Raw genomic sequence first — 72089 nt, forward strand, 5'->3', positions numbered from 1 at the left:
CTAGCTATCATGGTCACAAAATGGCAGCCCCGGTCGAACTTGCGGATAAACTCCGCCACAGATGAGTCCCTTGGAAGAGACTCATAAACTCTCTCATCAGGCGGCTCCTAACGTTAGCTGGAAAGTATTTCCCGTAGAACATCTCCTTGAATCTTTCCCTAAGTGAGGGTAGCCAAGTCCACTGCATGAGCGGCTCCCTCCCAACGTAGGGATGCATTCTCCCTCAACATATAAATGGCGTACCTGACCTAGTCGCCATCTCTCATCTGCAGAAACTCGTAGTGCAACTCCAGAGATCGAATCCATCCCTCTGCCAAGAATGGAAAAGTAGTGCCCCCGAACGCCTTCGGGTTGAGACGCCTAAATTGCTCATAAACATCCTCCTGAGGTCTGGGAGCCTGTTGTACCTGCTCCAATAACCTATCCATACCCTCAAGTACTCGGGTAGTTGCATCTCCTGGCGGTGGTGGTGGCGGAGGGCCATTGCCACCTCCAGGAATCTCATCCTGATGATCTGCACTAGGATCAAGTCAGGGAGGCATGATATCTGAATACAGTCCAATTTATAAACGTAACCCATTATGAAATTTAATCTAGTTTTTCAAAATAATAAGTCCTTAAATCATAAAAGCAGTCACACATGCACTGAAAATCCTCGTAAATCGTATATCATGAACGCATGCAGGTGATAGCAGTAAATCATTTAAAGCATAAAAGCTTATAGACTTGAGGCTTGAAGACTGAGCAGTAGAAGCTGGCGGTGGCACAACCCTATACAGAACCCTTGTTATGATACCAACTGAAACATCTACTAATTTGAAATGTGGAAATATTTTTTTAAAAAAAACTCAAATTTTCGTAAATATCATTTAAATATTTGCATTCATGCAACCCTACTGAAAATTACATCAATTAAAATAAGCGTAAACATTTAACAGTTTAAAATAGTGAAGTTAAAATGGCCGAACCCGACCAACAGAAAAATGCATAAACGCAACGAGTAAAAATCCCTGAAACCAACATCGTATCAAGCCAATGTATAAAAATGCTCATGTCCTCTAAATCTAAAAAAAACAACATGTGCGGAAGAAATGAGGTCCTCGGGTCGTGCACGCACATCCAATCCTGCCTACTCAGAGTTCGGCACCTCCAGTCCCCTCATAAACATGCTTCACCTGCTTCAAACACGCCTAGTGAATCAAAAGACTCAACACACTTGTACCAGAAATGACAAGTACATATACATAGCAGTGAAAGTATATTGTAATCAACATACCTTTCATGAACTTTAAAATCAGTAAAGTAACCGTGTCATATGAAATCGTAACATGTCAAAACAGTTCATCATTATGATCATATCCATATACATCATTTCCTTTAGTGAATTTAGTTCATTAGTTGTGACTTTCATACATCATTCATCATTATATGATGGATCTATCTACATAGAACCGCGGTACCCGACGGTTCTCGGATATCAGTAACAGTATTACCCATCCACTGTGCCTAGGCCTCATCATCAGCATTTACATATACATCGATAGCCACAACTAATTCTCATCCTTCAAAACATCTTCATTTTCATCACTTATCAATATCATGCACATGAGTAAATTTTTCTTAAAATCAAGCATGCAACATATCTTTCATAATTTCATAAAAATCATGATCATGATTCATAAACATTTATAAACATGATAAATTTTGTGCTTGAGGCGCTTCTAGGACTAAAATCACACCTCGTGTGCAAAATGACCATTTTGCTCTTAGAAACCTAAAATGACCGTTTTACCCCTGGACCTTTAAATTTCGACCCGAAGCTTACCGGATTCCTTAAAAGCATCCCAAAACATATTTAAAGGCACCCTTAGACGTAAACTCGATCCCGTTTCAAAACTTATTCGATTTGTTTTAAAACTTGGACCGGGGTCCCGGTTTTAACTCGAATCGACCCGAAACATAACCAAATATTTCCCAACCTTTATGTTACACCTTATACAAATCCTAACGCCCTTAAACCATCAAGACCAATACACTTAAGCTTCTCGAACAGACCCCGAAAGTTGCTGGAATTTTGACACCTTGAAATTCATACAAACCTTAATGCACCAAGCCGCGTTTATATCGATTCAATCCAAAAAACGGACGTTTCCAGCGTCTAACCAGCTATTCTTGAACCAAGACCAAACTCAAGAGACCCTCCCTGAACCATCTCAGCTAACCCTACTACCCAAACAACCGGCCCTGCACGCTACGCCCGAAGCACACCCAAACAAGCTCAAAAACCTTCACCCTCTCTCGATCGGATTCATGGTCACGTCCAGCGGTGTCCGAGCCTTATCTGTCCATGACTCAGCCTCACCAGGGACTGGTCCAAGGTTAGGAATAGCTCTCACACCGCCGGCTCATTCGAATCCTCCGATCTTGATAGCAGTAGCCCTCGCGATCTAAAGCGGCTCAACGGCTTAAGCGAACACCCGATCTCCACTCAATTCCACCCCTTAAGCATAAACCTTGACCTTAAAAAACCCTCAGCAACACCTAGGCAGTCCCCTTGAACGCAGATCACCAAAAACGTGAGTAACAACACAGGCATGCATTTAAAAATCAAAAACTTGCATAAAACCGACTCTTATACTAGCCGAAATGAAACCTTCATGCATCAACATATAAATCAAAAATAATATAGTTTTAATGATGAGAGTAAGAGGATACATGCATGACTTAGTGATTTAAGAAAAAAAACTTGAAGAATTTCACGTCGGGGAGGCGCAGGAGGAGAGGGGAATGAACCCTTCTTGAGAGAAAATGAAGGACAAAAATTCTTCAGAAAAGTGCTACTATAAATCACGTGAATTAGTCTTCTGGAGTGTGGGGTGGACGTCTGATAGGAGTAGGGTTAGGTTTAGGGTAGATTATTGTGGTAATTAAATAGAAAATCAAATGGTAATGGGCTCTAACTTGGATTAAAAAGGATTATAATGGTTTCGAGCCCATTAAGCTTAAAAATAGTCCCATCAAGCCAAACACACTACCAAAAAATATTTCGTTTTAGAAAGTTTTTGAAAATATCTCCCGTAGCCCTCAAAAAGTCCTCTGAAACGTTAAAATTTGCCTACCGATTAAAAATATTTTCTAGCGGGTAAAAATACACAACAAAGCTCATTTTTTGAAAAATACACTTAAAACACCTTATATCAATAAATAAAAATTAAACATGTAATAGAAATAATTTTCCTGAAAATTCCCCTCGTTCCTCGATCGAGCACGAAATGCATCTAGAAAGAACTTTTAAAATAATAGCGAAATGGATCCTATCATGCAATAATTACGCATTAAATACATAAGAATAAATATACACATCATTTAAATAAAACCCTAGATTGCATGCATTCAGATTACGTAAATTTAATTTTCTGGACCTTACAAAATAAGTCCATACGCATCAATTCTAAACATCGGGAAGAAGATTTACTTCCTTTATTTTTAAAAGATGATCTAACTTGTTTCCTAAACTAACAAGCTAAACAAATTTTATCTTTTGAAAAATCATAATTTCCAGACCAGTTACTAGCTCGTGTTTGCTCAGTTGTGCAATATTTTTGAAGTTTAGATGTTTTAATCTGTTTTACCATTGCCAGTTTTGAGATTGATTATGAATCTACAAAACAAACTGGTTTATTGGGTCGATTGCTTGTATGTGTGAAGGATCGTTTGTTGGGCACCTTGAGGTGCTTCAAACAAAATATTCTCTAAGAGCTGCAATAGCTCGTGTTCTAAGAATGTATACACCGATGAATTAGATTGAGTTTGGTTACAAACCAAGCAGAAGACAGTCGAAATAATCATTCGTTAAGAAAACTGATCGATTTTATATCTTGTGCAACTTAATAACCAGAAATTACATGGGATCAGTTTGGCTTATATCAGTTCAGCTAAGGATAAAACTGAACTGATCAAATCAGTTAAGAACAAAAACAAGCAGTTAAACACAAATAACACAAGATATGTTTGTGGATGTTCGACCACCTCGGGTAGGATCCACTAGAAGACTTTGATTAATTACAACAAGTGTAATAATAACCCACCCATCTTAGGACTTACACTACTGCCTAATCTGAACTCCTAGCCTAGACTGAAGACAGCACCTTCCAGTCAACACTTCTTTAACGTCTGTATGTCAAAGACTACATACACAAGTTTAATGTCTTTGTGCAAGACTGTATTTGAGTGGTGTTGTGTGCGCGTGTGTAAGAACTGAAAAAGGAATGCACCACGAAAGTGTTCTCACATACTGAGGGAAGTAATCTTCTAAACTAAGCTGATATGACTTGAATATTCCATCTGGGGTGATTGCTTCTTGAAAGCTGATAAGCAAATAAGCGTGCCTTTTTTCTTTGTATATTCACACAATCTTGTATGTTCGTTATGATTGTTGTTGGTCTTGAGCTTGTATTTACAGAGGCATTGAGACCGTACGCCAAGACTCATCACATGTGATCGTTGCAGCTTGAATGTGTTTCTTGATATATGTGTCTCCTTTTCTGACATGCCTCCAAGAATCTCTCGGCTTTAATCTTTGCTGCAACTTCCATTATTGTACCTTTGATCGTACATATGCTTTTGTATCTTTGTGCGTAGTTGGAATCCATTTAGATAAGCTTGTCTTGAGTTACTACTGATTGGTCCTAACTGATGCACCTAACTGATCTTCAGTTGGGCTGGTGAAATTAGTTGACTCGTCAGTTGAACTGATTTCACTTTTTCAGTTGAACTGGTCAGCTGGGCTCTTCATTAGTTGAGCACTTCATCAGCTGCCGGGCTTCTGAAGTCCTGCGCATTTTGGTAAATCATTAGAAACAAAATAACAAGTTTTGTTAACATCAAAATCAAGATTGCCAACATGAAATGTTCCAACAATCTCCCCCTTTTTATGATATAAAACTTGGACAGCTAAAGTGATTTTACAAAAAAAAAATTGATTCTCCACCTTTGTGAGAATCAAAAAATTTAAAAACTTTTAAAAAGAGTTTTTCAGTTCGAGGGATGGCAGAAAGAAAAGCTCTCTCTCAACAACTGAATAAAACACTTTGAAAACAATTTTTCAGTTCGAAGGATAGCAAATTTAAAATCAGTTTTAAAGAATAGATCCCCCTCAAGAACTGAATTAAAAACTCCCCCTCAAAAATATAATCGTTTACGCGATTAATGAAATTTTAGCATCATTTGACATTCAAGTTATTTGGGCAACAAATCTTAAGATAGCAGTTCAATTACATGAAAAACTAGCTGGATAAACCTGATGTTTATTTAATCAAATATGCATCCTTTTATACATTTAAGCGCACCAACATTTGTAAGGGAAATTGCTACTAAAACAGCAAATATTAAATAACATCAAATATCAGTCATTTTATACATAATATAACATAGTATACTAACAACTGGTTGTCTTGAATGCTTTGAATGCTGCATAGATTTTGAGTCTCTTTTGCCAGAAGATCAGTTAATTGCCTTGGACTTGAACTCTCTACTGGCTAACTAGTCTAACTGATGCAAACTGGACTCAACTGATGCTGAACAACAATGATCAACTACAAGGATCTGATATGGCAATGAAGCGGCGGCACTTCTGATGATTAAGCTCAACTTAACTCATCAGTTCAGCTGGTAGTTGGGTTTCGTCTGTTGATCAGTTGAACTGGTAAGCTGGCAACTGAAATCTTGCCGCTAATCAGTTTAGCTATCTTTCAGTCAGTCGAACTCAAAAATCCTGCAAACAGCTAAACAACAAAATAGCACATCAAACATTTAAAATATTATGAGAGGGTTTTGAAAACCATTTTAAAAACATTTTGAAACACGTTTTAAAAAGAATATCAGTTTTCAAATGTCCTTCTTAGAACGGCTGGCTCAGATACCAATTGAAGGATCATTTGCTGGGCACATTGAGGTGCTTCAAACAAAATATTCACCAAAAGCTGCAATAGCATGTGTTTTAAGAATGTATACACCAATGAATTAGATCGAGTTTGGTTACAAATCAAGCGGAAGTCACTCGAAATAATCATTCGCTAAGAAAATTGATCGATTTTAAATCTTATGCAACTTAATAGCTGGAAATTACATGGGATCAGTTTTGACTTATATCAGTTCAGTTATGGACCGAACTGAACTGATCAAATCATTTAAAAGCAAAAACAAAAAGTTAAACAGAAATAACACAAGATATGTTTATGGATGTTCGGAGACTTCAACTGCTCCTACGTCACCCCTTCTACCACCTCGGGTAGGATCCACTAGAAGACTTTGATTAATTACAACAAGTGTAATAATAACCCACCCATCTTAGGACTTACACTACTGCCTAATCTGAACTCCTAGCCTAGACTGAAGACAGCACCTTCCAGTCAGCACTTCTTTAACGTCTGTGTCAAAGACTACATGCACAAGTTTAATAGTCTTTGTGCAAGACTGTATTTGAGTGGTGTTGTGTGTGCGTGTGTGTGTGAGAACTGAAAAAGGAATGCACCACGAAGGTGTTCTCACACACTGAGGGAAGTAAGCTTCTAAACTAAGCTGATATGACTTGAATATTCCCTCTAAGCTGATTGCTTCTTGAAAGTTGATAAGAAAATAAGTTTGCCCTTTTTCTTTGTATCTTTACACACACTTGTATGTTCTTTATGTTTGCTGATGGTCTAGGGCTTGTATTTATAGAGGCATTGAGACCATACTCCAAGACTCATCACATGTGAGCGTTACAACTTGAATGTGTTCCTTGATATATGTGTCTCGACTTTTCTGACATCTCTCAAGGAATCTCTCGGCTTTGATCTTTGCTGCAACATCCATTATTTTACCTTTGATCGTACAGATGCTTTTGTAACTGTGTGCGTAGCTGGAATTCATTTAGATAAGCTTGTCTTGAATTACAACTGATTGAATCCTAACTGATGCACCTAACTAATAATCTAACTCGATCTTCAGTTGGGCTGGTGAAATCACTTGACTCGTCATTTGAACTGATTTCACTCTTTCAGTTGAATTGGTCAGCTGGGCTCTTCATCAGTTGACCACTTCATCAGCTGGCCGGGCTTCTGAAGTTCTACTGCTGAACCACCTATCAGATGGACAATCTGTTGAACTGTTCTTTGATATATCAGTTGAGCTTATTCGGTTTGGGCAATCAGCTGGCACTTCCGGTTTGCATCTGTTAGCTTCAGTTTTTGTCTCGATAACTGATCAAGTTCGAAGCCTGATCAGTTCTAGCTTCCTGCGCACTTAGGTAAATCATTAGAAATAACATAACAAGTTTTGTTAACATCAAAATCAAGATTGCAAACATGAAATGTTCCAACAATGTGTTTCCACATATGTTTCCTATCATGATTAAAACAACAGTTTCATTTAATAACTGAACATGCATGCTTGCTTAATTCAACTGCTTGCTGAATTCAACTGAATAATCATTACTGGATATTTGTCTAATGCTGATTAGGTTGTAGTTTAAGTTTCCACATCTGTTTTCTATCAAATAATAAATAAATTTGGTACCCAAATTGGGTCCATAACTGATTAGTCCTTTGAGAAACCCAGATTTGGATCAGTTCGAACAGATCTACCAGTTTCTGTGTTCCAAATAACCTTTCTTGAATTGTGTGTGACTTGTGAGTGTGGTGATGTTGATATATCTTGTGTTTGTACTTTTTTATCCTTGTTTTTCATCTGATATCGCTTTTGAACAGGCTTGCTATAATAATAATTGCAACAACAGCTTATGGCTGACTTTCGTTTGGCATAACTGGACTTCTTGTGTAATGCTCGGTTACTCGTAAAATGATAATAGTGCGTTTATGTCATTTAATATGTAGTTATTTAGCTCATTATGTTTTACATGTTGATTGAGGTATCGATATTGATATCGAATATGATTTCTAGATTGTTCATGGTGTATTGAGAGTGAATATGTGTCTAAATAGTGATAGTAAGATGTGTAGGTAGAAGTAGTGTAATGAAATTGGTAGGAAATGAGATGAAAATATGACAGTTTTTACGGATTTTAGCATAATGATTAGAATATGTATCCAAATTATGTGAGAACATAACCATTAGAAATCATAATGCTACAACTTTCATGTTTAGGGTTTTGTCAAAATCATTCTGAAGACAAGCCAAAAGTGCCCCTGAAATGTGTCGTGTATATCATCATTCCTTCACTGACACATGTTGAGAGAATAAGCATAACCTTTTACTCAGACTTCCAAATGACATGAAACAAGTTGGAGATTCAAAGCAAGACATAGGGCTACAACTTTTATCTTTGCCACTTTTTCCGATTATGAAAGAAAGATATGTTTTTTTGAGCGATTTTTGATGAAATAGTGTGCAGGGCCAAAAGTTGCTCACCTCGGGCCGAAGAGAATGTCCGCTCGGGCGGACCTGCATAAAATTTTTAAAGTTTAGGGCCGAGAGTTCCTCGTCCGGGCGGTAAAAGACCTCTGCCGGGTGCCGCCTCATGTATAAAAGGATAAGTTTCGACTTTCTAAGCAAATCCAACCATTCTCTTCACCTCTTTACTAGCAAAACACGAAGGAAACAAGATTTCTTCCTCCCAAAAGCTCCCTTCTTCATTTTTTCATCATTTTGAAGTTAGAATTAAGTTCTCCATCACAAGAACTTCGTAAGGGTGTAAGTTTTCTTCTCTTTTAGTTATTATACATGTAGAGGACAATAAATGAATGATTTTCACCTAGTATATACATAGTGATTGGTTTACCGATGTTTTTGACAGTACAGAGCGAGAAACATCGTCTCAAACCAGTAGTCGTACACTTGGACTGTAAGTTGGCATGTTCTTAAAGTAATACATGAGTAATATTATGAATTGCAAATGCTTCCCATTGATTATTGCTATATGTACATTGTTATTATCTTTATTGATGAAAACATAGCACCATATTCCCTTGTTATGTATAAATATGAAAGAAATTCATGAATATTGATGATGGGTGCTATGTTATGAACATGAACATGTAAGGAAAAAGACTGATTTTTATATGATATAGTGATTGTTGACATCATGGGTGGTTTTAAGTCCACCAAACCTATTGGCGAATATATGTTCATGGGGCATGGGGTTGCCAAAAGTGATCCTTGACGTCCAACATAGTAGTAGCTATATAATAAAGCAAGCACGGTAGTACAGGTCAACTAATGAGGCTCAAGTACAAAAATGAACATGAATATATGCTATAGTATGACATGGTTTAAAGATTCATTGTTGATCACGACTTGATATGTATGTTCCTTCTAGCATATTGATACGTATAAATGTCAACTTATTGAGTTTTTTAAACTCACTTAGCTCATGTATTACAGGATCGGGTAATGAAGATATATAGGATGTCGGTTCGCTAATGGATGCTTGTGATGTGCCTCACCTCGACAAGAACCGGGACATCTTATTGTATAGCTTCCGCATATGTATTATAATGAATTTAATGTCAGGGTTTGAAGCAAGTTTTATAAGGTGTATGTCTATGTGTATAATGATACAAAATATGTTTGTATATAAGGATAAGATTATAATGAATTTAATGTCAGGGTTTGAAGCAAGTTTTATAAGGTGTATGTCTATGTGTATAATGATACAAAATATGTTTGTATATAAGGATAAGATTATATGTACATATTGTTATTGTTGCTTGAGTGTTGGTGTATTACATATTGTTATTGTTGCTTGAGTGTTGGTGTATTCAAAATATAGGGACATCATGCCAAAAATTTTATAAACCGTCATATTGATGCCCCTTGTTTAAATTGCTTCATAATATAGATATATCATTCAAATCCTATTTTGATTATGGTAATCATGTCAAGTATAGAGTAAGGGTGTGACATTTTAAAGTGGTATCAGAGCCCACGGTTCTTCGACAAGGAAGACAATGCACTTCATCCATACATGGGGAACTTGGCAAGTAAGTATCTTTGTATCCATAGTTTATACTACGTTATGTGTTTCTACGTGACCTATATGTAAGTTAAGATAAAAGACGATGCCACCTAAACGTAAGGTACAGGAAGGAGAGTCAACTAAGGGCAAGGCCCCAGCAGTCGAAGATGAGGGCAGTGCGCCACGACCTGTAGATGATTTTGCTCAGCTGCTCCAACAACGAGCGAAAGTCCATGGGGAGCAGATACAACAATTACTTGAGATGCAACGGACTACTCATGTGCAGGCACACGCACAAGCCATGCTACCCAGACAAGGACCTGTTCAAACAGATGTATATGATTGTTTTCGACGTCTGAATTCTCCGGAATTCATGGGAAGCACCGATCCAGTAGTAGCAGAAGAATGGATTAAGTCGTTGGAAGTCCATCTTCTCCTACTTTCATATGGAAGATGCTAACAAAGTAACTTATGCCATCTTTTTATTAACAAAACATGCAAGAATATGGTGGGAGAGTGCAAGGGTGGCATTACCTGCGATACCATTGACATGAGATACATTTAAATCCATGTTTTACAACAAATATTTCAGTAAAGATGTACGAGCCAAGAAATCCAGTGATTTCCTTAATCTGAAGCAAGGAACCATGTCAATGGCGGAATACATACAATAATTTGAGGTCGGAGTCCAATATGTACCATATATTGCACATGATGACACAAGTAAGGGCGAACACTTCATTGCGGGGACTTCGCTTTGAAATTAAAAGAGATGTACGGATGTCGAAGGTTGGTACATATGGAGAGATAGTAGAAAGAGAACTTATGGCAGAACAGGATGAGCAAGACATGATAGAGATAGACAACAACGAAGGCAGCAGTACTTTCAAAGGAGCCAAGGAATAGGACAAGGCAAAAATACTGATAGTAGGGGTACTCGACCAGAGGAACCTCGTGGCAAGGATCCCCCTGCACGTAAACAACAAGACAGACCACCTTGTCCTAAATGTGTCAAACTTCATGGTGGGGAATGTATGCAAGGTTTTAATGTTTGTTATCGTTGTAAAAAGCCAAGGGCATCTCGCCAGGAATTGTCCAGGGAGTTCTGAGAAAGTACAAGGACGCCTTTTCTCCATGACTAAAGAGGAAGTGGATGCGGATACATCGATGATAACTGGTATGTTCTTGATTTCTGGTATTACTGCTATTGTTTTACTAGATTCAGGAGCCACGCATTCCTTTATTTCGAAATCGTTTGTACGGAGACTGGGCATTACATCAAGTACAACAGAGACACAACTCGCCATAGCTTTACCTTCTGGGAAAGAATTACAGACAGATCAGATTGTGAGAGGGTGTCCAATATATGCCCAAGGCCATCAGATGTATGCTGACTTGATAGTTCTGAGGATGACTGATTTTGATGTGATATTGGGAATGGATTGGCTCTCGAAGTACCGAGTTACCATCGACTGTGGCATAAAGATGATCAAATTTGCACCAGTAGGAGCTGAACCATTCACAGTAGCGCGTGCATGTATACCCTTACCTCTTCAGATAATCTCTTGTATGAAGGCTTGTAAATTACTACCAAAGGGGTGTCAAGGATTGTTTTAACTATTGACCCACCTGTTCGTGAATTAAAAGATACAAATGTTGTTTGTGAATTCCCGAAAGTATTTTCTGATGACGTAACAGGCTTATCCCAGATAGGGAGATCGAATTTGTGATTGATATCGTGACAGGAAATCATCCGATCTCAAAAACTCCTTATCGATTAGCTCCTACAGAAAATGAAAGAATTAAAAGAACAATCACAGGAATTACTTGATAAAGGGTTTATTAGACCGAGTTTTTCACCGTGGGGTGTACCTGTTTTATTTGTGAAAAAGAAAGACGGTACCCTTCGTCTATACATTGATTATAAAGAGTTGAACAAAGTGAAAATTAAAAACAAATATCCACTCCCAGTAATTGATGATTTGTTTGATCAATTACAAGGAGCTGCTATCTTTTCGAAGATTGATTTACGATCAGGCTATAATCAACTAAAAGTAAAGTTCGATGACATCTCAAAGATTGCCTTCCGAACCAGGTATGAGCATTATGAATTTCTTGTAATGCCATTTGGATTAACGAATGCACCAGCTGCTTTTATGGATTTAATGAACAGAATTTTCAAGCTATTTCTAGACAAGTTCGTGATTGTGTTAATAGATGATATTCTCATCTACTCACGAACTGTAAAGGAGCATCGAGAACATCTAAAATTAGTTCAGCACACTTTGAAAGATAAACATTTGTATGCCAAATGGAAGAAATGCGAATTTTGGCTTGAACAAGTAGCCTTCTTGGGCCATATCATCTCAAAAGAAGGCATATCAGTGGATCCAAGTAAGATTGAAGCTGTTAATAACTGGCTACGACCAACTACTGTTACTGAGGTACGTAGTTTTCTTGGGTTAGATGGTTATTACCGTCGGTTTATAGCGGAATTTTCTAATATAACATTGCCTTTGACTGCTTTAACAAGAAAGAATGTGAGATTTGTATGGAACGAAGCATGTGAGCATAGTTTCCAAGAGTTAAAAATAAAATTGACAGTCAGCACCGGACCTTGCTATACCAAAAGGACCAGGAGATTTTGTGGTATACAGTGATGCTTCGAAACAAGGTTTAGGAGCAGTGTTAATGCAGCACGGGAAGGTCATTGCTTATGCATCAAGACAATTGAAGGAATATGAAAATAATTATCCCACACATGATTTAGAACTGGAAGCAGTGGTATCTGCGTTTAAAATATGGCGCCATTATCTGTATGGTGAAGGTGTAAAATATACACGGACCAAAAGATTTTGAAATATTTATTCACGCAAAAAGAACTGAATATGCGACAACGACGTTGGTTGGAATTTGTGAAAGATTATGATTGTGTTATGAATTATCATCCAGGTAAATCCAATGTTTGTAGATGCATTAAGTCAAAAGTCCAGTTCTATTGCTGCAATGCAATTACAAGAACAAATTTTATGGATTTACAGAACTTGAAAATTGATGTTATTCCAAAAGGAGCTGCAATCCAGTTATCATCTCTCATGGTTCGACCCACACTTGAAGACAGGATCAAGGCCGAACAAAATGCAGATAATGAATTACAACAACTGAGACAGAGTGATGAAGAAAAAGGAAATTTGAACTTTGATTTGAATAGGGAAGAAATATGGACATATCGAGGGAGATTGTGTGTGCAAAACAAGGAACGATAAGAACTGACATTCTTATTGATGCTCATGCTACACCCTACTCGATCCATCTAGGAGGACACGAAAATGTACAAAGATTTGAAACCATTATTTTGGTGGCCAGGTATAAAAAAAGGACATTGCTCAATTTGTTGCACAATGTCTAACTTGTCAACAGGTCAAGACTGAACATCAAAGACCAGCAGGACTCCTGAAACCACTACCCATTCCTGAGTGGAAATGGGAACTCATTACGATCGATTTCATTCTTGGTTTGCCAAGAACACAAAAAGGGTTCAATGCTATAGGGGTTATTGTGGATCGACTTACGAAATTGGCTCACTTTTTTCCGGTGAATACCACATACACGATGAATCAATATGCTGAAGAATACATCAAAGAGATAGTGAGACTTCATGGCATCCCAGTGTCCATTGTATCTGATAGAGATCACAAATTTACGTCTGCATTTTGGAAGAGTTTACATCATGCTATGGGAACTCGATTGTCATTTAGTACGGCGTTCCATCCTCAAATTGATGGACAATCAGAACGAGTGAATCAGATATTGGAAGATATGTTGAGGGCCTGTACTATTGATTTTCCAGGCAGTTGGGACTAGTAAACTACCGTTGGATGAGTTTACATATAACAATATAATAGCTATCAGCCAAGCATTGGAATGGCACCATATACTGCATTATATGGTAGAAAATGTCGCTCTCCGGTACATTGGGATAAAGTATGAGAAAGAAAATTATTAGACCGTGAATTGGTACAACAGACAGCTGAATTGGTAACTAAGATCAGAAAAAGAATGCACACTGCCCAAAGCCGACAGAAAAGCTATGCTGATGTGCGACGTTGTCGATTGGAATTTCAGGTTGGTGACCATGTATTTGTAAAGATATCACCATTGAAGGGAATTTTACGTTTTGGTAAGAAGGAAAAATTGAGTCCAAGATATATCGGTCCATTTGAAATCTTGGAAAGAATAGAAGACAGGGCCTACCGAGTTTCTTTACCACCGAACTTATCAAATGTTCATAACGTTTTTCATGTTACCTTGCTACGAAAATATTTGGCCAATCCTTCTCACGTTCTTCATTACGAACCATTGGAGCTTGCATTGAATCTCTCAGTATGAAGAACGGCCAATCCAAATCCTCGATAGGAAATCAAAAGTGTTACGAGGCAACGAAATACCCTTGCTAAAACTGTTATGGCGCAATCATGCAATTGAAAAGGCAACTTGGGAGCGAGAAGACGAGATTCAACAGAGATATCCTGAACTATATGGCTTGTAAAATTTCGAGGATGAAATTCATTGAAGGAGGGGAGAATTGTAATGTTCGGTTACTCGTACAAATGATAATAATACGTTTATGCCATTTAATATGTAGTTATTTAGCTCATTATGTTTTACATGTTGATTGAGGTATCGATATTGAGATTGAATATAATTTCTAGATTGTCCATGGTGTATTGAGAATGAATATATGTCTAAATAGTGATAGTAAGATGTGTAGGTGGAGGTAATATAATGAAATTGGTAGGAAATGAGATGAAAATATGACCGTTTTTACGGATTTTAGCATAATGATTAGAATATGTATCCAAATTATAGTGAGGCCATAATCATTAGAAAGTTAAGATGTAAGGCTACAACTTTCATGTTTTGGGTTTTGTCAAAATCATTGTGGAAGACAAGCCAAAATTGCCCCGAAATGTGTCGTGTATATCGTCATTCCTTCACTAACACATGTTGAGAGAATAAGAATAACTTTTTACTCAGACTTCCAAATGACATGAAATAAGTATGAGATTCAAGCCAAGACATAGGGATACAACTTTTATGTTTACCACGTTTTCCGATTATGAAAGGAAGAAATGTTTTTGGAGCGATATTTGATGAAATAGTGTGCAGGGCCGAAAGTTGCTAGCCCGGGCCGAAGAGAATGTCCGCCAGGGTGGACCTGCATAAAATTTTTAAAGTTTAGGGCCGAAAATTCCTCGCCCAGGCGGTAAAATACGTCCGCCCGGGCGCCACCTCATGTATAAAAAGATAAGTTTCGACTTTCTAAGAAAATCCAACCATTTCTTCACCTCTTTACCAGCAAAACACGAAGGAAACAAGATTTCTTCCTCCCAAAAGCTCCCTTCTTCATTTCTTTCATCATTTGGAAGTTAGAATTAAGTTCTCCATCACAAGAACTTCCTAAGTTTGTAAGTTTTCTTCTCTTTTAGTTATTATACATGTAGAGGACAATAAAGGAATGATTTTCACCTAGTATATACATAGTGATTGGTTTATTGATGTATTTGACAATATAGAGCGAGAAACATCGTCTCAAACCAGTAGTCGTACACTTGGACTGTAAGTTGGCATGTTCTTGAAGTAATACATGAGTAATATTATGAATTTCAAATGCTCCCCATTGATTATTGCTATATGTACATTGTTAGTATCTTTATTGATGAAAACATAGCACCATATTCCATTGTTATGTATAAATATGAAAGAAACTCATGAATATTTATGACGGGTGCTATGTTATGAACATGAACATGAACGTGAAAGGAAATAGATTGATTTTTATATTATATAGAGCTTGTTGACATCATGGGTTGTTTTAAGTCCACCAAACCTATTGAGCAATATATGTTCATGGGGCGTGGGGTTGTCAAAGGTGCTCCCTGACGTCCAACACAGTAGTAGCTATATAATAAAGCAAGCACGGTAGTACAGGTCAACTAATTAGGCTCAAGTACAAAAATGAACATGAATATATGCTATAGTATGACATGGTTTAAAGATTCATTGTTGATCACGACTTGATATGTATGTTCCTTCTACGCATATTGATACGTATAAATGCCAATTTATTGAGTTTTATAAACTCACGTAGCTCATGTATTATAGGATCAGGTAATGAAGATATATAGGATGCCGGTTCGCCAATGGATGCTTGTGACGTGACTCACCTCGAGAAGAACCGGGACGTCTTATTGTATAGCTTCCGCATATGTATTATAATGAATTTAATGTCAGGGTTTGAAACAAGTTTTACAAGGTGTATGTCTATGTGTATAATGATACATAATATGTTTGTATATAAGGATAAGATTATATGTACATATTGTTATTGTTGCTTGAGTGTTGGTGTATTACATATTGTTATTGTTGCTTGAGTGTTGGTGTATTCAAAATATAGGGACATCATGCCAAAATTTTTATAAACCGTCATATTGATCCCCCTTGTTTTAATTGCTTCATAATATAGATATATCATTCAAATCCTATTTTGATTATGGTAATCATGTCAAGTATAGAGTAAGGGTGTTACATCTTTTGAGACCAGTTGTTTGTTTCAGCTGAAATTTTAGGAATGTACACAATTCCATGTCGGTTTACCCTGTTCATATTTTCAACTGATTTTTAAGTTTATTTTTCTACAGAATTTTTGAACTCAGGATTCTCATGTACCATGACTGATTTGACAAAGTGAATTTATTTTCCTCTGCTTGAATATAGTTTTGGCATTGTACCACTGGTTGTAGGGGTATCAAAATCATACACGACCCATCAGCCCGACAGGGTTCAACCTGAAAAAAATCAAGTTTGGATTTTGGATTTTTGGGTTTGAGTCATATCAGGTTAGACCCGATAGCTAACCCGAAAAAAATGATCGGGTTGATTGGGTTCAGGTTGACCCGAAAATGTTCATTTTTAAAAAAAAATATAATTATTAAATATTGCTTAAAATTTTATATATTTTATGTCTAAAAAAATATTTATTGTATATTTATATCATATATTTTCATAATTTAATATTATTTTAAATTTTTTTTAAAATAACTGTTTATTTGATTTAGTAAATATATTTTATTTTTTTATAATTAAATTGTGACACCCTAAACACAAAGGTGCATAAATACATTTAAAAGTTTATTAATATAACTAACTTTTATTATTTTCATTTTATTATTTTTTACCACATTATTTTTTCGGTACAAATTTTATTTGTCCAAAGTATCTAGAAATACATTAAAATACATCACAATACACTTAAAAAATTCATCAAGTACTATAGTTCTCATTCCAAGACCAAATACCCAAAATATAATAAAATATTATAATAATGCTCAACATATATGTTAAGTAACTAAGTACAATAATTATTAATTTCAATGTAAGATAATTTATAATTAGATTCAATACATAGGTTTAATATAATATAATAATTAAATACAAGAATATAATAATATTAAGTTTGGATAAACATAAAATGTTTTCCATTTAATAAATAAATAAAAAGAATAAAAAATAAAAAAATAAAATTTATAAGATAAGTATGGATTCTCGGCTATAAATATAGCCGAACCCTTTCAAACTAACAACAGAAATCAACTGAAGAGAGAAGGAAGAGGGAAGAGGAAAGGGAAAAGAGAAAAAAAAAATAGAAGAAAAATCTATAAACTTTTCCGAAAAATCCCAATAAATCACCAACTATTCATCTCATATCATAAAGCAATATAGCACTGGAGGTGACGTAAAAGGATCGATCAAAGAACAAGAAAATCAAACAAAGATATTTCGAGAAACGACAACGAAGTCCCGTTTCAAGCTAGGTAATTTTCGCTCATCTTCTTATAGCTACACACCAAACTAGAGGTTGACTTGAAAACAAAAGTTGTACCTCTTGTTGCATAGATAAGGTACATACCGTCCGTCGTCCCAAAATATTGAATTAAAGATCTTTCAAAGTTACATAACCTGGAAAAAACCTGGCCGCGCATGGCCGCCGGAAGGCCAGTCACGCGCCGGCAACGTCGGCGCGTGTACCCCACGAGCCTCCGTATCGGCGTTTTTCCAGTAGCCGAACCTTTCTGGTCATATTTTCGACTTTTTGGCCAACTTTCGTAATGTTTAGAGATATCTTCTAATTAATATGAATTTTGCAAACTTAAGTAAAATCAACCGGATAAAATTTTAAACAAAAAATAATCTGGAAATGATCAACTTTATTTAAAACTCTAACATATAAATATCATTCATAATATATTTTTAGGACTTGCTTCAACAATTCGGATTACTAATCAAGCCTAAACTGTAAGTTATCAGGTGAGGAAATTACTATTCATTCTTCTATTAAAGCCTTTGGCATTTGGCCTGGAAATTTCAATAGCATTTATTTAATGTTCAAATATCATCTACAATTCATTTCGAGTACTGATATATTTTCTTGCATATTTATGAATGGATTGATATACCATTAATGAATGGAGTCATCGACAACGGATTTCGGTCCGGAAATTGAGTCCACTGGACAACGTGGCTTTGGCCCGGAAAGTGAGTCCAATGAACAACGGGTCAAAAGTCTTGGATATATGGTTCATCTGAACAACGCGCACCGAGTATTTTTGTCCGGAGAATGGTTCATACGGCTCGTAAAAGGATCTTATAAGTCTTAAGTAGAGCCACGAAATGTTAATTTGTGAAATAATTGAATTTATCTATTATTCGTAGTAATTTCATAGCATTCATAACATCTAATTTGTTATGCTTATTACTTCATGCATAATTATGTTGAAGCGTTATTTTAACTTAATTAAAAGATATATATTAATTTAAACTCACTAAGTCCTCAAAGACTTAACCCTCTGTTTCTCTTCGTCTATTGTAATTTCCAGACACAGGAACCCCAGAATTGGAACAGGAGGAAAATAACTGAAGCTGAAATAAGAGCGTTTGAAAGTCATGATGATCTGTTTATAAATAAATGTTAAACTTCCACTGCAAAATAATTGTACATATTTGAAATAAGAATGTAAATATTTGTGTATAATCTTTTAATGATAGTAGAAAATATTTAAATTTTATCTACAATATTTTTTAACAATGGTAAAAATAAAGATAGCAGTTCAATAAATAAATATTGTAGAAAATGTGGCACTCAATAAGGAAATAATTATGAATTCCTAAACCGGGTGCCACAGAGGTGGTTTTAGAGCCCAGGTTTCTTAGAGTCTAGAGACAGGAGCCTAAGGTTTATTATAATGTCATACTTTAATCTTTATGTTTTCCTCATAATTGAACTGTTTTCCTTTCAGGATGACGGAGTCTAGTGGGACATCAAGAAATAAACAAACTATAATCATCAAACAAATGGAGGAAGAAATAACAAAATTAAGCAAAGAAAACTCGGATTTGAAATGCCTAGTGAATATGTATCGGGAGCATTTTGAAACCTTTAGAACAACTGAAACTTTTCATGGATTTATTGAAGAATGGATGAGGGCTGATAATCTGGCATATCAGGGAGAATTGGGTCATGTACTGTATGAAAGAGACCACACTCTTATATACTTACTAGACATGCATGAATTCTATGACCGAGATTTGATTAGTTTCCTAAAAGGAGTATCACACCCTTCAATCCACATTGACCACTTAATCATGCATGGGCGTGAATTTTTTTATCAATCTATCCACGGAATGGAACCTGATGTTATCGGTCCATCTTACACAAATCAAGCTGATCAGACCACAGCTCCTCCCATCATTAACACATTTGAAACCGAAGGTAGTAGCTTGACTAAAAATATTCCACAGTATGTACCAACCCCTTTTGTAGAATATTCTGGAGTCATGAACACAAAACTAGATCGAAAACCCTTTATGATAGAATATTATCTGTTGCAGTCATCTGAAGTCGAATTTCTTTTTGACTTCACGGGGAAAAACTTTTTATTTGGAGTAGATGAACTTGTTCCAATGACTATCATACCCGAAAGTGAAAATGTTAATGAGCTTAATTATGAACTAGACCCAGTTGAACCATATACGTCACTGCCAAATACGGATCAAAATGTTACCATGAAAACCACAGGCACAAATGAAGGCTCGAGCCACACAACTTTTATAGATCTCTCAGACGACGAATGAAGACAATGACTATTTGAAACTAGTATATAACTAGTATTAATAATCATCATCTTTTTTAGGTATGATGATTATCAAGGTCATCACTTTTTGTAGGCATGATGACCCAGCTTGCTAGTTCTTTTTGTATTATGATTGGGTATTGTAAATATTTAAAACATCTCCTGTTTATAAATAAAACTGACTGTTTACCCTCTGACATAACTATGTACATTTATGATATATAAATATAGTGCAAGATATTTCATATTTTATATTTATGTGTTTAGAATGACGTGTTCACAAAATAGTACTCAAGCCAGAATCAGACAAGGAATTCCATCTCAAGATGACCACAACTCGGCAACTAGTGGAATTTCCAGAAGCGCTCAACACAAACCCCCCAAGAACAAAATGTGCAAAATTTGTTTGAAATAATGCATCAATTTGTGCAGTTTTGTCAGCAAAATCAACAACGACCTCATGATCAAGATCAAGAACATCACATTGAGGCAAATGATAGAGCTCTTGAGAGATTTTTGAGATTCAAACCGCCAAAGTTTGAAGGCAAACCAGATGCGTATCAAGCAGAATCTTGGCTAAGCAAAATCAACAAAATATTCTTTATTATTAATTATTCTGAAGAACAAAAGGTGAATTTTTCCACTTACTTATTTGAAGAAGCAGCTCATAACTGGTGGCGTACGGTGGAACATAAGTGGACAAAGAATCACACCCCAAAAACGTGGGACAATTTTCTGCAAGAATTCTAAGGTAAATATATAACTCAAGTTATATTAAATACCCGAGAACGTGAATTTATGGATTTAGTCCAAGGTGACATGATCGTAGCTCAATATGAGGCAGAATTCCACCGTCTTATACATTATGCACCACACTACATGGAAGATTAGGCAAGATAAAGAAAAAAATTTGTTCAAGGATTAAATCTAGATATTCGTTGGGCAACATTGTCCACAGAAGTTGTCAGTTATGTTTCTGCTGTCAATCAAGCTCTACGAGTAGAAGAAGACATCAAGGTATGTAGAACCGGAAAAATCAGATTACGTATAAGCCATGCCATAATTGCTATTATTTAAATTAAAAATGATTTATATATATATATATGAAGCGTTTAATTCATTTTTTTAAAATTTGCTAAGTACGTGATTATTTATTTTAAACGCAGAAGTTTAGTTTTTATCTTTTCGGATAAATACGCGAGGCCAGATTGGAGTTTGGAGAATTGAGATAAGATTAATAATAAGAAAATATTCATAAATTTAATTTAAGTCAAGGAATAATTTATTTTAATGATAAAGAAGGTTTTAAGATTTATTTAAATTAATTGGATATAAGTTATTAAATAAGTTCTTTCATGTCCAATATTTAATTAAAGCCTAAATTAAAATATGTAACCAATTGGGATAAATCAATCAAAGTCTAATATGTTCAAGAAATTATAACCTAACATTTTAATAATAAATTTTAACGACTAAGTCATGCAATGCAAGAAATTGTTATTCTAATCTAATTTATTAATTTACTAAAATACATAGTGGATGTTTAAAACTTTAAGAATTCAAAATACAAGATTTAAGCAATATTTTACCTTGCATTTAGACAACAAATTTCGGTCATCACCCACCTAATTTCCCTCAACCCATCAATCTAGCATATTAACCCCTTCAATTCATGTAGCAAGAATAGAAACAATAGATTTGCCAATCAAACTCCTCATTGGTAACTTTCACCTTCATTACCTAGCATTTTCTCCTACACCTTACCTTCGAAATTTTTAGAGAAAATAGCAGAAAGAATCGTGAGTTAGCAGCAGGAAATAAGAGAGAAAAATACAACTCCAACTCTGCCGCGCCGTGTTCGTCGTATTGCTTTGTTTTATTCAAAAAAGATTTCCAGGCATGTGCATATTGTTTCTTTCTATTCAGTCAAGTCCTATAGATATTTTTAAACCATTATATGTTCATGATTCACGAAACAACACAAAATTTACAGCAACTTTGCAAAAATCTGTGCCGGTCCTTCTCGGCCTTTTTGTTCTATGCTTCACGGTTGGGGTGTTTTGTTGATTTCAAGATGTTGCTTCGGTTCCAGGCACTCAAGGCTGCTTCTAAGCATGAATATGAGTGTGTTAGGACATTGTTGGTTCATTGATTCAATTCCATGCACTCCGGTTAAAGACTTGACAGCAACTTTCCCATAGTTGCAAGTTGAGTCATGATTTTGATTGTTTGGTTGGCTAAGGTGAATGTTCGAATCTTGGTTGGCCCAAGGCCTGTAACCATGGTTAGAATCCTCCCTTAGCATGTCTAGGACATGACCAAGACAACCTTTCAAGGCCTGGTCCACGGATTCATCAAATTTTTAAACAACAATACAAGTGCCCCTCGGTTTTCTTGTTTCTGGCGTGGGTGAGTGAACCTTCGGGTTTGGGGGTTTAAGTGGATTGTGGTTGGCTTTTGGACCTTAGCCATGGGTCACACAATACCTCACCATGTCTAGATCGAGCCATGGTTGGTCATATGTGTTGGAAACTAAATTCCGGCGTTTGACAAAATATGAACCAACTGAAAATACGAACCAACTGATCGAGTAAATTGAACTCTGCAACTGGACTTAACAACTGAAATCAGCTGATCTAATAAAGAATACTGATCAGTTGGAAACTGATCAGTTGATATATTCAGCCGTATGCTAAGCACCATTAAACTGAACATGTCTCGGGAAAGAACATTCAACCGTCAAGAGATATAGAAGATTGCAACGCCGCACTTCAATCAATACAGCTTAGAAAAACGCATTTCGGCGAAAGCAATTAAGACGCCGCATCACAATAAATGAAGCAAACAATGTCCAAGGAATAATCAAGTAGAAATCAATGGATACAAAGATTCAAATTCATCTCAAGTTATCGTTGGAGAAAAGAAGCTTATAAATATGATAGAAGACCAAGAGGGAGTCAACACTATTGAAAAGCTTGCCTGTCACTCTGTCAAAATCTTAGCTCACTCTTACTTTATATATTCGTAGCAGTTAAGGCTACAATTTGAGCTCACTAGCAAGTTGTAATAATCGTTGAAATTCGATAGTGCTAAGATCAGTTACGCACTAAGAACATTCTGTTAAACTAAGAGTTTCAGTTTTTGGCGGTGTTAAGTCCAAACTGAAGTGGGTCAGTACAATTCTTGTATTTGATCGAAATCTTTTAGTGGATATCCTATCGTTGAGATAGAAGGGGTGACGTATGAGTAATTAAATTCTCCGAACATCCAGAAACAACCCTTGCCTACTTTTTTCAGTTTCGTATTCTATCTTTCAGTCAGTTATTTTTCCGCAACTACTTTAGTTTAACTGATTGTAATTGACCAACAAGATTCCGAGAATCAGTTTGTCACCAAACTGAACTCAAAATTAGAAAAGACCAGTTTTAACTGTGAGTGTTTATTCAACCCCCCCCCTTCTAAACACTCTTAATACGTTAATCGATCCTATCAAGTGGTATCAGAGCGGTTGAATCTTGTTCTTGAATACTTTTGATCTAAAAAATTGCCAGCATGACTTCATTCAACAAAATTCCCATGTTCTCCAGAGAAGAATTTGACTGATTGGAAAATCAGAATGCAGGCTCATTTGGCTGCACAAGATGATGACATGTGGTATGTCATAACTGATGGACCCATGAAGATTCTAAAAACAAATACAACAGTTTCCATTACAGAAGGAGCACCACAAAGAATAGAAAAGCCCAGAGATGAATGGACAACTGAAGATAAAAGAAAAGCAAATCTTGATAATGTGGCTAAAGACATTCTGTACAAAACGCTGGACAAAGTAACCTTCAGCAAAATAAAAATGTGTAAGACAGCCAAAGAAATTTGGGAAAAGCTGATCCAGCTGTGTGAAGGAAATTATCAAACCAAAGAAAATAAACTTTCTGTTGCAGTGCAAAAGTTTGATAACATAAAAATGAAGGCAGGAGAATCGATGCACGAGTATGATGAAAGAGTAAGCAGTATCATCAATGAGCTAAATGCAATTGGAAAAGTGTATACCAACAAAGAGATTGCACTGAAGGTAATAAGAGGTCTTCCCAAGGAATGAGATGTCAAGACCATGGCAATGAGGGAGTCCAAAGATCTGAACCAAATCGAACTTCATGATCTGTTTGCTGATTTAAAGGCCTATGAATTTGAGCTGCAGACCAGAGAAGGAGAACCATCTACCTCTGCAGCCACAACTGCTCTAGCTGCTGTCAGAACTGAACCAATCAGTTCTGTCGAAAAATCTGCTGATCAGTTGAGTAATGATGCTATGTCATTGTTCATCAAAAAATTTGGAAGGTTCATGAGAAAGAATCAAGGGAACTTCCAGAAGCCATACCAAATGAACAATTACAAAGATGAACCAAATGCCTGCTATAACTGTGGCAAATCAGGTCACTTCATTGCTGATTGTCCTAAACCCAAGAAGGACAGTCAAGGCTCAACTGATAGAAGAAAGAAATCATATGAACGCAAAAGAAGACCCAAGGAAGATAAGAAGATCTTCAGAAAGAAACACGAGGTACTCTTAGCTGAAGAAAACAAATCTAAATGGGCAGAAACTGACAGTGAAGAGTCGGAACCAAAAAGCTCATGCATCCTAGTGTTGATGAGGAAGTAAAGTTCTTGATGACTAATGATGCAGCAGAAAAATCATCTAGCCAACAGGTATTTGATTTCAGCTCAACTGATTTCACACGAGAAGAACTCATTCTAACACTACATGACATGGTAAATAAGTATCAAAAGCTTGCATCATCATTTGAAGAAATCAAAGCAAAGGCAAACTGATCCCACAGACAATAAAACCAAAACTGATGAATCAGTCGATGAGTTGAGTCTAAAAAGTGAAATTGCTGAGTTAAAAGCAGAAAGAAACAAAAATCAGTCATTAATACAGAAGTTGATGCTTGAAAACTCAAAACAAACTGAGCTTATTCAGCCTTGGAACAAATCATCTACTGCACTAAATGAGATGCAGATTTCACAAAAATCAGTTTCTGATAAAACTGGTTTAGGGTTCAACACTCAAGGAGAAATGTATCCAAATGATACTCAACCAAAGCTAACAATAGACAAAGGGAAATACATTCACTTTGTCAAATCAGCAGTGGTACAAGAACAAATTGAGCCCAGTAAACTGATTGAGCAACCTACTGAGAATATGAACAAGGCTAGAAGATATGAGATTGGTTATAGTAAAAAATTCTCAACTGATTCACAAAGTCAGTCATCAAAGAGATTTTACAAAAACTATTCGAATGGCTATTCCAATTACTATAATTGCAAGCCAGTTCAGAAGAGATATAGACTGAACAATCAGTTGAATAAAGCTAAAACACATATTGTATCATCCGTACACTACACAAGCACACAAAAGCCGAGAAAAACCATTTGGAATACAGCTACTGGAAAGTCTGTTAGACTAATCCAAGTATGGGTTCCTAAAGGACTAATCAGTTCAGGACCCAAATAGATATGGGTACCAAATTATATTATGTGTGTGACTGCAGGTAACAGGTACAAACAAGAACTCAATATGGTATTTGGATAGTGGATGTTTGCGACATATGACAGGAGATGCAAGTGTGCTATCTCAAGTGATCAAATACAGTGGTCCAATTATCAGTTTTGGGGACAATTCCAAAGGTAGAACTGTGGGTAAGGGTAAGCTTATCCATGGTAACTTTACTTTTAAAGAAGTTCTATTAGTAGAAAACCTGAAGTATAACTTGATCAGCATCAGTCAGTTATGTGACAGTGGATTCTCAGTACATTTTGACTAAAACTCATGTTCAGTCAAAACTTTAACTAATGAAATTATACTAACTGGCAAACGTTGTGGAAACAAATATAAAATCAGTTGGGATGATCAAACTTATGCACCAGTTTGTTTTATTGCTTCCAAATCATCTAAAAAATGGTTGTGGCATAAGAGACTAAACCATTTAAACTTTAAAACCATTGTCTATCTGAGTAAACATGAACTTGTAACTGGTTTGCCCAAAATAGACTTTTCAAAAGAAAAACTTTGCTCAGCATGTCAGTATGGTAAACAAGTACGATCTTCTTTTAAAAACAAGGGTTGTAAATCTTCATTCCGATGCTTAGAACTGTTGAACATGGATCTCTTTGGTCCTATACCAGTCATGAGCTTAGGGGGAATGAAATACACCTTGGTAGTTGTAGATGATTTTTCAAGATTTACTTGGATTATTTTTCTCAAATCTAAAGACCATACTGCTTCACAACTGATAAAGCTCTTCAAAGGACTTTTAAATGAAAAATCAGTTGGAATTGATCGAATCAGATCAGATCGAGGAACTGAATTCATCAATCAAACTCTTTCAAATTTTCTAGAGAATGCTGGAATTAAGCATGAGCTCTCAGCAGCCAGAACTCCTCAGCAAAATGGTGTAGCTGAGAGAAGAAATCGGACCCTTAAAGAAGCTGCTAGAACAATGCTTGTTGATTCTGGTATTTCTCAAAGGTTTTGGGCAGAGGCAGTAAACACTGCGTGTTATACTCAGAACAGATCAATGATTAATAAGAATCATATGAAAACACCATATGAGATCTGGCATGGAAGAAAAAGTATAATTACTTATTTCAAAATATTCGGCTGCAGATGTTTTATCCTTGATAATGGTAAAAATTATTTAAAAGCGTTTGATGATAAATCTGCAGAAGGAATATTTCTTGGATACTCATCAGTTAGTATAGCTTATAGAGTCTTCAACAAGAAAACCCTAAATGTTGAAGAATCAGCTCATGTTGATTTCGATGAAACTGAACTAACTGATAAGCCAACTGATGAAGTTGAGCTAGTTGATCGATTTACAGATATCAGTTTGGAAGATGATGACAAAAATGAATGTCATAATAATCAAAACATATTTCAAACACCTGAACCAGAAGTACTGGATAAATCAGATGCACAGGAAGTCGTTGCTAATGATCAGTTGATGGAGCATAATGATAACATTCAAATACCAGTTGACGAAGCACCAACTGAGACTGAAAACTGTATTCAGTTACCAACTAAAGTAATTGCTGATACAACAAATACTGAGTACAGATGGAGAAAATCACATCCACCTGAGTTGGTAATAGGAAATCCATCTGATCCAGTAAGAACTCGCAATCAAATGCTAAATTTATTTATCTATTCAGCTTTTGTCTCACAACTAGAATTAAAGAAAACTGATGAAGCTCTTGCTGATCCTAACTGGGTAAATGCAATGTAAGAAGAGCTAAATCAGTTCACTTATAACAATGTGTGGAACTTAGTTCCAAGACCAATTTCAAAAACTATTATAGGGACAAAATGGGTATACAGAAATAAACTGAACGAGGATGGTTCAGTTTTGCACAATAAAGCGAGACTGGTAGCACAAAGATATAGGCAAGAGGAAGGAATTGATTACGATGAAACATATGCACCAGTTGCAAGACTTGAGGCAATCAGAATATTCCTTGCCTATGCTTCATTCAAGAACTTCAAAGTCTATCAAATGGATGTAAAAAGTGCATTCCTAAATGGCCAGCTACAAGAGGAAGTATATGTTGAACAACCCCCAGGTTTTGTAAATCACAACTTTCCTGATCATGTATATCATTTGAACAAAGCATTATATGGTCTTAAACAAGCTCCCAGAGCTTGGTACGAAACTCTCTCAAAATTTCTAACTGATCATGATTTTTCTATTATATCAGTTGATAAAACCTTGTTCAAATTTACTAAGAATAATCACATTTTATTAGTTCAAATTTATGTTGATGATATCATATTTGGGTCAACAAACCCCAAATCTATGCGAAAAGTTTGCTAAGCTGATGCAGGATAAGTTTGAAATGAGCATGATGGGTGAACTGACATTCTTTCTTGGACTGCAAGTGAAGAAACTGGAGACTGGCATATTCATCAGTCAGACTAAATATACAAAGGAGCTGCTGAAGAAATTTGGCATGGAATCATGTTCAGCTGCAAATACTCCCATGAGCTCATCAGTAAAATTGGACACTGATCAAGGGGGAATATCAGTTGAGGCGACATTATATCGAGGTTTAATAGGGTCATTGTTATACCTAACTGCCAGTCGCCCTGATATTGTATTTGCTGTGTGTATGTGTGCTAGATTTCAAGCAAATCCTAAGCAATCAAATTTCTCAGCTGCTAAAAGAATTTTGAAATATCTTAAGGGAACACAAAATGTTGGGTTATGGTATTTTAAAGACTACTTTCAATTTAGTTGGATATTCAGATGCAGATTATGCAGGATGTAAGCTTGATCGTAAAAGTACAAGTGAATCTTGTCAGTTTCTAGGAGACAGGCTGATCTCTTGGTTCAGCAAGAAGCAGACATCTATAGCTACCTCAACAACTGAAGCAGAATACCTTGTTGCTGGTAGTTGCTGTGCACAACTGATCTAGATCCAGCAACAACTGAGAGATTATGGAGTAATTACAAATAATTCGCCCATATTTTGTGACAATACGAGTACAATTGCCATCACTTATAATCCAATTCTTCACTCAAGGACAAAGCATATAGATGTCAGACACCACTTCATTAGAGATCATGCTTTGAAGAAGGACATTAGACTGGAGTATATATCAACTGAGCAACAAGCAGCTGACATCTTCACCAAACCATTACCCGAGACTAAGTTTTCTTACTTTCGCAATATTCTTGGTTTAATTGATCTGTCTTAAAATTATTACTAATGTTGCTTTACTAATAGAATTATTTGCAGGAAAATAAAAATACAACAAATTGAAAATAATACTTTATTAAGAATACCATCGATCCCAGTTTACAGAAGATATCATAGAACCAACTGAATCCTGTCATTCTCTAATCCAATTATTCAACTCATAAATTTGGATTCTAGAAAATGACCTAGTTGTAGAAATCTTCTCAACCATATGTCATTCCTTCCATAACATCGCTTCTAACAGACATTTGTCATCAATCAGATCTGTAACATGCCTAACTTCAAAACGATCAATGTATTTTCTTGTTGTTGCTGCTTGAGCACGAGTAGGAACATCACCACTACTACTTACCCTCTGCAAATCATGAATCTTGAACCATGTTGACATCACTTTTATCAAGACATATCCTTCCATTGTCTTCTTCAATTCTTCTAAATAAGGACTTAATTGCTAATTAACTTGAATATGCGAACTACTACATGCATCAGAGTTACTTGAATCCGACATATTGAACTGTTATTGTCTCACATTCTATCATCTTATTTATAGATAGATGAAATTTAAATGTTGAAGAAACCGAAGAGACTCAAATCAACTGAAGCGTCTTTCTCATTTACCGAGGCTTCTTAACTATCAGTTGTTCATTATCAACTGATATCAGTTTGATATTTATTACTTAACGCTTAACCAGTCATCAGTTCATATGTTTATGATCGTAATTCATATATAATAACTATTGAAACTTATTATTTGCAGGAAAAAGAAAAACAAAGTTAAGCCAAAATAAATGTTTCATTCAACCATAAATATTTGCTTGGATTACATCATTATATTTCTCTTCTACAACAATTATCCACATCTTCAACCAAGCAGATAAAGGCCCAGTAGATGTCTTGGAAAAGCTGTGCGAACCAGCTATGCGCCTAAGGATCTCAGCTCCTTTCGAAGTATCAGCTAATAGATATGACCATCTGTGAAGATATCCACCCACACAGCTATGTGCAAGTGCTCCCGCACTTTTCTCAACTCTGCCATCAGCTCGGGAGTAGTAGCCTCGCTAGTATTATACAGGAACTCAAGCTTCTGAAGCTTCTCCCAGTAGTGAAGACTCTCATAGAAGACTTCATCTTCTATCACAGCCTTCCTAGTCTCCAAAGAAAATGGCGAAGCACTCGAGCTACTAGCATCTGCCATTCTTTTACTTTGAATATGTTTTTCAATATGACTGAAACTAACCATGTCACTTCTACTTATAGCCAAGAGTCATGGAAGATGAAGGGTCGTCAAAGTTTCATCAAACGATAATCTTTCTGACCTTTAAATTTATTTTATATCGTCGCTTTAATTATTTTATGCATCGATTAAGGGGGAATATCAGTTTTGAAGAGGTTAACTGAGAAGACAATTGTTTGTGAACTCTCAACTGAAATGAATCAGTTTCCCAACTGATCGTTCAGCTGGATATTTTACAAATCTTCTCACATAAGTTAACAAATTTAAAACTTATTATATTCCAAATCAACTGACGTGACTGCAGATTCATAACGTGGCCTATTTTAAACCGTTCATCTTTTTCATAAACGCCCATAGCACACGTACACATAGTTTTACTCAAAATTTTTAATGGACTGACACGTGTCCCGAATTTGAACAGTCACGAACAACTGTACTAAGCCTGCTTCATTTCAGTTTTCTTCTTACGCATACAATCAGTTTCTAATAGCATACTAATTCCAGAGCTTATCGTTTACGAATTTCAGATCATTTTATCTGTCGAAATGGCGAATCAAATCCCAGCTTACATGTTGAACGCTATGGCCATTGATTTTGACTCAGTTTTATCAGTTCAAGAAGCTGATGTTAAGAACGTTTTTCTGAAGATTGAATCAGCTCGTCTCAGAATGTTTTTGGATCTTCGTAGGAAATATACCCCAAGAAAGTAAATGAATTCTATATGAAGGGGTTTGTCACTGCTGATGGAAGCATCTCTGTAACTGTCAATAATCAGCTGTTGATCCTATCTGAAGAAACCTTCGGAGAAATTTTCTCTTTGCCAACTGATGGGTACGTCAACATCTCTGAAATCAAAACATCTGACATTGAGAAATGCAATCTTTGCTATCTGCTGATGGACGGAAAATCAAAGTTTCCGATCCAAAGAAAGAGCTGAAACCAGAAATACAGTTATTAGCCGACATTGTGGCGAAGGGCATATTGGCTAAGGACAAATCTTATGTTGCCCATACACTTGAGAAATTCCAGGTGATGACCATCATCATGGGAGAAAAGAAAGCCAACTGGAGAAATATTATTTTCAATACTCTGAAGAATATGCTTCAATCAACCAAACAGTCAAGAGGCTTTGCCATTCCTATCAGTATCTTTTGAGACTAAAGGGATTGGTAGCTGACAATGCTGGAACATTATCTAAGTTCAAAGTCTTCACTGCTAAAAACATCTTGCCGTCAAAAACCAAACAGGAGATTGAATCGCAATCACCTGCTCCAAAATCAGCTAAGAAGGCCAAAAGTTTGGCCCAACTGAAAACTGCAAAACGAAAACTGATTCTCAGTGAATCAGATTCGGAGAAAACTCCTTCTCCTAAGCTTGTCAAGAGACCGAGGACGCAAAGAACTAAACCAATAACAGCGGTGGAAGTCATTCCAACTGAGAAAATTACTCAATCAGCTGCCCAACAGCCTATTCAGGCTATCCCTTTGCAGGTAGTCCCATCTGATGATTCAGTTACTAAAGAAAAGGGACCCGCTAAGGTAAGAGCTCCTTTGACTCATGTAAATTTACCTACCATTTTGCCTCGGGCAAGATCTAAAGGGGTTATATTGAGGGAAACAGTGGAAAACCACTCACTCTGGTTTGGATATTCCTCACATTCTCACAACTGAAAAAGGAAAGGGCAGGCTAGTTGAAGAACCAAGGCCATCTAATACCATCCAAACTCACATTGACCTGGTTTGGGAACAGGTCAACGCATTTGCCACTTCGAAATTAAAATCTTTTGATAATTGGAAATGTTTTAGGACTGAGATTTTTGCCAAAGAGTTGAAGCACAAATCCCAACTGAAAAAGTTTATTAAACTTGAAGCAATTGTGCTGAAAATAGTCAAAGCTGCTACTATTGGCCAGGCATTGGAAATGCCAAAATATTTCTTTGATCAAATTCGAGCCAAAAAGCTGACTAGAATGGTTGCAAAGCTGAAATCCAACTACAATCCCACAGGTCCAACTGCATATAATGATAGAGCTGTGATCACCCAACTGGACACAGATCTCAGTGGTCTACAAGGTGAAATTAGATTTTGGGAACAGGATCAGGAATTGGTTCTTCCTGACAAATCCTATAATTCAAATGCAGAAAAAGATTCATCCTCCTCCCAACAGAACGAGCCATCTCCACAACCGGCTGTTGAAGAGCCAGTTCAGGATATGCCTCAATCTTCTCAGGTTGAACATCAGCTGTATTCTGAAACTGAACTATCTTTTGCAAACACTGATGAAATCATTCAGGCTGTAGCTCTGGAAGCTCAGCTAGAAGAAATACATTCTGAATCAGTTGCTCCTTCAACTGAACAACCAGAACAAGAAGTTCAGATACCATCTGAAGAACTAGTTGAACCACTTGCTGCTGAAGAGCCAGTCCCAGATTCAATGCAAGAACAACAAGAAGCACCAGTTCAGCCAGAAATCTCTGCTGAACAAGTCACTCAAACTGATGAACTAGAAAAATCTCAAGGTCAAGCAGTTGCAGAAAATGTGGTGAGTCGATTGCTCATTCAAACAAAGGAGCCAGAACCAAGTTCAGTAAACTCTCAACAAGAGGCACCAGTGGAAACTGACCAAGCGTTATATGTTGATCAAAATCCACTTTCACCACCTCAAATTCACGAAGAAATTGCTGCAACAGACATTCTAGCACAGACTGTTTCTGAAATGATATTATCTGATAGGACCATGGTGGTCTTTGATCAAGTCTCACATGAACCAAGAACATCTAATCAGTCACCTCCTCTTCAATCCACAGAAATGGATCTTGTTCTGGAAGAAATCCAGAATATGCAGCACAATATGCAGCAGATGATTACTGAAATCAAGAAAATACAATCCACACAATTGTCTCATACTGTCAAATTGGATTCTTCAATTGAATCTGATTCAGCAAAACTTAAAGACATTCAAGCAAACATGGATTCTCTTACCCGAACTGTACTTGAGATGAAGAATAACAGAGGTCTAGCTCAAAGTCTCTATACAACTCAGGATATAATCAGTCAACGAGTTGAGCGATTGGAAACCTCTGTTTCTAATAAAATGGAATTGCTGCAGACTTGTTTACAAACTGTTGTCTCAAGTATCTCCGAAGATGTCAAAATTTTTTCCACTGACGTTCGAAAATTATCTGAGAAGATGGATTTGTTTGACAAAAAGGGGGAAGAAATCAAAGATCAAAGAGCAACTTGAGAAACAGGAGAAGCAATTAATCAGATTATTAGATTCAGCTTTTATTAAATCAAGATCCCTTTCAGTTCAAGAAATTCAATCTCTTATTTTATCTACAATGAGCTCAGATGTTCAATTATTATTTACTTAGTTTTTTCAAACACCATAAAGGGGGAAATTGTTGGAAACTAAATTCCGGCGTTAGACAAAATATGAACCAATTGAAATACGAACCAACTGATCGAGTAAACTGAACTCTGCAACTGGACTTAACAACTGAAATCAGCTGATCTAATAAAGAAGACTGATCAGTTGGAAACTGATCAGTTGATATATTCAGCCGTATGCTAAGCACCCTTCAACTGAACATGTCTCGGGAAAGAACATTCAACCGTCAAGAGATATAGGAAGATTGCAACGCCGCACTTCAATCAATACAGCTTAGAAAAACGCATTTCGGTGAAAGCAATTAAGACACCGCATCACAATAAATGAAGCAAACAATGTCCAAGGAATAATCAAGTAGAAATCAACGGATACAAAGATTCAAATTCATCTCAAGTTACCGTTGGAGAAAAGAAGCTTATAAATATGATAGAAGAACAAGAGGGAGTCAACACTATTGAAAAGCTTGCTGTCACTCTGTCAAAATCTTAGCTCACTTTTACTTGATATATTCGTAGCAGTTAAGGCTACAATTTGAGCTCACTAGCAAGTTGTAATAATCGTTGAAATTCGATGGTGCTAAGATCAGTTACGCACTGAGAACATTCTGTTAAACTAAGAGTTTCAGTTTTTGACAGTGTTAAGTCCAAACTGAAGTGGGTCAGTACAATTCTTGTATTTGATCAAAGTCTTTTAGTGGATATCCTATCCTTGATATAGAAGGGGTGATGTAGGAGTAATTAAATTCTCCGAACATCCAGAAACAATCATTGCCTACTTTATTTCAGTTTCGTATTCTATCTTTCAGTCAGTTAATTTTCGCAACTACTTTAGTTTAACTGATTGTAATTGACCAACAAGATTCCGAGAATCAGTTTGTCACCAAACTGAACTCAAATTAGAAAAGACCAGTTTTAACTGTGAGTGTTTATTCAACCCCCCTCCCTTCTAAACACTCTTGATACGTTAATCGATCCTATCAATATGGCCACTGGAATGACGCAAGATAGTAAAATGATTCAACGCATCACACTATGCAGAATTTGGTGCTCTCGGTTGGAGCTTTGGGTTGTCATGGGTGTTTTCTTGGGTTGTTTTTGGCCTAGTGCCCTTAGCCATGGTTCAAGCCACACCTTAGGGTGTTGGTAAGAGACTTTGGTCGATGGTTTCAAGCCCAATGGCCATTAGTTTCAACAATTAGACGCCATTTGCATAGCTGCTGCCACCGTGCTTTCGAAAGCAGCAATGTTTCGGTTCAAGAGCCTTGTTTGAGTTCTTGGTTGGCTATTAGCCTATGGCCTTGTACTGGACAGTATCCCAATCAGTGATGAAGGTCATGTTTTTTTCCGTTCATGATTTGGTTGAGTTTAGAGTTCGTACGAGAATTTACGGTCCAATGTGCCAAAGTGACTCTCGAAAGAGTGTTCCATGATTTTGGCCTCCATTCACTATTTTTCGTGTATTACAGTTATTATGGATATTATTTCATTATGTTAGGTGTATTTTAATCATGGCTAAACTGATGTTCAATGTTGGTTCGAGTTGGTGCGGAGCCATGGTTGGAAGACAGGTTGTTGGTCTCGTTTGTCTCGTTTTTGGGGCGAGTATGAAGCTTTTTGTCAAGTTGAGATTATTTGCATGTGTCTCATATTAGGATTAGATCGTAGCAAGCCTGGGTATGATCCAACTCATCCGGTAAAAACATGGTTATAATTATATTACGTGCATAAAGTATAAAATGTTTATTTTGAGATACATGCGATATGTCTTGTGGCCACCTCACGCTTATGGGATCTCTTCACCCGGTGACTTACGACTGGTTTACGATTATGTATGGGTATGGACATCCAGTCCAAGGGCTGTGGTGATCTCTACCGCCCAGTATACTGTGGTTTAGTCTGATTAGATGTTCATGTTATGTTACGGGCCACTTGCGTTGAAACATTATCTCTACCAGAAAAATCTCGATATGGTATTTTATGACAGAGCTCTATCGAGCAAATCTTTTACGTACGATTTTCAGATATGCATGTATTTATATTTACCCATGACACGATTTTTACGTTACGCTTTACGACTCGATATTTTACGTTGCATACGATTTTATAATATATTTACTTGCTATTCACGATATATGCACTGCTGAGTCTTTAGACTCACTAGACTTGATTGTTGTAGGTACTGATGAGGTCGAGACTGAGGGCGGGGACCAGTGAGCTAGCTTGGGTCAGCAGTAGTGGGAACCCGAGGACCTCATGTTTCAGTTTATTCACCTTTTTATGTTCAAATTCAGATTTTTTTTATATGTTGGGTCATTTTTAAGTTGTTGTTTCGAAACACAATATTTACTTCCGCTGTTATTTTAAAGTTAAACTATTTACGGATTTATTTTATGAATGAGACAAGTTATTTATTTATTTAAAGAGAAAAAAAAATTTAAAAATTCCGCGAAATATGAATACGAATTACGGGCCTTTACAGTTGGTATCAGAGCCTATGTTCTTGTCAAGGGTTGTACTACTACTGATATCGAGAAGCTCATGAAGTCATGTCTTCGATCTGTAAGTTTTACGTTTACGCATTTCGTTTAAAGCATGAAATATTTTAACAACATGTTTTCATGAATATTTTATGTTCAGATTATGATTATGCAGGTATTTATTTAAATTTAAAGAAATAATAGAATTATGCATGTTGGTTACGTGTGGGTTATGCATGGAACAGTATGCCTTCTAGACGCATTAATGATTGCACGAGAGATGAGGAGCATCGTCATGAGGACGGTGAGGATCTTAGGCAAGAGAGAGAGTTACCGCCACTTCCTCCGCCGGACATGAATACCCAGATGTTAGCGGAGATGACTCAGTTCTTCGCACAGTTTGCGGGGAACAATGCTGTGGTAGCCAGGCAGACGGGGCCTGAGGCCATTTGTTTGCGGTTCATGAAGATGAGGCCGAAGGAGTTCTCAGGGACGACAGATCCTTTGGTTTTCGAGGGCTGGATTAAGTCCCTTGAGGTTATCTTCGTATTTATGGGGCTTGGAGATGAGGATAGGGTTCGTTGTCCAACCTATCTGTTTGGAGGAGACACTCGCCTGTGGTGGGAAGGAGCATCTGTAGCCTTGGATTTGACTACTCTGAGCTGGACGCGCTTTACATAGGTATTCTACTCTAAATATTTTACTGACGAGGTGCGTTCCAGATTGACCATGGAGTTCATGACCCTGAGGCAGGGATACATGACTGTTACAGAGTTTATCCGTAAGTTTGAGAGGGGTTGCCATTTTGTACCACTGATTGCAAATGATGCTGGAGCCAAGTTGAGTCAATTTATGGATGGTGTGCGGCCGATCTTGCGCCGTGATGTTAGGGTGGTTGGCCCTACTACCTATGATGTCGCTGTCTCCAGAGGCCCTAGCTGCAGAGCAGGATCAGAATGATATCGAAAGCGATCGCCATGGTAAACGACCATTTCAGGTGCCGCACCGCCCTTCTCAGCAGCAACATCAAAGTAAGAAGCCTTTCCACGGCCCATCCAAGAGCAGAGGACAGCAGCAGCAAGGACGTGTAGTCCCGAGGTCCTCAGAGTACTCAGTCTGTGCCAAGTGCACACGTCGCCATACTGGAGTTTGTAGGTATGGTTCCGGGATGTGCTACAAGTGTGGTAGTCCTGACCACTTACTGAAGAATTGCCCTCAGGGGAGTCTGCATACCCAAGGCAGAGTTTTTGCTCTCCACGCAGCGGAGACAAACCCGGAGACGATGCTCTTGACATGTATCTTAAAGCTTTAAGTTTGTATTTGAGATTTAATGTTTTGAGAGTTTGGGTTAAAATTTTGAACTTAGAATTTGCGATAGGATTGCATGTTCTAATAAGTGGTAATTTAGGGAATTTAGATTAAAAAACTTTGACCTTCGCATATCTATAAGTTTAGTTCTTGTAATTATTGGGTTCAGCATGATGTTTCAACCTTATAGGGAGAATTTTTATAGATGGTTCAGCTACAAATGCCTTGATAGATTCAGGGGCTACTCATTCGTTCATTTTGGAGACCTTTGTAAATTTCCTTAAGTTCAAGACCATTGGACTAGATATAGCGTTTTCGGTAGTACTGCCTTCTAGAGAGGAGCTGAAAGCTACTAATGTGATCCGAGACATAGACCTCGAACTTCATGGTAATCTTGTTTATGCGGATCTTATCGTATTGCCGATGCCAGAATTTGATATCATTCTGGGTATGGACTGGCTATTAAGGAACAGAGTTTTGATTGACTTCCAGCGGAGATCTGTTCTAGTCCGACCGCTTGGGAGAGAGCAGTTCTTATTCGAACCAGACACGTACTTTCATTTACCGCGTATAATATCTTGTGTCCAGGCTAGGAAGCCCATGCATAGAGGGTGTTGAGCGTTTCTAGCGACTTTTTTATCGATTCCCGAAACACCCAGTCAGTCAGCCTCCGATGTCCCAATTGTCAGAGACTTTCTAGACGTTTTTCCTGATGACGTCTCGGGTATGCCACCTGTGAGAGAGGTGGAGTTCTATATTGAGCTTATGCCAGGTACCGCACAGATCTCAAAAGCACCGTACCGATTAGCATCGACAGAGATGGCAGAACTCAAGAAGCAAATTCAGGAACTTCTTGACAAGGAATTCATTCTTCCGAGTTTTTCGCCATGGGGCGCGCCAGTCTTATTTGTAAAGAAAAAGGAAGGTTCGATGAGGCACTGCATTGATTATCGGGAATTGAACAGAGTCACAGTGAAGAACAAATACCCACTTCCGAGGATTGAAGATTTATTTGATCAGTTGCAGGGAGCTTCAGTATTCTCAAAGATTGATCTGCGTTCCGGTTATCACCAGTTGAGGGTGAAGGACGCCGATGTTCTCAAGACTGCTTTTAGGAATCGTTATGGACACTTCGAGTTCCTTGTGATGTCATTCGGTTTGACGAATGCGCCAACGATCTACATGGATCTCATGAATTGCGTATTTCAGCCGTATCTTGATCAGTTCGTGATAGTATTCATAGACGACATCCTCGTCTACTCAAAGAATCAAGAGGATCACAGCAGAAATCTGACCGCATTATTGCAGACCTTACAAAAGCACAAGCTATTCGCGAAGTTCAGTAAGTGCGAGTTCTGGTTAGAGAAGGTGGCGTTCTTAGGCCACGTCGTTTCTAGCAGCAGTATTGAGGTAGATCCAGCGAAAGTTGCAGAAGTCAGAGATTGGGTTGTGCCGCAAAATGCATCAGAGATCCGTAGTTTCCTTGGGCTAGCAGGATATTATCGAAAGTTTATTGAGGGATTCTCCTCTATCGCAGTTCCACTCACGTCGTTAACAAAGAAGAATGCCAAGTACGTGTGGAGCGATGAGTGTCAGAAGAGCTTCGATTCTTTGAAGCAAGCTCTTATTTCAAGCGCCAGTGTTGGCCATGCCATCGGGGCCCGGAGATTTTGTTTTGTATACTGATGCTTCGAAGCTCGGTTTAGGCGCAGTGTTGATGCAGCATGAAAAAGTGATAGCATATGCTTCTCGTCAGTTGAAAATCCATGAGAAGAATTACCCTACCCACGACCTAGAGTTGGCAGCCGTAGTATTTGCCCTGAAGATTTGGAGGCATTATTTGTACGGAGAGAAGTGCCAGATCTTTACCGACCATAAAAGCCTCAAATATTTCTTTACGCAGAAAGAGTTGAATATGCGTCAGAGGCGGTTGGTTGGAGCTAGTGAAGGACTACGACTGTGACATTATCTACCACCCTGGCAAAGCTAATGTAGTTGCGGATGCGTTGAGCAGGAAAGTCGCAGTGATGGCTCCTTTGGTGATTCCAAAACCTCTTCAGTTTGAGATACAGAGGTTTGATCTAGAGAAATATCCTCGAGGTAGAGTTCCTGGTCTATCTACTTTGACAATTCAGTCTTCTCTTCTAGATCGTATTTGCAGTGGACAGCTAGCAGACGAGCAGTTGGCAAAGTGAAGGTAGAAAGATGAGGCCAAGGGCAGTATCTTGTATACAGTTAGCGACGGTATTGTGAGATATCGAGACAGAATGTGGGTTCCTAGCAGCAATTCTATTCGAGCGGATATTTTATCTGAGGCCCATATGTCGCAATACTCTATTCATCCTAGGAGTACGAAGATGTACAAAGATCTGCAGTTGTTGTATTGGTGGCCCGGAATGGAGAAGGACATCAGACGTTTTGCATCCGAGTGTCTGACGTGTCAGCTAGTGAAAGCGGAACATCAGAGACCAGCAGGTATGCTCAAGCCTCTCCCTATTCCCGAGTGGAAGTGGGAGAATATTACCATGGACTTCGTTGTCGGTTTGCCGAAGTCAGCCAGAGGGTCAAATGCTATCTGGGTGATTGTTGATCGTCTTACGAAATCAGCGCACTTCTTGCCTATTAAGACGACTTTCATCATGATTCAATATGCAGAGTTGTATATCCAAGAGATAGTCAGACTTCACGGTATCCCCGTTTCTATAGTATCTGACCGAGATCCTAGATTCACTTCCTCATTTTGGAAGAGTCTACATTCAGCTATGGATACGAAGTTGTTGTTTAGTACAGCTTTCCACCCTCAGACGGATGGTCAGTCAGAGAGAATTATCCAGATCCTAGAGGATCTTCTCCATGCATGTGTCATCGATTTCTAAAGGAGTTGGGAGTCGAAGTTGCCATTGGTGGAGTTCACGTATAACAATAGTTTTCATTCATCTATAGGTATGGCTCCATATGAAGCACTGTACGGACGTAATTGTAGATCGCCTATTCATTGGGATGAAGTAGGAGAGAGAGCAGAATTGGGTCCGGAGATTATTCAGCAGACTGCCGATATAGTAGTCAAGATCCTGATAGGATGAGGACTTCTCAGAGTCGACAGAAGAGTTATGCGGATCAGAGGATGAGAGATCTAGAGTTTGCCGTTGGAGACCATGTTTTCGTGAAGATAGCACCTATGAAAGGTGTCATGCGATTCAGGAAGAAAGGAAAGCTCAGTCCGAAACTCATCGGACCATTTGAGATCCTCGACAGTGTTGGGACGTTAGTTTATCATGTTGCTCTTCCGCCGAATCTGGCCGGAGTACACAACGTGTTTCACGTCTCTATGTTGAGGAAATACATGGTGAATCCTTCGCATGTCTTGAACTTCGAACCGTTGCAGCTCACTCCGAACCTGTCTTATAAGAAAGACCAGTGCAAATCTTAGACAGACAGGAGAAAAAGCTTCGGAACAAACTGGTGAAACTAGTGAAGGTCAAATGGCTTAATCATTAAGAGGAAGAAGCTATGTGGGAATCTGAGCCAGAAATAAAGAGTCGATACCCCGAGTTATTCGGTAAGTTTTAATTTCGAGGATGAAATTCCTTTTAAGGGGGAGAGGGTTGTAGAACCCGAAAAATCAGATTACGTATAGGCCATGCATAATTGTTATTATTTAAATTAAAAATGATTTATATATATATATATGAAGCGTTTAATTTATTTTTTTAAAATTTTTTAAGTCATGATTATTTATTTTAAACGCAGGAGTTTAGTTTTTATCTTTTCGGATAAATATGAGAGGCCGGACTGGAGTTTGGAGAATTGAGATAAGATTAATAATAAGAAAATATAAAACCTAAATTTAATTTAAGCCAAGGAATAATTTATTTTAATGATAAAGAAGGTTTTAATATTTATTTAAATTAATTGGATATAAGTTATTAAATAAGTTCTTTCATGTCTAATATTTAATTAAAGCCTAAATTAAAATGTGTAACCAATTGGGATAAATCAATCTAGGCCTAATATGTTCAAGAAATTATAACCTAACATTTTATAATAAATTTTAAGGACTAAGTCATGCCATGCAAAAAATTGTTATCCTAATTTAATTTATTAATTTACTAAAATACATAATGGATGTTTAAAATTTTAAGAATTCAAAATACAAGATTTAAGTAATATTTTACCTTGCATTTAGACAACAAATTTCGGTCATCACCCACCTAATTTCCCTCAACCCACCAATCTAGCATAATGACCCCTTCAATTCATGTAGCAAGAATAGAAACAATAAATTTGCCAATCAAACTCCTCATTGGTAACCTTCACCTTCATTACCTAGCTTTTCTCCTACACCTACCTTCAAAATTTTCAGAGAAAACAGCAGCAAGAATCGTGAGTTAGCAACAAGAAATAAGAGAGAAAAATACAACTCCGACTCCGCCGCGCCGTGTTCGTCGTATTGCTTTGTTTTATTCAAATCAGATTTCCAGGCATGTGCATATTGTTTATTTTCTCTTCAATCAAGTCATATAGATATTTTTAAACCATTATATGTTCATGATTCACGAAACAACACAAAATTTACAGTAACTTTGCAAAAATCTGTGCAGGCCTTCTCGGCCTTTTTGTTCTACTGCTTCACGGTTGGGGTGTTTTGTTGATTTCAGGATGTTGCTTCGGTTCCAGGCACTCAAGGCTGCATATAAGCATGAATATGAGTGTGTTAGGACATTGTTGGTTCATTGATTCAAGTCCATGCACTCCGGTTAAAGACTTGACAGCAACTTTCCCATAGTTGCAAGTTGAGTCACGATTTTGATTGTTTGGTTGGCTAAGGTGAATGTTCGAATCTTGGTTGGCGCAAGGCCAGTAACCATGGTTAGAATCCTCCCTTAGCATGTCTAGGACGTGACAAAGACAACCTTTCAAGGCCTGGTCCACGGATCCATCAAATTTTTAAACAACAATACAAGTGCCCCTTGGTTTTCTTGTTTCTGGCGTGGGTGAGTGAACCTTCGGGTTTGGGGGTTTGAGTGGATTGTGGTTGGCTTTTAGGCCCTTAGCCATGGATCACACAATACCTCACCATGTCTAGATTGAGTCATGGTAGGTCATATGGCCAATGTAACGACACAAGACAGTAAAACGATTCAACACATCACACTATGCCGAATTTGGTGCTCTCGGTTGGAGCTTTGGGTTGTCATGGGTGTTTGCTTGGGTTGTGGTTGGCCTAGTGCCCTTAGCCATGGTTCAAGCCACACCTTAGGGTGTTGGTAAGAGACTCGGGTTGGTGGTTCAAGCCAAATGGCCATTAGTTTCAACAATTAGACGCCACTTGCACAGCTGCTGCCACCGTGCTTTTGACAGCAGCAATGTCTCTATTCAGGGGCCTTGTTCGAGTTCCTGGTTGGCTCTTAGGCTATGGTCTTGAACTGGACAGTACCCCAAAGAGTTATGAATGTCATGTTTTTGGCCGTTCGTGATTTGGTTGAGTTTAGAGTTCGTACGAGAATTTACGGTGCAATGTGCCAAAGTGACTCTTGAAAGAGTGTTTCATGATTTTGGCCTCCATTCACTATTTTTCGTTTATTACAGTTATAATGGATATTATTTCATTATGTTAGGTGTATTTTAATCATGGGAAAATGATGGTTCAATGTTGGTTCGAGTTGGTACGGAGCCATGGTTGGAAGATAGGTTGTTGGTCTCGTTTGTCTCGTTTTTGGGGCGAGTATGAAGTTTTTGTCATGTTGAGATTATTTGCATGTGTCTCATATTAATATTAGGTCGTAGCAAACCTAGGAACGATCCAACTCATCCGATAAAAACATGGTTATAATTATATTACGTGCATAAAGTATAAAATGTTTATTTTGAGATATATGCGATATGTCTTGTGGCCACCTCACTCTTATGGGATCTCTTCACCCGGTGACTTACGACCGGTTTACGATTATGTATGGGTACGGACATCCAGTCCAAGGGCTGTGGTGATCTCTACCGCCCAATATACTGTGGTTTAGTCTGATTAGACGTTCATGTTATGTTACGGGCCACTTGCGTTGAAACATTATCTCTACCAGAAAAATCTCGATATGGTATTTTATGACAGAGCTCTATCGAGCAAATCTTTTACGTACGATTTTCAGATATGCACGTATTTATATTTATCTATGACACGATTTTTACGTTACGCTTTATGACTCGATATTTTACGTTGCATACGATTTTATGATATATTTACTCGTTATTCACAACATATGCATGCTGAGTATTTACACTCACTAGACTTGATTGTTGTAGGTACTGATAAGGCCGAGACTGAGGGCGGGGACCAATGAGCTAGCTTGGGTCAGCAGTAGTAGGAACCCGAGGACCTCATGTTTCAGTTTATTCACCTTTTTATGTTCAAATTCAGATTTTTTTTTATATGTTGGGTCATTTTTAAGTTGTTGTTTTGAAACACAATATTTACTTCTGCTGTTATTTTAAAGTTAAACTATTTACGGATTTATTTTATGAATGAGACAAGTTATTTATTTATTTAAAGAGAAAAAAAATTTAAAATTCCGCGAAATATGAATACGAATTACGGGCATTTACAAGGTACTTCTTAAAAAAGAGGAAGGAGAAAAGAAAATTAGGAAGACCAACCTTTTTGAGGATAACAATCGGAAAAGAAAATTTGAAAAAAGAACACAACCAGTCAGGCAAGGAGAAGCTGTCAAAGGAAAAGTTCCAAGAAACAACAATAAAAAGTGTGGATATTGTGGATTACCAAATCATGAAGAAGAAAAGTGCTGGAGAAAAGGTGGGAAATGTCTTAATTGCGAAAGTGAGCAACACCGTATTCAAGATTGTCCAAAAAGAACGCAGAAGACTCAACCCACAACAAAGCGAAAGATACCTGCTCGAGCCTTTGCCCCCTTAGGAAACAAAGAGGAGGAAATTGACCCCACTGCAGTCGTTGAAGGTACTGTTACCATATTATCCAGTTCTGCAAAAACTTTATTTGATCTAGGAGCTACTCATTCTTTTATCTCAAATGTTTGTGTACATAAAGTACCACTGTTATCTGAGCAGCTACCATTTAGCTTCGAAATTAGCTCACCTTTAGGGACAACAATGATTACTGACATCATTTACATAAATTGTCCCTTAAACTTCCAAGAAAAAGAATATCTAGCAGATTTGATTGAGTTACCTATCAAGAACTATGATATTATTCGTGGAATGGACTGGTTATTTAAACACCAAGCCCAGCTCAATTGCTACACAAAAGAAGTTTATCTTCAAACTTCTCATCCAATCAATTCCAAAGCTAACCATACCCTGGGAATAGTATCAACAGCAGAAGCTAAGGCTATACTAAAAGACAACGGACAAGTATTTCTAGCTTATTTGATAAATAAGCCAAAGGATCAACTCAAGATCTCCGAAATCTCAGTTGTACAAGAATTTCCAGACGTTTTTCCTGAAGAAATCAATATTTTACCTCCTCAGAGAGACGTAGAGTTTTCCATTGATCTAATACCTGGAGCACAACCTAGATCAAAAACTCCATACCGAATGGCACCATCAGAGTTAAAAGAATTAAAACTCCAATTACAAGAGCTCATGGACAAGAAATACGTCTGGCCTAGTACATCTCCATGGGGTGCTCCTGTATTATTTGTCAAAAAGAAAGATGGAACTCTAAGGATGTGCATTGATTATCGAGAACTTAACAATGTTACCATCAAAAACAAATATCCTCTACCACATATCGAAGAATTATTTGATGTCTTACAAGGGTCTCAATTATATTCAAAACTTGATTTGCGACAAGGATATTACCAATTGAAAATTAAAGAGGATGACATCTCCAAAACGGCCTTTAATACCCGTTATGGACACTATGAGTTTGTGTTAATGCCATTCGGATTAACCAACGCTCCTACAGCTTTCATAGATATGATGCATCAAATATTTCAACCATTCTTGGACAAATTCTTTGTCATATTCATAGATGACATTTTGATATTTTCAAAAAGTCATGAGGAACATGCTCAACATTTACGATTGATTCTCAAAACATTGAAAGAGCATCAATTATATGCCAAATTCAGTAAGTGTGAATTTTGGCTAGAAAAAGTGTCATTTCTTGGCCACTTTATCTCTAAGAAAGGACTGGAAGTAGATCCTTCAAAAATAGAAGCCATATCTTGCTGGAAACAACAATCAACATCACAGAAATTAGAAGTTTTCTCGGCCTAGCAGGATACTACCGAAGATTCATTAAAGATTTTGCGAAATTTGCTGTTCCCCTGACACAGCTAACTCGCAAAGACAACCCTTTCTTGTGGAATGCTGAGTGTTAGAAAAGTTTTTGCAAATTAAAAGAAATGCTTACTAGTGCACCTGTATTTGCTTTACCAGAAGGGACAGAAGGATTTGTGGTTAATGCAAAACGATAAAGTTATTGCATATGCATCTAGAAAATTAAATAATCACGAGTTAAATTATCCAACTCATGATCTGGAATTAGGAGCAATAGTGTTTGCATTAGCAAAATGGAGACACTACTTGTACGGTTCCACTTTTTATATTTATACAGACCACAAAAGCTTGAAGTATTTATTTACTCAAAAAGAGCTGAACATGAGGCAAAGAAGATGGATTGAATTTTTGGAAGATTATGATTGTTCCATCCTTTATCAATCAAGTAAAGCTAATGTAGTGGCTGATACTTTAAGTAGAAAGATTAGCATGGCTTGTTTGGAAATGAAAGAAGTAAGAGAATAGTACACATCCATTCACGTGGGCACTTGGTCGAATTAAGAATCGAACCTGAATTTCATGCCAGAATTAAGCAAAATCAAGAATTGGACCAAGAAGTTTCTAAACTCCGTAATGATACATATTTCATCACCAATTCACAAGGAATACTATTCTATCATGACCGTATTTGTGTGCCTAGCTCGATGAAAAAGGAAATAATGGAAAAATCACATCAGTCTCGGATCAGCATTCATCCAGGAGGATCTAAGATGTACAAAGAGATTAAAAAACACTTCTGGTGGAAAGGAATGAAACGAGATATTGCAGATTTCATTTCACAATACCTATCTTGCCAAATGATAAAGGCTGAACATCAAAGACCAGCAGGTCTTTTGCAACCACATCCTATACCAGAATAGAAATGGGAACAAATAACTATGGACTTTGTGACTGGATTACCCCAGCTTCAAGGAGGTTTTAATAGCATATGGGTGATTGTTGATCGCTTAACCAAGTCAGCACATTTCATCCCCATAAGTCACAAATATGGGGTAGAAAAACTGGATGAACTCTATCAGAAGAAATTATACGGTTACATGGTATCCCCACTACCATAGTATCTGATAGAAATCCGAAATTTACGTCAAGATTATGGAAAAAACTTCAGGAATGCCTTGGTACCAAATTAAATTTTAGCACAGCAGCACATCCGCAAACTGATGGTCAGTCTGAACGAACCATTCAAATATTGGAAGACATGCTTCACGCATGCGTGCTGGATTTTGGGGCAAACTGGGGAAAAAATTTGCCTCTAGTTGAATTTTCATACAATAATAGTTATCAATCCTCAATAAAAATGGCACCATATGAAGCATTATATGGAATAAAATGTCGCTCTCCTCTTAACTGGGATATGGATGATTGGAGAGGCACAAAGAATGGACAAGAACGAGCAATCAGGCCTGACATTATACAAGAAGCAATCGACAAAATACAACTTATCAGGCAACGAATACAAATAGCTCAAAGTCGACAGAAGAGTTATGCAGATAAGAGGCGAAAAGATTTGAAATTTGAAGTCGGAGATTACGTATTACTAAAAGTATCACCAAGAAAAGGAATCAAGCGTATTGGAAAGAAAGGAAAGTTGCATCCTCGATTTGTGGGACCCTTTGAAGTGATAGAACGAATAAGCACTGTGGCTTATCGTCTATCTCTACCCGAAAATATCTCTGATATACATAACGTATTCTACGTATCACAATTAAGGAAATGCAAAATAGACTCAGCCCAATTGATTGACCACCAACAGATAGATCTGGAAGAAAATCTAACATATGAAGAACAACCTGTGAAAGTTTTGGACCAAAGAATAAAGGAACTTCGTGGTCGACCAATTCAGTTGATAAAATTCTTATGGAAAAACCACAACATTGAAGTAAGCAACGTGGGAAACAGAGAAAGATATGAGATGTCAATATCCGAATTTATTCAATAACTCTAAATCTGGTGACCAGATTTTTAAAAGGAGGGGATATTGTGACACCCTAAACACAAGGTGCATAAATGCATTTAAAAGTTTATTAATATAACTAAATTTTATTATTTTCATTTTATTATTTTTTACCACATTATTTTTTCGATACAAATTTTATTTGTCCAAAGTATCTAGAAATACAATAAAATACATCACAATACACTTAAAAAATTCATCTAGTACTATAGTTTTCATTCCAAAACCAAATACCCAAAATATAATAAAATATTATAATTAAGCTCAACATATATGTTAAGTAACTAAGTATAATAATTATTAATTTCAATGTAAGATAATTTATAATTAGAATCAATACATAGGTTTAATATAATATAATAATTAGATACAAGAATATAATAATATTAATTTTGGATAAACATAAATTTTTTTCCATTTAATAAATAAATAAAAATTTAAAAATTAAAAAAAAATAAAATTTATAAGATAAGTATGGATTCTCGGCTATAAATATAGCTGAACCCTTTCAAACCAACAACAGAAATCAACCGAAGTGAGAAGGAAGAGGGAAGAGGAAAGGGAAAAGAGGAAGAAAAAATAGAAGAAAAATCTATAAACCTTTCCGAAAAATCCCAATAAATCACCAACTATTCACCTCATATCATAAAGCAATATAGCACTGGAGGTGACGTAAAAGGATCGATCAAAGAACAAGAAAATCAAACAAAGATATTCCGAGAAGCGGCAACGGAATCCCGTTTCAAACTAGGTAATATTCGCTCATATTTCTTATAGCTACACACCAAACTAGATGTTGACTTGAAAACAAAAGTTGTACCTCTTGTTGCATAGATAAGGTACATACCGTCCGTTGTCCCAAAATATTGTCGGAACTAACATTTTCGGAATGCCGGAGTACATTAGTTCTCCATAGGACAATATTTAAATTTGGTATTGATCGGCTAGGAATTTGAAAATACTTTCAACATAAGAATTAAAGATCTTTCAAAGTTACATAACCTGGAAAAAACCTGGCCGCGCGTGGCCGCTGGAAGGTCAGTCACGCACCGGCAACGTTGGCGCGTGTACCCCACGCGCCGCCGTATCGGCGTTTTTCTGACAGCCGAACCTTCCTGGTGATATTTCCGACTTTTTGGCCAACTTTCGTAATGTTTAGAGATATCTTCTAATTAATATGAATTTTGCAAACTTAAGTAAAATCAACTGGGTTAAATTTTGAACAAAAAATAATCTGAAAATGATCAACTATTTATTTAAAACTCTAACATATAAATATCATTCATAATATATTTTTAGGACTTGCTTCAACAATTCGCATTACTAATCAAGCCTAAACTGTAAGTTATCAGGTGAGGAAATTACTATTCATTCTTCTATTAAAGCCTTTGGCATTTGGCCTGAAAATTTCAATAGCATTTATTTAATGTTCATATATCATCTACAATTCATTTCGATTACTGATATATTTTCTTGCGTATTTATGAATGGATTGATATACCATTAATGAATGGAGTCATGGACAACGGATTTCGGTCAGGAAATTGAGTCCACTGGACAACGTGGCTTTGGCCCGGAAAGTGAGTCCAATGAACAACGGGTCAAAAGTCTCGGGTATATGGTTCATCTGAACAACGCGCACCGAGTATTTCGATCCCGAGAATGGTTCACCCGGCTCGTAAAATGATCTTATAAGTGCTCAATTAGAGCCACATAATGTTAATTTATCAAATAATTGCATTTATCTATTATTCGTAGTAATTTCATAGCATTCATAACATCTAATTTGTTATGCTTATTAATTCATGCATAATTATGTTGAAGCGCTATTTTAACTTATTTAAAATATATATTAATTTAAACTCACTAAGTCCTCAAAGACTAAACCCTCTGTTTCTCTTCGTCTATTGTAATTTCCAGACACAGGAACCTTAGAATTGAGATAGGAGGAAAATAACTGAAGCTGAAATAAGAGCATTTGAAAGTCATGATGATCTGTTTATAAATAAATGTTAAACTTCCGCTGTAAAATAATTGTACATATTTGAAATAATAATGTAAATATTTGTGTATAATCTTTTAATGATAGTAGAAAATATTTAAATTTTATCTACAATATTTTTTAATAATGGTAAAAATAAAGATAGCAGTTCAATAAATAAATATTATAGAAAATGTGGCACTCAGTAAGGAAATAATTATGAATTCCTAAACCGGGCGCCACATAAATTTTCAAATTTAAATCATATAGATGAGGGAGATTTATTTATTATGTGTTTAAATTAATTTTTTTGGAATTTTATTTAATTTTATTTAAAAAAATTTAAAACATTTCCAAATCCGGTTAATCGGGTTGGGGTTCGGGTTGAGAGTTTTCAGGTTGGGTTCGGGTTGAGCAATTTTTTAATAGTATTAATGCTCAACCTGACCCGAATTTACTCCATTAACTAGTTGAGGGTTTATCTTGGCTATCAAAGCTCAGACCAGATTTATCTCCAATAGGTTTTTGCAAAACTTGCATTTCAGTCAATATAACTGACGAATTGTTCCAAGCCTAAATTACTTCAGTTAGTTTAGAGTTTTCAGCTCTCAGTTGCTGAATTAACACATCATTTTCATCCCTTTTAGCTTTCAACTTAACAATCTCCTCTTCGATATTTAAGATCTCAACTGATTTAAGACTATCAGTTGTGTCAGTTGAAGGATCATTTTGCTTTGTTTTATCTTCCTCAAAGGAGATAGCTAGTTTGCGGTACTCATTTACCATGTCATGCAGTGTAGAAATTAGATCTTTCTCGTGTAAAATTGGTTAAGCTAAAATCAAATACCTGATCTCTACTGGATTCCAGTTCAGCATCATCAGCCATCAGGCATTTCACCTCCTCTTCATCGCTGGAGCTGCTCGAGCTCTCGGTCTCAGATGCTTCACTATCAGAGTCAGCCCACTTTGATTTGTTTTCTTCTGCTTCTAGGGCTTCATGCTTCTTCTTGTATGATTTATTCTCATCCCTGAACCTTCTTCTGTGCTCGAAGGGCTTTTTACCCTTCTCAACTGATCTCCTACTATCTTTTTTGAGCTTTGGATAGTCAGAAATAAAATGGCCGATATTTCCACGGTTGAAGCACACATTTGGTTCCTCCTTGGGTTCATTCTTTTGATAGGAGCCTTGATTCATCCTCATGAACTTTCCAAAGTTTCTTACAAACTATGACATTGCATCATTGTTTAACTGTTCTGCAAGCTTTCTAGTTGAAACTAATGGTTCTAGATTCATTGTGCTTATAGCAGTTGTAACTGGTGGAACAGTTGTCTCTCCTTCTCTGGTTTTCATTTCAAACTCGTAGTCTTTGAGATATGCAAATAGATAATGCAATTCCACTCTGTTCAAATCCTTAGATTCCCTCATGGCCAAGGTTTTAACATCTCATTCCCTGGGAAGACCACGCATAACTTTTAGAACAATCTCTTTATTTTAGTCCACTCTTTCCAGTTCATTTACTATGCTGCCGATTCTTTCATCAAAGTCACTCATTGACTCTCCAGCTTTCGTTTTGATATTATCAATTTTTTAACAGAAATTGACAGCTTGTTTTCCTTTCTCTGCTCGTTTTCTTTGAATAACTAAATCATCTTTTCCTATATTTCTTTAGCTGATTTACACATTTCGATTTTGGTAAATGCGTTTTTATCCAGAGTTTCATACAGAATCTCCTTGGCCACATTGTCCAAGTTAGCTTTTCTTTTTTCTTTTGCAGTCCACTCATCTCGTGGCTTCTCTATTTGGTGTGGTGATCCATCAGTCAGAGCAACTAATCTATTGGCTTTCATGATTTTCATCGGTTCATCTGTGATGACATACCACATGTCATCATCTTGAGCAGCTAGATGAGCCTGCATTCTTATCTTCCAATCATCGAATTCTTCTATGGAGAACATAGGAATCTTGTTGAAAGAAGACATGATGATCTTCATTAGTTTGAGTGTTTGTGAGTATTCAATGACAAGAAAAACCGCTCTGATACCACTTGATAAGATCGATTAAAGAAATATAAGTATTTAGAAGAGAAGGTTGAATAAACACTTAGGATTTTGAACTCTTTTCTGTTGAGTTCTTTGAGAAACTGATCATAAAATTTTGTTTGTCAATATAGATTAGTCAACTGTTAAAAGTGTGGAATTAGACTGAAATATAGATTGAATACTTATGGTAAATATAGTATAAAACTGATATTATAACTGAGTTGAATACAGATTTTTATGGATGTTCGGAGACTTCAAATGCTCCTACGTCACCCTTCTATCTCAAAGATAGGATTTTCCTAAAAGACTTAAATATATTACAACAGATTGTAGTACTCCACTTCAGCTGGTCTTATACACTGCCAAACTTAAACTCTTAAATTAACAACTCGTGTACAGTTAGTAACTGAAAACACTCTAAATTGGTAGCCTGAATGCTATTGATAAAAACAATAGATGCAGAGCTTAAATGTGCGATCTATATACTTGAGAATATACTCGTGAAGTGTATCGCAAATGATTGAAGGTTGTGGTTTTATTGCTCTGTATGTTTTGCTTGCTTTTTCAGTCACCAATCTTCTTCAGCTGATTCGATCGACTATATATAGTATTCAATCTCAACGGTCATATTGAATGTATTTATTGAACATTTAATGACAAATATCCATTGAATCTTAGTGTAGTTACTTTATCTGACTGTAGTACGAGGCATTTAGACTGTTCTATCATGATACAATTGTTCTGCTTTGGTACTACATGTCTGTCAGTTTGCTGATTCTTCAACTGATGACGTTGCCAACTGCTTAGAGGACAACTGATCAGCCGATCAGCTCAGCTTGGTATTATCAGTTGTAACTAATGTTCTATCAGTTATGAATACTTTAGTTTGATAAGGTTTTTCTAGTTCAGTTCAATATGAAGTCTTCAGTTACGTTTATTTGACAGTTCTGTCAGTTATATTCTTCAGTTCTTCTTACAGATTAATTTGTCAAACTCTGAAATCTATAATATTCCAACACATGTACTAAAATAACGTTGTTAAAAGATGAAACAAGATGACTTGAACTACAGAATTGTGGAACGAAAACTATGAAAACGATTGACTAAAGTAATGAGAATTTTGCAGGGAGTTTGGTGGAATTTATGCAAGAGATATGTCTTTTTCTCCTCTACCAATACCTTCTTTGTCTTCTCTACCAATACCTTCTTTTTCTTCTCTTTTTGTACGGTTTTTTCCACTCTCTCCACGACACACGATCTGCCATATTTCTTTCTCATGATCTCCTCTTACACCTCATTTGATCCGTTCAAACCAATTTTGACTTAATGAGCCTTCTAATATGATTTTCTTCTTCTAACCGTCTTCCTATGCTTGATTAACTTTGAGCCTAATTAAAAAATAAACCCAACATATACATATATATAATACTTTATATATTACTTTTGATATGATGTCCACTTATCTTTTCACCATGTGAGCTAATCTGAGACGACTCTCACCAATTGAATGCAATGAACCAGATGAAACATATCAAAATTACAAATTCATCAATTCGAGGCTCGAACAGTGGGGAAAAACAAAGCTTAAAATGAAAGTAAAAAAGCACCATGTGCGATGTCTCCCATATTTTGCGAATGGTATAATAAAATATAAAATATTTGGATCCCTTTCGTATGAAAGATGCAGCGTGCATCCGTAAACGGTTGTACCCTGCTTTAACGGAATATTTCACCCTACCTTGTGGGGCACTGCCCCATGAGAAGATCAAAGGCCTAATTTCAACCACGCATATGTGAGGTCCACAAATTTCTTTAAAATCAATAGCCCAGATCTTGTGGAGGCACTGCCCCCACAGGTAGCATCGACACTACCTGCTTTAACAAGTGTTGTACATTTATGACAAATAATTTGCTGTTTTTCAATATATAGTTTTTTATATTGTGTGATTAATCTTCCTATTTGTAATTAAAATATATTTTCTAAAAAAAAATGAAACTAAAAATAACTAACTTTGGACAGTTGGTGAATTTTTTTTTAATTTCAAAAATATATTTCCATGACTCAGTTTCATAACCCATATTTTTCTTAACATCCTATGTTGATCTGTCTAGCCATTAAGACTTAAAAAATTAATGATTTTTATTATATTTTAAGAAAAAAATCGTGTATGTCTGGACCGAGGCATGTAATGAAAATTGAGGTGTTAAATGTATGAATCGATTGCACAATATGAGAAACAATTCCTCACAGTGACTACTTTGTACCATAAAAGGTAATAATTAAGTGCTATAAGTGTTGTGTGCACTAGTAATGTAGAGATTTCGGGACAATGAATCAACTCTTCATCATTGCATGAGATATTTCCGAACATTAGAAAATTAAATTATTTTATTGTAGAATCCATTTTATTATTCAGAAAGTAATTTCAATTGTTTTTGGTAAGTTTAAAAGTTTCATATTTTTTTAATTATTCCTATGAAAACATTATATTCATTAAAAAAAATAATAATATTTCATGGACTTTTTAGATACAATTTTTGAAATCTTAAAAAAAATGAACATATATATTCTATGCTATTAAATTTAGAGTATATCTCTTTTGAGACGGTCTCACGAATCTTTATCTGTGAGATGGGTCAATCCTACCAATATTCACAATAAAAAGTAATACTCTTAGCATAAAAAGTAATATTTTTTCATGCATGACTCAAATAAGAGATCAGTCTCATAAAATACGACTCGTGAAACCATCTCATACAAGTTTTTTCATTAAAATTATTTGTGTATATGTACATACACACATATAAATGACATCGTGTCTGAATTATTTATGAGTGTATAAATAGACGAGGAGGACCATAGAATTGAGTTTATCATGATAAGGACCTGTGTTCTTAATAAATTATATCCGTGCTTCATCAAGGGCCCCTACCCCGTATAACTTCATTGAGAAACCATATTTAAGTTGGATTTCTTACTGCCCTAAGAATATCATTTTTTAAAAAAAAAAGAAAAGAAAAGAAAAGAATAACAATAATATGGGAATATTGCAATTTTGACGTAGATTTTCATCTCTTAATTTGTGATTATGGTTTAATTTTTAGTCTGCTATTATACTTTTTACAATTTTTATCTTCTTCTTTTTTTGACATTTTAATAACATAATATTTACATTTATAATGTTATGTCAGCACTTTTGACTAAAAGACCTAAAATTTTCAAAAAATAATATTATAAACTAAAGATAAATTTTGACGATATAAATTAACAAAATATTGAAAAGAGACAAACAGATAGAAGGTTATAATTTTTCCTAATAAAACGTCATAATTTATATAGAAATATACATTTTGTAATAAAATGTAGTAACAACTCACCAATTTAAATTCAATATAATATAATGAAAGAAATAATTGATATGCATGATAACGATCAATATAGCTTCCATCATCAAACCGATGTTAAAAAAATTAAACAAATTATTGATGATGATGACAGATTAATAACTTACCTATAAGATATAATATTTTATTTTAAATCTGAAGAATTAATATTTTGATTACAAAATATAATAAATTCAACCGCATAAATAAGTGTAATAAGGAGATGAGAAATTGAAAAGCCCATATTTTCCGTAAGAAGATGGTGATGTTATTTTTAATGTCTTTATTATCTATAATTATATATATATATTAATAAATGTTAAAATTTTAATGTAAATTATTGTAGTTTATTGGATAGAATTTTTATTTTTTTAAACATTAAATTACATGTTCTATTCTTATTTGGGTTTTTTTTTTCTATTTATGTTTTAATTCATATATCAAAATAGCAGTGTAGTCTCTCACTATTTTTTAAAATTGCATTTTGATATTTATTAAAATATAAACCAAATAAATTATAAAAAATATTGTACAAACACACAACGCATACGTCGATACACTAGTTATTTTATAATAGAAGCTCATGATAAAGTAATGTTTTTGGTGTATAAAAAACATACCAATTTTTTTTTTCCAAATCTGACCCATCTCACTTGGAACTAAATTATTTGAAAGCCAAAACGTTGAGAAACCGTCTCTCACCATAATTATCCCACACAACCGACAATTTTTTTTCAAAATAAATAATTTAAAAACTAGAACATTCTCCTCCCGCTCCACTGTTTAAGAGGAAACTACCACTTCCAAGTTTCACAAAGGAAACTGCTTCAATTTCATTAACTTCTTGTTAACCACTAAAATCCGGAATATGATTACAACAGGTACAGAGGAGTAGATGAAAACAATATCGTGTTAGTACAGACATTGCACTAAATAAAAGCATTATGCTATTGGAAGTATAAATATCCCGTGTGTAAAACAGCAAGAAACTAGCAAACCAAACAGAAGCCTATGAAAAGTACAATTTTCTTAAAATAGATGCATCCCCTCCGTTATGTGTTTCGAGGATGAACAATGACGACTGTTTCCCAGGATATTACGAACGAACCTGTAAAATGGCGAACTGAGGACAGTACCTGAACCTTATCAACAGTTTTTGCAGAACATAAGGAGAAACAACAAAAGAAAATGGAATAGAGGGTTGAGTTGACTTTCGATGTGTATTGGAAGGACAGGGACAACCTCTATTATATAGGCACATGCTATCTATACGGACAACCATAGGCTGGGCTAATGAAATGCCAAGGTTTGGCGAGCTGAAGCACCAAAGGTTGGATAATTGAAATACCAACCGCCAGATAGGTGAAAGTTTTCATCCAGAAAGATCCACGCCCATCTTGATTGAATTTTCGAAAAATAAATCACAAAATCCAGGGGAACATTGGTGGGCAGTTTTACCTTGATCGGTTCAATATTTAACGCACACAGATCGTGCTCGTAATCTTGCACACAAGTCAAGAATTTGTCAATGCAAATAGTGCTCTTGATTTGAATTCTCCCACATGAATGGAAATTAAAAGGTAAACGAAGATATTTATAATCAAGTTCAACATTTGAATCATGCATAGGACATATAGGTATTACCCTTTGAGCCTTTCATTGTGAAAGAACAATAATTCATTGGTTGCCAGTACACGTGATGTCTTTGAACTGTACAGAAGTTTGTGTAAATTAAGATATAATTCACACGAGATTTTCCTGATACTATTCAGTTCTCAAGACTGTGTTCGTTTTGGCTATGAAAACATTCCTGGTTGTGCAAGATGGTCTTGAATTGAGCCTTGCCATTCTTTCGAAGTGGCCTCACTTCTCTCTCACATAGATGAATCTATATTGCTTCTCATCAGAATCATTAAAAGTCATATGCTCATTATTAACATACGTTGTTTCATAATGGAAATAGTCTAGGGATAACCCCATAGTGATCTACCAAATTAATACAATTAGGTTATCCCATTGGACCTAGTTATTAGGATCTTCAGTCAACGTAGGTTGGGCTTTTCTTCGCACAAATTTATTTTATAGGCTTCAAATTCATTCCCCTTGATGATTTTGCTACTAACTCTCTGCTTAACTCTTTGGTTAATGGATCCGCTATATTATCTTTTGAATTTACATAGCCAATTAGATATAACTTTAGTTGATAGTAGTTGTCTAATGATATTATGTCTAACGATGTATGTGTCTAAACTTACCATTATACATATTGCTTTGTACCTTTCGATCGCAGATTGGCTATCACAATGTATGCATATAGCCGGAACATGTATCATACATATAGGAACATCTTCTAATAATAAACTCAAGCATTCATCATCTTCAACACATTTTTCAAGGGCTATAAATTCAAATTCCACAGTGGGTCTTACTATTACAGTCTGTTTAGAAGATTTTCACGCAACTGTTGCACCTCTTAAAGTGAATACAAATTCACTTGTAGTTTTTGAGTCTTTCATATAAAATATTCAGTTTGAATCACTGTATTCAATAATAATGGGATATCTGGTATATTGCGGTCCATGATCACAAGTGTACTTTAAATACCTCAACAATTTGACAATTGCTTTCCAGTGTTCAGATTTTAGATTATTCTGCTTAATTTTCTTACTACATATGCTATGTCTTTTCTTGTACAACTCATGAAGTGCATTGGGTTTCCAATCACTCAAGAGTATTCTAATTGAGAGATACTTTCCATCGATTCTTTGATACATGTTGACTCATATATATTAGAGTTCTAGCCAATGTAGAATTACCCTTATTGAATTTTTCAAGAATTTTGTCAATATAATAGATATGACTTAGAACTAGCCCTTCTGATGTTCTATAGAATTTAATTCCAAGGATCACATTGGCTTGGCCCATATCATTCATGTTGAATATTGAATTCAAACCTTCTTAGTGGATATAATCATCTTATCATTACTCTCGAGAAGCATGTCATCTACATAAAGACATAAAATAAAATAGACATTTTCAGTGTAATTTACGTATTACATATGTGTCGTATTCACTAACTTTAAATCCATTTTCTATCATGGATTTATCAAATTATTTGTTCCATTGCTTTATTGCTCGCTTCAAGTCATACAGAGACTTCACCAATTTACAAACTTTGTTTTCTTGCTCAGGTGTAGAGAATCAGTCAGGTTGTTCTAAGTAAATCTTCTCTTCTAAATCTCCTTTTAAAAAAGAGATTTTTACATTATTTCAAGATTCCACAAGGCGAAAATCTCAAATATCACTTGGATTGAGGTTATTCTCGTTACCCGAGAATTAAATGTCAATATAATCAAGCCCTTTACTTTGACAATAACCCTTGATTAACAATCAGGCTTTATATTTATATATGGTTCCATCTAATTTCATTTTCCGTTAAAAAATCCATTTACAGCCTAATGGTTTGCTTCCTAGAGGAAGGTCCACTAATTACCACGTAAAGTTTTGTAAAATAGATTTTCTTTCAGAATTTTTAGCATCTTAAAATTAAGGTCCCTCAAATGAATTCACAGTTTCCTATAAACTTTGAGGTTCACTTTCCATCATGAAAGTGATGAAATCCGGACCAAAAGATTTCTTTGTCCTTGCATTCTTGTTACAGTCCAGGTTCAATCTCATGGTTAATCTCTTGTTCTTTTTCCATTGTATCATGTGATATTTTCGATGAACCTGGTTCTTCCTTATATTTTCATGGAAACACGTATTCAAATAACGAATCAATTTTGTATTCCATTATCGCATTTTTGTTAATATCATGTATTTGAGATTCATGTACAAGAAAAAGAAAAGAGTTGTTGTTTTGTGCATATCCAATGAAATGCAATCAATAGTTTTTGGACCTATATTTACCTTATTCGGAGTGGGTACTACAACCTTGATAATAATCCCCCATACTCGCAAGTATTGGTAGGAATGAGTTCTACTTTTTCCAGAACTCATATGGACTTTTATCCTTTTTTTTACCTTATTTAAAAGTTAATTTTATGTTAGAACAACTTCCCCCCACATGTTCTATCATAAGTTGTTCTAACATAAAGCAGAAGATAATTGCAGTGAATTTATCATTTATTTCAAAGTGCAATTCTTTCTCTCTGCAATGTCATTTTTCCTGATACGAATCCTCGTACGAATGAAAAGCAAACAAGATTATTGAAATCGAGCCTTCAATTCAATAACGAACAAGGATCGATTAAGTTGTCCCGATCTTTTGAAACAAGTAACGAGTTATGATATTCACCTCTAAGCGATTATAACTTAGCAACAAATATCAACGATAATAACAATCGAATTTCAAACGAACCTTCAAATAACTTGTTTTGACAATCCGTGCGAAAAACAATCGACAAACGCCACAAAGATGAAATCTTTGATAAGTTTGATTTGATTTTGAAGATAAAGCTTTTGCCTTGTAAATTTGAGAGAAATCTCAAGAATTTTGATATATGATTCAATAATTTCGTTCATGGTCCTTACAATGCATTATATAAACAATAAAATACAAGAAAAGTTGTGTGAAAAGGTTTAATAAAACTAGCTAACAATTTTGACACGGAAGGTCGCGCGGTAGCGCGTGATCTCGTGCGGTGGCGCACGAGATTCTGTCAAGGCGCGCGGTGGCGCCGAATTACGTGCTGTGGCGCGCGGCTGCGCGACTTTACGCGCGTTCACGCGGCCTGTGCTATCATTCTGCTCGGCTGTGTGCACATGATCTGCTCTTGACCAAGAAGCCACGCGCGGCAGCGCCGGTTGTGGCGCGGATGCGCGCCCTTGCGCGCGAGGGCGCCACTTGTGGTGCGGTGGCACGCGTTGTTCTGTCCTGCGCGTCTTCTTGCGCTGGTGCTTGCCAACTGCTGAATTCTCGGACCATTTCGCACTCACATGCTTGGTTGTTCGGAACTCCTTCATTATATTCTTTGTTGAACTCAACCATTTGCTTAAATATGCTTGATTCATCATCTTTAATCTCAATCAAGCTTGAAAGTCCAAAACAACAACGCCACTTAAATCTTCCCCCAAACATTTGCACACAGTGCCTAGCCAGATTCATATCATTTCCGATGAGAATAAGGTGCAGTTCCTTTGAGTCAGATACCATGTTGAGCACAAAACTCAGTAATTGGTGACTAATATTCACCTCTATGATCACTTCTTATCATTTTAATTTTCTTGTTAAATTTATTCTCCACTTCACTTTTGTATAGGACAAATTTTTCTATGGCTTCGTATTTACTTTTGAGAAGATACACAAAACAAAATCTTATACTATCATCAACAAAAGTGATAAAATATTTATTCCGCCATGTGTTTCCACTCTTTTTAAATGACATACATATGTGTGAACTAGATTAAGCGGTTCGTTTTTTCTTTCAATAGTTTGGAAAGATGATCTTGTAAGTTTTGCATCAACACAAGTTTTGCATTTGTGTTGTTTATTGATTCAGAATATAAGAATGTTTTCCAAGTTATTTAATCTACACATAGTATCATAATTAACATGTTCTAGTCTATCATGTCACAAATCGGAAGTCACACAAGTAAGTAAGCAGGAGAATCATTTTATTAATCATGGGCTTAATAACCATTACATTGAGTTTGAACAAATCATTGATTACATAACATTTGCCAACAAACATTCCATTCTTATACAAAACAATTTTATCTGACTCAAAGAAAATATGAAAACCATGCTTGTTTAAAAGTGAACTAGTCACTAAATTTTTTCGAACATCTGGCACATAGAGCAAATTTTTTAGAGTCAGCTCTTTCCCAAACATCATATTTAAGATCATTTTCCCTTGTCCCTTAATATCATAGGTAACAGAGTTTCCCATAAAAAAATTATCATTATTATCTGATTCATCCAGAGTTGAAAATGTGTCCTTATTGGAGCAAACATGTCATGTAGCACCAATATAGATCCATCAATTCCATAGATTCGAGCCAACCAAATTTACTTAAACAAATGACTGTGCAAAGATTAATATTTGAAACCTACTAAGATATGTCTTCCATGAGATTGGTCTCACGCTTCTTTTTTGGCTTTCCGCGTTCAGAAGCCTTATGGCCTGGACTGCCAAAATTATAGCATTTTTCAGGAAATTTTTTCTTGAACACATTTTTTTAGGTCTTAACTTGGAACCTCCACTAGCAAATTTATTTCCTTCGAGCTTTGTCCGTGTTCGACAATATTTACCTTATCCATATCAAGATTGAGAAACCTTCTTTTGGATACCTTATTGTTTTCTTCAATATGAAGCCTAACAAACAGTTTTTCCACGTTCATCTCCTTTCGTTTGTACTTCAGATAGTTCTTGAAATCATTCCAAGCTGGAGGAAACTTCTCAATGATACCTGCCACTTGTAGGGTTTCACTCAGCACCATGCTCTTCGGATGAATATCATGCAAGATCACTTGATGTTCTTGAACCTGACTGATTATCATTTTGAAATTGACCATCTTGTAGTCCAAGAATCGAACAATAATAAATATATTGGCCTCGATATCCTCATTTTTGTATTTCAGATGCAGAGAATCCCTTAGTTCTCTATCAGTTTTCTTTTAACTATACACATTGTATAGTGAATCAACCAAATCATTCATTATGTAATTTCTGCACAAGAAATCTGAATGGTGTCATGCATCAATAGCACTAGCAGTCTGCATATATCCATCGACCTCACCTAGTTTGGGTGCATCCTCAGTGAAGAACCTTGATAGATTCAAGGTAGTGAGATAGAAGACATCTTATGTTGCCGTCTTTTAAAATCAAGCCATCAAATTTATCCGGCTTGCCAGCATGACTTACATGCATCGTAGCAGCAGGAGCAGTGACCTTGATAACAGGGCAATGGCTTTTGGCATAATTGAGTAATTTGAAGAAATAGCCATATATAAAACAAACCATTTAATGAATATAACAAAATATGTTATAAGATTGTTAGCAAAATTACTAAAATCTGATATATGAATACAACATGTACAAAGCAGTATCGTATAGATACATACATAGCATTAAAGGAAAGCAGTATACTATTGAAAGTATAAATATCATGTGTGTAAAACAACAAGAAACCAATAAACCAAACTGATGCATGTAACAAGTACAATTTCCTTAAAACATATTTGTCCTCTTCGGTATGTGCTTTGAGGAAGAAGACAAATGACTGTTTCCTAGGATACAACGGGTGATTCTGTCGCGACCTAGCACAAATCACTACAATGGTGAACTAAGGCAGTACCTGAACTTTATCAACAGTTTGCATAGAACAAGAAGAGAAGAAACGAAAGAAAATGGAATAGATGGATGAGTTGATTTTTGGTGTGTCTTGGAAGGCTTGTGACAACCTCTATTATATAGGAACCTACTATCCCTATGGACAATCGCGGGTTGGGCTAACGAAAGGCCGAGGGTTGGTCAGCCAAAGCACCAATGTTCAGGCAACTGAAACACCGACTATTCAGGTAGGTGGAAGGTCTCATCCAGAAGGATCCACACCCATCTGGAATGAATTTGAAATAGCAAAATCCAGGTTAACCTTGGTGGGAAATTTTTCATTGATCGGTCCGACATTCTACGCACGCGCTCGTATGCTTGCACATAAGTCAAGCCTTTTCCAGTGCAAATCAGGCCCTTGATTTTCACCCTTATGTGATGAAACGTGCGATAGAGAGCTTCTTGACTAATCATTCTTAATGTTCATAAAATGTAACTCAATATAAGCTCACTCATGCCAACTTCATTTTCCTATGTGGGACAAACTCACATCCACTTATTTAATTTTTATTAACTCGAAATGGAAAGCTCGTTAACACACAACCCAATAATATCTATGATATATAAGTATCCACTGCATACGGAATTAACTTCAATCTCAAGATCTAAGGGTATACTTCAATCTCGGGAGATATAGCTATTAATTAGGATATTTCAATTTAAATATTTAAAGATGAGGCACAAGAATGTGGGAGAATGGAAGCCAATTATTTTTCGTCCAATGGAAACAACGTAGGTTACTCTATTCTTTGTTCTTTCTTTCATTTAAAATTTATATTTTAGGCTATTAAGATTGTGCAAAATCCAATAACATCTTCTTTTCAAGACACCATTTAAACAAGAATTCAGAAAAAATTTGCTGCGATCTCCAAAACATGTCAGGATCATATTGAGCAAAAGTAGTGATTTCTTGGAAATGTTCCTTTCTTCACTTCTTTTGTATGCTAATTTGCAAGAGTTCTAAATTTCATTCTTGGACTGAGGATGAAAGTGTTAGAATTATCTTTTTAGCTCGCATAATTTAATTAATTGTACATGGACTAGCTAAGATGATTAATTAAGGATTCAATGACAAATGAATTTGTTGGAAATCTTGGTTCACCTATCCCTCATTAATTTAATAAAATTCGATTCGACAATGAACCACGCTTTTGACAGAATTTCCTAACCAATCGAACACACCATATACAGATATGCCAAACTAATTCAACACAGTGAAGTAATAAAATATTTTTAATTATTTACCAAAGTTGAATTGCGTGTCGCTCTATGAAATTCCCTAGCATTCGACCTATTGGACTATGACTATCAACATGTATCCAATTTCATAACTCTATGCAAATTGTAAACAGACAATTCTACTCGTTCATATCAAAATCTATTCTCTCGAACTCGCTCGAAATATGTGACTATTATTAAAGTTAGCTACACTTTAATAATGCAATGAAAAACAATAGCATATTCAATAGTAAATCAAAAGGCGATATTTAAATCAACTAAACACGATTTCGGAATAGGATCTCCTTAAATCCTAACAAATATGAAAAGTTAGCTCCTAGAATTCATGATAAAAGTCTACAAAACAATGTTTAAACAAGAAGTTTTAAACTAGAGAGACTAGACATGGCGAAAACGAGAAGTCGGTGCTCGGAAATCTTGAAACTCTTCAACTTCAATATTTTTTCTCCTCCAAGCTTCAATGGCTGCTGAAAAGTGTTTTTTTTCCTTAATCTCGCCCATATGCCACCTTTCGAGCCAGAATTGGTAAGCCTCGGCCGGAATGGAAAGAATCACGCGCACAAAATTTTCCAAACTTGAAACCCGCTCGAGCGGTAAGATTCTACTGTCCGAGCACCAACTCCTCGTTCCTTCGTCTCTCAAAAGACATAAATTGTGCCCGAGCGGTAAGATCCTACCGCCCGAGCACCAACCTTTCTGTCCAGCTTCCTTTAAATAGAAACAATTGTGCTCGAGCTGTCAAATTATACTACCCGAGCGCAAACCCTTCTGCCTCAATGCTGGGAGAATCACTCTTTGCACTCGAACAGTAAGATATGCCGCCCAAGCACCAACAACTCTGCCCAAACTCTCATCCTTCTCCTCTAGCTTGATAATTCACCCCCCCCCCCCCCCCCCCCCCTCATCTCAGTTTCCCGAAGTTTCATAGATTCATTCGGTCTGAATGCTACATGAAGAACATAAGTCACATGACGGAACGGGAATTACTACCATTAGCCTGAGTTCCGAATGACGTTCCAGCTGTATAACTTTCCATTTCTCCTGCAAATCTATCAATACGAGTGATCCACGATCATACGCATATGAAATTTCTAAAATGAACAAAATGTCGATGAAATGCACACACACACACAATGCAAACACATACAAAATTAATGCAAAAAAAGAGTAAAACCGACACATATCAACCTCCTCATACTGACCTTTTGCTTGCCCTCAAGCAAAATAGGTTATAGACCATGACAACGACACGAATCAAGGCACCAAATGAACTAAATACTGAAACAACCAACTCGATGGTGAAACAACAAGCTTGTGTCTCATGCCTCTGTGGGTCTTTGATATACATCTCATCAGTCACATCACAACATTCATTCACGCCCGTTTAAATCACCATACACATTTTTACTTGAATATAAACATGCATGTGTATGCGTTATGTGGGTTTTAATAGCTTGTACTTCATATATATTCATTATCAAATCGTGTGAGTCACCAAATCAACAATTCAATGCAAGTTTTCACTCTCCCGAGTTCCATTTCCATTCGTGGACTAGCCGGTAAATAAGATGCAATAGAATTTCAGGGTTGCACAATGATGTTTAGAGAGATATTGTCAAAATGTGTTCATGTGTCCAAAAACATTGGGAATACACCGATCATTTTCATTATACACTTGTCATAAATTTTATCTGACATTCCTTAACTTGGTACATCTCCACCTTTCCAGCCTAAGGCTGAAATTTCATTCCTTTTTTTTTTTCGCTCCCCTCACCTTACATCTCCTTTTGTTTATCTCTTCTATTTCTTTTTGTTTTTTGTTTTTTTTTTTGAATAAATGCATAATTTTCTAATGTGCACTCCCTATGATCTGAATATATAGCATGTAAGTTCATTTGGTCCAAAGAATCATTTTCAGGTTCTATGCACAATTAGAAAAATGTTATTTCAGGTTCACAGAGGCTCTCTACTCGAGTTCATGCTACTAGTTAGTCACCTATTTCCATAGACATTCATTCAAGTTCTACTCATATCTTAGGTCTCTCCAGATTGCCCAACAAATTTTTAAACTTAACTATCATTCATAAAACTACCGAAACCCACTGTATGTACATAAAAAAATTCAATATTCAAGTCAAAATTCATGCTTTTACCAAATGGGGTATCAATAATGAGTGACAAGACTAATAAGCCCGTAAGTCATAAATGAAAATAATCATCGGCCAGCAACATACTTGTTTCACCATCAATTGACAACATGGAATGAAACGACCTTTACTTTTTACTTTGAAATTTTACTAATTTTTTTTATACCCATGGATTCGAAAACCACAATTAATTGAACTTAATATTTCCATAAATTAAAATAATTTAACAATTTAAACATCAAGTGCATAAAATCCCTAAAATCGTCAATTACCAAAATCCAACTTCTACCTTTAACATGATCAAATTAAATTCAAAATAAAGCATAAAATCTCTAATAAAACCCTTAACAAAATCGTTTAAAATTTTCCTATCAATCTAGTACGGAAATAAATGTCCCTCGGGAGTATATTGTCGTACTCGATCCACTCAAGTGTTAGCGCCTCTCTTAATATCATCATTACGTGCAGCATTCAAATCTAGTGAGTCTAATGACTCAGCACGTTCAAAACATGAATAGAAAATAATACATATATAAGCACATGCATTAAAATCATACTTTTATTTAAAATAACTTTTAAGCATAAATAAATCATATATCCTAAAATCATAAAGCTTTGCATCCTTTATCATTTTGGATGAAGTTTGATCCTTTAAAGTGACTAGCATTTTATCTTCTGGTCGACTGATCAGTCATAGCTCCCATTACGCAATGGGACGGGCACTAGGCACCGCCATGAAAATACGATCGTTGGGCTCCTTCTGGGGCTTTGTCTCATAAACAGGCTCCCTCTGGGCCTTTTCCTTCACGAAATTCTCATAAAATTGTAAGTTCACAGTTTCTTTTTAAAAAGGATTCCCCACATATCCTCTATCCTTTTGTCACAGTCAATTCACATACCTCAAAACATTTTTCTTTTTTCCTTTTAAGGCATAAAATATAACGACTTTCCAAAAATAGCATTTTACCAGTAAAAGTTGCACAGCTTTACCATAAATTATAAAATATAATATTTTCATCAAAATCATCATTTTATTACGTTTATCATGCTTTATAATTCTTCGGACGCTGCCAACCCTTTTCGTACTATCCAGGTGTAAAATGACCTCTTTTCTCCTAGACGTAAAATTTTTCGATTTTGATTTTATCTTACTTTTATTAAAATGAGCTTATCCCAAATCTTTATTTAAGCCTAAATATAATTTTTAATTATTTTATTTAGCTTAAATTTTGGGTTTTCGATTTAATTTCTTATTTAGTTATAAGTGAATCGTTTAATTTCCGATTTAATTTAAAATTGAATATTTTGATATCAAACTTTAAACATAGACTTTTTATTACTTAAACTACCCTTGTGAGCCATAATCCACCCTCATGGACCATGGTTCAAGCCCTTTTCTTTTAAACATCCTAGTTCGAACCCAAGCTCAACACCATCGAGCCATCTCTCAAATTTCCCAAACCACGCCCAAGCCCCCTCGAGTCAATCCCTTACCAGACCACTCATGGTAGGCTCATGGACTCATCTAACTAGCCCCTAATTCACACAAACTTCCCAGGCACAAACCATGAACCCTGCGGGCCCCTTGTTGTTAGGTTTATTGGAGTCCTGGTCAAACTAGGACTCTCCTAGCTTATGAACCACCGAGCCCTCATCCTCCTAGACATCGCTGGACCCTCGCTGACCTATCCTAGACAAGCACCAAGCCCCCTAACTCGTGCACAAAGCCATGCGAACACCACTGTCAACCCGCACTGCTTAATCTCCCCTCTCCAAGTCGCAGCTCTCATCCCCTCGAGCCACCACGAACCATGGTTTCACCAGACCATGTTCCGAACCCTATCCATCTTCCTTGGACCATATTGAACCAGCATAGCCTACTCAAGCCAGCCGCGAACCCTCCATACCATCGCCTTCCCTTGTGCGCGCACGGGTGGAGTCTTAGCTTGCGTGGACTCTTCCCTAGCCGCTCGCCTCGAGACCTAGCAATGCTAGGACTCTTCCTAGCTCTAGCCCGTGACCAACCCTTCCCTTGGACCAGCCCTGGCCGAGCCGCATGTGGTCACGCAAGACAGCCGACCCTTGAACCCCCATAGTTCCATGAAAGCCCTAGTTTTCTACACCACCATGCACGACCTCCTCATGCTCAACCAGCCCTCGTTTCCACCTTGATTCTCCTTTGTTCTCCCATTAAACACCCTAAATTGGCAACCTAACTGTAACGTACTGACTTTAAAATGCTTAAAATTTGCGGAAAATAAAATTTTTCTTAAATAATTAACTATCTCTCCAAATACACTTGTAAATAAAATGCTTGATCAATTATTTGAAATGTAAACGAATTTACAACAAGTATTTGTTTAAAACAACATAAAGTAATTCGTTAAAATCAGAATAGATGAGTTCAACATGCATAAAAATCCTTAAAACTTAAGCGGTCCTCGGGTTAGGCCTCCGCTCAGTTCGACACATCTCACTGGTCTCCGCCTCTCGTCTTCTCAAACTCGTCTTCACCTGCATCGATCAAGTCTAGTGAGTCTAAAGACTCTACATGAATAAACTGAGAATAGCAAGTAGTACATATAAAGCCACATGCGTTTTAAAGTATCACATACATATTTAAATTTTGAACATACTTACATAAACATACACGTGCCATAAATTCATAAATGTTCTTACATCGTACATACTTAAACATGCATAATCATCATCATTTTGCGTAGATATATGTTTCCAAGCAAGTGACCCATACAAATTGTGCCTAACCAGAATAAAACACAGTACTGGGCTGGCAGGGATGTCCACTGCCACATACATAAGATCCTCGGTCGTGCTTTACCGGGTGGATTGTTCCCAGGTCATGCTTTTGCGCTTCCCAATCCTGATCATAACCCGATCATGCTTTACCGAGGTGGAGAGGCCCCCGGACACGTTGTCCGGCTTCCAAACCCGTTCATAATTAATCACAAGACAATTCGTATACCTAAAAAACATAAAACATTTGCTTTGCACGTCGAACATACTAATACATTATGCATGCCTGCCCGAAGCAAAAAAAAATAATAATAATTTTTTTTCAGAAAGCTTGGCGCTCGGGCGGCAATTTCTTATAGGCTCGAGAAATTATCGCCCAAGCGCACCCGTCCAGAAGGCCTGGAGCTCGAGCGGTAAAATCTCGTGCCCGAGCGCCGCCCTACGCGAAAATTTTTGAAAACCAACACAATTGAGCGCAGTCACACGAGAATGATCATATACCACTCTTCTCTTGTCCTAAAATTACGAATTTACTGCAAATCGAAGATATCAAAAAGTACTACGTTTTATATATTGAAACTCTTTCCAGAAAAACAACCAAAAATTCTCTTGAATTCGAAATGACCTCAGATTCGGTTTTCGAGATCTAAAAAGCGGTCCAAAATCGTTTCAAACAATTTTTGCTCAAACTTTGCATAACTTTAACGAATTTTAACACAAAATAGGCATCAAAATATTTATTCTGACAAGATCGATGCGAAAAATGAAAGAATATACATGTCTTTGCGTCTAAACGCTGGAAGATAACGAATCACGACGCAGGTGGATTACGGGAGATGACCGGGAGACGCTTGCTACACGAATTTTGCTCGAAAAAAGGACGTCAATCACCTAGAATTTTGCAAGGGGAAAGGTGACTGCTGAAAGAACTCTCAAGAACCCTAGCCACTCTCAGATTTTTCAACGTGTGTGTGTTGTGTTTGAGCGTGAGTGTGTATTAGATTAGGTATGAATTTTTCCTAATTTACTAATTAGGGGCAAAAGTGCTTAATTAAATAACGAATGATAAAATAATATTCTAATTATTTAATCCCACTCGAAGATTTATTACAAATAATTAAGCACCAATTTTCAAGATTAAAATCTCCCAATAATCAAATTAGTATTTGAAAAGCTTAAAATCACCTAATAAATTAAAATAGGATTTAAAATGTTAAAATTTCCATATATCATTTAAAAAATCAATTTCCTTGACTTGAAATAAAATATCACATTTTCATAAATATTCTAAAACGTCGTCGGTCTCTTTTCTCGATCTCGTATCGAATATTCTCCTGAAACATAAAACTGAAGAATACATTTTAACGTGCTTCAAATAAACGTGTAATAATTTAAAATAATGCAAATCATAAATCATGTATCGTTAAAAATCATTTTAAAAAATAATAAGTAATTTTAAAAAAATTACATAAATACATGGGTTTACGTGTACTGATTTTAGCCTCTACTTAAATAAATTTCGTCCTCAAAATTAAATCTTACCAAACAAGTCCGGGTAGCGGCTTCTCATATTTGCTTCGGCCTCCCAAGTGGCCTCCTCCGCTGATTGATTCAGCCACAGGACTTTGACCAACTTGGTCACTTCGTTCTGAAGTCTCCGCTCTTGTCTGTCTAGAACTCAGACAGGTCTTTCCTCATATGACAGAGCCGGAGCAAGCTGCAATGGCTCATAACTCAAAACATGGGAAATATTTGTAATATACTTCCTCAGCATCGAAACATGGAATACATTGTGTACTCCAGCCAGATTCGGTAGTAGAGTTACACGAATCAAGTGTCCTAACTCTGTCAAGAATTTCGAATGGTCCAATGAATCTCGGGCTCAGCTTGCTTCTCTTCCCAAACCTCATAACACCCTTCATGGGTGCTATCTTTGGGAATACGTGATCTCATACGGAAAATTTGGGATCCGTCCTTCACTTATCACCATAACTCTTTTGGCGACTCTGGGCGGTCTTCATCCAGTCTCGGATCTTGACCACCATGTATGCAGTCTGCTGAACAATCTCTAGGCTAAGTTATGATCTCTCACCGACTTCATCACAACGAATCGGCGGTCTGCACTTCCTTCCATACAAGTGCTTCATAGGAAACCATACCTATAGATGATTGAAAACTGTTGTTGTAGGTAAATTCCACTAGGGGTGGTTTCGATTCCCAATTCCAATGGAAATCGATCACACATGCTCGCAACAAATCTTCCAAAATCTGAATCACTCGCTCAGACTGACCATCTGTCTAAGGGTGAAATTCCGTACTAAATAGCAACTTCGTCCCCATAGCTACATGTAAACTCTTTCAGAAGAACGATGTGAATCTCGCGTCCCTATTAGACACAATAGAAACTGAGATCCCATCTAATCTGACTATCTTCCGAATATAGAGCTCTGCATACTGAGTCAGGGAGAAAGTCGTCTTCATCGATAAAAAATGTGCAGATTTAGTAAGTCGATCAACTATAACACAAATAGTATTAGATCCTCTAACTGACCTCGGCAATCCAACAACGAAATCTATGGTGATATTCTCTCATTTCTACTCGGGAATAGGGAGCGGTTTAAGCATCCCTACTGGCCTCTGGTGCTCTGTTTTCACTTGCTAACAAGTGAGGCATTCAGATACAAAGCATCGAATATCTCGCTTCATCCCTGGCCACCAATACAGCATCTGTAAGTCCTTGTACATCTTGGTACCCCCTGGATGGATGGAATACGGAGATGTATGTGCCTATGTCAAAATATCATCTCTGATTGAATCAACACTAGGCACCCACATCCTTCCTCTGTACCTCATAATACCATCGGACACTGCGTAGAGTACACTGCCCTTGGCTTCATCCTTCAATCTCCATTTTTGAAACTAGTTCATTTGAAGGCTTACCTCTACAGATTTGGTCTAGCAAAGAAGACCAGACTGTAAGATTAGACAACTTGGGAACTCTGCCCTTAGGATAAACTTATAGGCCAAAAGTCTTAATCTATGCGCTGACAGCTACGCTACGACTGCTACCTTCTTGCTCAAAGCATCTGTCACAACATTAGCTTTTCGTGGGTGGTAGCTAATTTCACAATCGTAGTCTTTTACTAACTCCAACCACTGTCTTTGTCTCATGTTCAGTTCTTTCTGCGTGAAGAAGTACTTTAGACTCTTGTGATCAGTGAATATCTAGCATTTCTCACCGTGCAAATAATGTCTCCATATCTTCAATTCAAAGACAACGACAGCTAACTCGAGATCATGAGTCGAATAGTTCTTCTCATGCACTTTCAACTATATGAAGGCATAAGCTATAACCCAACCATGCTGCATCAATACTGCACCTAAACTGAGCTTAGAAGCATCGGTGTATAACACAAAATTACCTCACCCTAATAGCATGGCTAAAACCGGCGCTGCGATAAGAGCTTACTTCAAAGTATCGAAGCTCTTGTGACACTCGTCACTCCATACAAATTTAGCATTTTTCTTGGTCAATGAAGTGAGTGACACTGCAATCGAGGAAAACCCCTGAATAAATTTCCTGTAGTAGCCTGCCAAGCATAGGAAACTACGGATCTCTGACGCGTTCTTCGA

This window comes from Primulina tabacum, chromosome 9 (genome assembly GCF_025594145.1).
Source record: "Primulina tabacum isolate GXHZ01 chromosome 9, ASM2559414v2, whole genome shotgun sequence".
NCBI lineage: Eukaryota > Viridiplantae > Streptophyta > Magnoliopsida > Lamiales > Gesneriaceae > Primulina > Primulina tabacum.